General features: G+C 55.3%; 4 protein-coding genes across 6 annotated transcripts in view; all 4 read left to right on the forward strand.

Moving 5' to 3' along the window:
* Positions 1–7693: 7693 nt before the first annotated feature.
* On the forward strand, positions 7694–13485 carry LOC307176079 (cytochrome P450 11B1, mitochondrial). Its single transcript, XM_079901836.1, has 9 exons — positions 7694–8251; positions 8600–8755; positions 9704–9903; positions 10016–10219; positions 10490–10644; positions 12239–12405; positions 12842–12920; positions 13014–13211; positions 13344–13485. Exons 1-9 carry the CDS (start codon positions 8013–8015, stop codon positions 13455–13457), a joined length of 1512 nt encoding a protein of 503 aa, XP_079757962.1. The 5' UTR covers positions 7694–8012; the 3' UTR covers positions 13458–13485.
* Positions 13486–28019: 14534 nt separating this feature from the next.
* LY6K (lymphocyte antigen 6 family member K) lies at positions 28020–31570 on the forward strand. 2 transcript variants are annotated; one of them, XM_079901694.1, is made up of 4 exons: positions 28020–28123; positions 28760–28856; positions 29785–29886; positions 31100–31570. In XM_079901694.1, the coding sequence occupies exons 2-4, from the start codon at positions 28766–28768 to the stop codon at positions 31396–31398; spliced, it is 492 nt and encodes a 163-aa protein (XP_079757820.1). In that variant the 5' UTR covers positions 28020–28123; positions 28760–28765; the 3' UTR covers positions 31399–31570. The 2 variants fall into 2 exon arrangements, with proteins under 2 accessions (XP_079757820.1, XP_079757819.1); XM_079901693.1 differs by having other exon boundaries at positions 28052–28223.
* Positions 31571–60535: 28965 nt separating this feature from the next.
* On the forward strand, positions 60536–61926 carry LY6D (lymphocyte antigen 6 family member D; the record flags this gene model as incomplete). The annotated part of the gene is made up of 3 exons (XM_079902054.1): positions 60536–60587; positions 61377–61475; positions 61691–61926. 3 exons carry the CDS (start codon positions 60536–60538, stop codon positions 61924–61926), a joined length of 387 nt encoding a protein of 128 aa, XP_079758180.1.
* A 5339-nt stretch (positions 61927–67265) lies between these two features.
* LOC307176280 (ly-6/neurotoxin-like protein 1) overlaps positions 67266–68576 on the forward strand; it is a 2846-nt gene continuing 1535 nt past the window's right edge. For both annotated transcript variants that reach the window (XM_079902231.1, XM_079902230.1), the window contains exons 1-2: positions 67266–67400; positions 68446–68576. The exon at positions 68446–68576 is cut by the window's right edge and continues 71 nt beyond it. The gene's annotated coding sequence lies outside the window, so the exon portion shown is untranslated. The remainder of the gene's footprint in view (positions 67401–68445) is intronic.

Below are 68576 nucleotides of genomic sequence, written 5' to 3' on the forward strand. Positions count from 1 at the left end.
GAAGTCCTGGGCTGACCTGGTTATCGAACTCCAGCTGCTTTTGAGTGTGAGCTCAGATCACGACAGTGAGACAGGCGTTAAACGCTGGAGCAAGAACTCACGACGGAGGATATGTTTTTCCTTTTGGTTCTATTGAGGCATAATTGGACCTTCGGCACTGGGTAGGTTTAAGGTGTGCCGCATGACGATGAGACTTACACACGTCATGAAATGATGACCACAGCACATCTAGTGACATCCATCATCACACGTGGATGAAAAACAGGAATAGAAACAAAGTTTTTCCTTGTGATGAGAACTCAGGATTCACTCTCCTGACAAGTTTCATATATAACCCGCAGCAGCGTTCATTCTATTTACCATGTTGTACATTACATCCCTAGTACTTCTTTGTCTTGTGACTGGAAGTTTGTACATTTCGACCACCTCCATCCAATTCCCCCTCCCTTCACCCCGCCTCTGGTAACCAGAAACCTCTTCTCTTTTTCTATGAATTTGTATTTGAAGTATAATCGACCTATAGCACCAGGTTAGTTCCCATTATACAACGCAGTGATTTGATATTGCCTACATTTCGAAATGATCACCATAGTAAGTCCAGTTACCATCTGTCACCATTCAAAGGAATTCTATGATTACTGACTCTATTCCCCACAGTGTACATTCCGTCTCCATGACTTAGTTATTTGATGAGTGGAAGTTTGGCCCTCTTAATCTCCCTCATCTATTTCTCTCCTCCCCTCAACCTCTCCCCTCTGGCGACCACCTGTCTGTTCTCTGTATCTGTGACTCTGTTTCTGTTTAGTTATATTTGTTCATTTGTTTTGTTTTTTTAGATTCCACATACAAGTGAAATCACACAGTATTTGTCTTTGGCTTATTTCACTTAGCAAAATAGCCTCTAGGTCCATCCATTTTGTCACGAATGGCAAGATTCCATTCTTTTTTATGGCTGAGTAATACTCCATTGTGTATATACCACATCTTCTTTATCCACTCATCTATTGATGAGGGCTTAGGTTGCTTCCATAACGTGACTACTGTGATTAATGCTGCAATGAACATTGGGGATACATGTTACTTTTCTAATTACTGTTTTGCTTTTCTTTGGATAAATACCCAGGAGTGGAATCACTGGATCATGTGGTAGTTCTTTTTTTTTTTTGTCATTAAAAAAAAATTGGAGTATAATTGCTTTACAATGTTGTGTTAGTTTCTGCTGTAGAATGAAGTGAATCAGCTATATGTATACATATATCCCCTCCCTCTTGAGCCCCCCTCCCACCCCGCATCCCCCCACCCAGGTCATCACAGAGCACTGAGCTGAGCCCCCTGTGTTATACAGCAGCTTCCCACTAGCGATCTGTTTTACACATGGTAGTGTATATATGTCAGGGCTACTCTCAATTCGTCCCATCTTCCCCTTCATATGGTAGTTCTATTTTTAGTATTTTGATGAATCTTTATACTGTTTTCATAATGGCTATAATTAACATTCTCACAAATGGTGCGTGAGGGTTCCCCTTTCTCCACACCCTCACCAGCACTTGTTATTTGTTGTCTTTTTGATAATAGCCATTGTGACAGGTGTGAGGTGATATTTCATTGTGGTTTTGATTTACATTTCCCTGATGAGCGATGTTGAGTATCTTTTCATGTGCCTGTTGGCCATATGTATGTCTTGGGGAAAATATCTATTCAGGTTCTCTGCCCTTTTTTTTTTTTTTTTTTGTGGTATGCAGGCCTCTCACTACTGTGGCCTCTCCCATTGCGGAGCACAGGCTCTGGACACGCAGGCTCAGCGGCCATGGCTCACGGGCCCAGCCGCTCCGCGGCATGTGGGATCTTCCCGGACCGGGGCGCGAACCCATGTCCCCTGTATCGACAGGCGGACTCTCAACCACTGCGCCACCAGGGAAGCCCTGCTGACTACTTTTTACGTTATGTTTTTGAACTGTAAAATGAACTAGACCCTGAATCCTTCCAGTCTGTTTCCTCAAAATTTGGCTACATCTCTCCAAACTAAAATTTCCTATTTTTCTCCCACCCTTCTGATTTGCAGTCATTAAGAACTAAAACTGCCCTTTTTCTAAAGCCGTGCAAACTAAAGATGGACAACTTTACATAAACTTCCGAGAAATCACCACAACAGCTCACGTATAGACAATCTTTGTGCCTCTTGCCACGTGGGCCACTCAGAAAGATCACTCGAGCCATTCCAGCCGCAAACCAGGAAAAGCTGTCAAGTTGCCACTGCCTGCCCTTAAACCACGTGAAGAACACTTCAGATATACGAAGAGCTCTTCTAGACTTGCCGCCCTCAGAACTCAGACAGTGTTTATAATTTGCTCCCATCATTCACCGTTATTTTCCCTTAGTTTCCATGGCAGTGCCTTATTAAATGCCTGACTTCTCCTACAATGTAGGCCTAACTTAAGACCCCACCTGCTCCACCACCTCCCAAAAGGAGACACAACTACTTAAGTGATCTCTTTTCAAGACTAAGAGCTTAATTCAATGAAATAACGGGGTGACCTACCACCTCAGCTTTAATGTGTGAAAATTCCAGGCAGGGTTCAGGAGGGCACTGATAGGGCTCGATGCAGGCTGCCCCAAAATATGCCAACGCCACATACTGACTATACTACAAAGCTATAGTAATCAAGACAGTATGGTACTGGCACAAAAACAGAAATATAGATCAATGGAACAGGATAGAAAGCCCAGAGATAAACCCACGCACATATGGTCACCTTATCTTTGATAAAGGAGGCAGGAATGTACAGTGGAGAAAGGACAGCCTCTTCAATAAGTGGTGCTGGGAAAACTGGACAGGTACGTGTAAAAGTATGAGATTAGATCACTCCCTAACACCATACACAAAAATAAGCTCAAAATGGATTAAAGACCTAAATGTAAGGCCAGAAACTATCAAACTCTTAGAGGAAAACATAGGCAGAACACTCTATGACATAAATCACAGCAAGATCCTTTTTGACCCACCTCCTAGAGAAATGGAAATAAAAATAAAAAAATAGGACCTAATGAAACTTAAAAGATTTTGCAAAGCAAAGGAAACTACAAACAAGACGAAAAGACAACTCTCAAAATATTTGCAAATGAATCAACGGACAAAGGATTAATCTCCAAAATACATAAACAGCTCATGCAGCTCAATATTAAAAAAACAAACAACCCCATCCAAAAATGGGCAGAAGAACTAAATAGACATTTCTCCAAAGAAGACATACAGATGGCCAACAAATACATGAAAGAATGCTCAACATCATTAATCATTAGAGAAATGCAAATCAAAACTACAATGAGATATCATCTCACACCAGTCAGAATGGCCATCATCAAAAAATCTAGAAACAATAAATGCTGGAGAGGGTGCGGAGAAAAGGGAACACTCTTGCACTGCTGGTGGGAATGTGAATTGGTACAGCCACTATGGAGAACAGTATGGAGGTTCCTTAAAAAACTAAAAATAGAGTTACCATATGACCCAGCAATCCCACTACTGGGCATATACCCTGAGAAAACCATAATTCAAAAAGCGTCATGTACCAAAATGTTCATTGCAGCTCTATTTACAATAGCCAGGACACGGAAGCAACCTAAGTGTCCATCATCGGATGAATGGATAAGGAAGATGTGGCACATATATACAATGGAATAAAAAGAAACGAAATTGAGCTATTTGTAATGAGGTGGATGGACCTAGAGTCTGCCATACAGAGTGAAGTAAGTCAGAAAGAGAAAGACAAATACCATATGCTAACACATATATATATGGAATTTAAGAAAAAAAAATGCCATGAAGAATCTAGGGATAAGACAGGAATAAAGACACAGACCTACTAGAGAATGGACTTGAGGATGTGGGGAAAGGGAAGGGTAAGCTGTGACAAAGTGAGAGAGTGGCATGGACATATATAACTACCAAACGTAAAATAGATAGCCAGTGGGAAGCAGCCGCATAGCACAGGGAGATCAGCTCGGTGCTTTGTGACCACCTAGAGGGGTGGGATAGGGAGGGTGGGAGGGAGGGAGACGCAAGAGGGAAGAGATATGGGAACATATGTATATGTATAACTGATTCACTTTGTTATAAAGCAGAAACTAACACACCATTGTAAAGCAATTATACTCCAATAAAGATGTAAAAATAAAATAAAATAAAATAAAGAAAAATAAAGTTACTTGAGAAACACCCAGTACCAGAAGAACGCTCTGACCCTACGTTGTCCCACTGAAAGCAAGAAGCAAGAGTCCCACGGGAAGGTATCCCCGCTATGTGGGGAGGATTGGAGGGCACCCTTATCGCCAAAGATGGGGGGATTTTGAGTCTGAGAAAGGGGCATAAAAAAACTTTGTTACTTCTTCATTAATATGATACCCCAAGCAAAAATCCCTCTGTTATATCAAATCTTCTCAAATAACACATTCTTTGCCTAAACAGGTATGTAGACAGGCATCTCTGGTCACTTCTTAGGTCCTATACCTGTGGGGCCTCCGTACCTACAAAATTAAGTTGGTTTCTTTTCCTTCTGTTAATCCTTCTCACATCAACTAGATCAGACCAGCCAGAGGAGCCTAAGAGGGCAGAGGAAGTCTTTCCCTCCCCTACAACATCCACAAAGAGAATCAAAGGGACACCCTAAAACAGAAAAACAAAACACCTGAAAGTGAAAAACTCACTGGATGGGCTTAACAGCCAACCAGATGCAGGAAAAACAGAACAATAGAAAACCTGAAGACAGGTGTACAGAAAATGTCCAAACTGACACCCAGAGAAAGAAAAACAAAGCAACGCACCGACCTGGGAAGAGGGGACGCGCAGGTCAGAGTCCAATATCTGGCCTCCGTGTAACCGGAGTCCTAGAAGGAGAGGCGGAGAGATGGACAGAGCCGACCTCTGAAGAGAGAACGGCGGAGACGACAATTTTTCAGGATGAGCTTGGGCCATCGGCCCACAACCCAGAAAGTTCAGTGCAGCAGGTCCAAAGAAAAACTCACACAAGGAAGACCAGTCTCAGACGTACGACAGCTGAACCGTGGAAAGTGATTTTTAGTCAGTGAAAATCTGAACATCTGCCGGAGGAAAGCCAGGCCATACCTTTAGGCAGCCACACCCCAGCCATGTCTGCTCTTCCCACAAAACCAGGAGAAACGGAAAACCTCACGGACAATCACTTCCAAACGCTGTAGAAAGAAGACACCGGTCACCAAGACTTCTCTTCTAAGGAAGGGAAAATCCGCTCCAAACGTGAAGGTAAATGAATATGGCTCGACACAAAACAGTTCAGCTGTCGCCTTACCAGCAGATCCCACTGCAAGGCATGTTTAATGCACATTGCATTTAGAAATGAAACATTTGACAACAAGAGCCCCACGCAGAGGGGGTAACAGAAGTGAGGTGCGGAAACAGCTCCATTGGCATCAGCCAGCGTAGACGTCAAGGCAAAGAGCAGCGCGAGAGTTAAAGGCCGAGGGAGGTTTCACATCCATGAGGGATTTGGGGAACTCACTCAGTACCTTTCCTGACTACAGTGGCGTTAAGCAGAAACCAGTCGCTTCCCGCGTTTGGACATTAAGAACAATTCCAACTCGTAAAGCCTCCACACCCCATCGCTCCCAGGAGAAGACAAAAAAGATTTGGGGCAGCACAATGATTAAAATATTCCAGAACAAAACCAGACCTAAACAGCCTCAAGGCCTGGCAGGAAAGGCAGCGAGGCCAAGCACACAGCAGCAAGGCGGAGAGGCTGAAGCCCGAGGATCTTATTTTCCATCTCAAAAGCCGGGAAAGTGACAGCAAATCCAACCCAGAACACAGGGCCTGAAAAAAGACACAGCGGAAGCTGGGAGGGGGAGGGGCCGCTTCGTGGGAGGTTGGAGGTGCCTGTACCCAGGGGAGGGGCGGCTAGGGGGGTAGGCAAAGACCAGACACCCCATGGGCGGGCATGCTTTGGGGTTCGGATGGCTGACTGGCGCCCGCGGGATCCCGGAACCTTGCTCGAGGGGGTAGGGCCGAACCTCAGGACCGGCAAAAGCTGACCTGAGGCCGAGTCCGAGCCTGCTACACGGCGCCCACCGCCCGTGACCTGCCCAGCCTTCTAGAACCTTCAACGCTGCCCGTGACCTGCCCAACCTTCTAGAACCTTCAACGCTCCCCGTGTCCTGCCCGGACCCTCTGGAACCTTCCCCGCCCCTGCCATCCCCGTGTCCTGCCCAGACCTTTTGGAACCTTCCTCGGGACGCTGTGTCCTGCGAAGACCTTCTGGAAACTTCCCAGCCTGCGTTCTGCTCAGACCTTCAGACCCTCCCTGTGGCCACCTTTCCTGCCCAGACTTATGGGACATTTTCCGCCCGCCCGGCTTGCTCGGCCCCAGCACAGGAGGAAGTCTGCAGAGGGGGCTGCCAGGCTGGGCGGTCTGGGAGGCACCAGGACTTCAGCGCAACTACCGGAGCCCGCGGTGCCGGCGCCTCAGGGTGCAGCCACCTCTGCAGTTCCTCGGGGCAGGGCGTCGGCTTTGGGCTGACCTGTATGTCCAGCACCCTGCGGCAGAATGTGTAAGGACGGGGAAAGCTGGCACACGGCAGAGCCCCGACAGCCCCAAGGGCAGACCAGGAGAGGCCGGGAGGGGCCGCAGGGTGGAGGAACGGGCAGCAGGAGGCTGGCCGGCCCGGGCCGCTGCGCCAGCGCAGCAAGGGCAGGCTGCGTCTCCTCGGCCCAAGGACAGCTCTTACACCATCTGGGGCTGAGGCACGTCGTACATCTCAGCTTGACGAGGGGCCTTGGCGGTTCTGACTCATTGCCCCAGCCGAATATTCCCCGAGGAAGTGTCAGGAGCAGGGAACGGATTGAAGTAGAATGACCAGTAACATCAGGTCGTCAGCCGCCCTGCTAACCCCACACATACCCTCCGTCCTGCCCCCAGAGCCTGCGCTGCGGTGGCCTCACCGCCTCACCCCCGTGTCAGGGTCAGGGCGCTGGGGCCCCTCTGGCACACTGGGCGGGACGGGGGGGCCTTGGGAGTGACAGAAGCTCCGGGCGTCAGTAGCCTGTTGAGGAAATGGGAACGGCGACAGCGCTACCCACCTCACGAGAAGGCTGCCAGGCATGGGTGAGACGAGTCAGGGCCCCAAACCGTGGACCCCCTCTTAGGGGTGGCTCCGGCTGTGTGCTTGCTGGCCAGGGTCCCTGGGAGAGGGGGGAGTCCACAACCACACCCCCGTCATAGACTCTGCCCACGCCGGGAGCACGGGTTCCGGGGGGAAAGGAGGCTGCGGGCCCCGAGCACAGGCCCCGTGGGGGGAGGCGGGGACCTTTCACCCTCCTGCCTGAGGAGGGCCTTGCAGTCCACCCCCCCAGTGACCCCGTCTTCTAGGTGCTCTCTGCTCCTCAGTGGGACCAGCAAGCCCAGACGGACAGGGCCTCGGCCACATCAGTGCCCTGGCAGTCCCAGTGCCACCGCCAGTGGTGTCTTTGCATCCCCCTCTCTGCCCCCATGAGACTGGGAGACTCCCTTGCTGGCTCCTGCCTCCACTCCCTGGACCCAGCACAGGGCCTGGGGAAGAGTGGACGAAACACATGCGGCCTCAAGAAACTAGAGCAAAGCCCTCGGCACTGCTCCCACTCTGGTCCTTGTAGAAAAGGGATGAAAATACCCAAGGTCCCCTTTCATCCCTTGCTAAGATAAGGCACCTATCCATCTTGCTTCTTTCCCTCACTGGATGGGGAGGGAGGCCTCTTTCCCTCAGCCCCACCCCATCGGGTCCCTGCTCCAGACCCTGTCCCTGCTCTCTACAGCCACCCCCGAGCAGACCTGCGTCACTGCCGGACTCGGCGCCCGTCCGTCTCTTTCCTCCCCCGCTGGAGGCCTCCAGCCCTGACCGCTGGTCTGGCCCAGGGACACTTTCTCCTCTGACGTGATCCAGTCGGCCGGTCCAGCGAGCCCGGGGAGATAAAAGGATGGGGCTGAAGGGGGCGGGGGCGCAGCAGGATGGCGCTGTGGGCAAAGGCCAGAGTGTGGATGGCAGGGCCCTGGCTGTCCCTGCACAGGGCACGCACACTGGGCACCAGAGCCACTCCGACCCCCAAGGCGGTGCTGCCCTTCGAAGCCGTGCCCCGGTGTCCCGGCCACAAGTGGATGCGGGTGCTTCAGATCTGGAAGGAGCAGGGCTCTGAGAACATACACCTGGACATGCATCAGACCTTCCAGGAGCTGGGGCCCATTTTCAGGTAAAGCTCTCCCTGCCCACCTCGGCGAGAGCACCCTAACTTTCTGTCCCTACTGGCAGCTGAGTCCCTGCTAGGCGCAGGGGCGCCTGGGGAGTGGGGGTGAGGGGCAGGGAGGGGAATCAGCGGGGCAGGTCTGTGCCTTCGCTGCTGCAGACTGCAGCCTTCTTGAGCACGGGGCCGTGCATGGCTCGTGGCTGGGAGCACAGAACGCAGACCCCAGAGGAGGGGAGGCTTCAGTGAGGCGGCAGGAGGGACGACCCGCTCCGGGCCAGCGGCGGACTGGTTCTGCTGAGTGGGGCCCCGGGGAGGACACGGCGCCATGGCAGGGCTGGGAGCTTTGTCCCACAGGTATGACGTGGGAGGGAGACACATGGTGTTTGTGATGCTGCCCGAGGACGTGGAGCGGCTGCAGCAGGTGGAGAGCCCTCACCCCCGGCGGATGTTCCTGGAGCCCTGGCTGGCCTACCGACAGGATCGTGGCCTCACGTGCGGCGTGTTCTTGCTGTGCGGGCGAGTGGGGATGCGCACGGAGGGGGCGGGCAGCCTGGGTGCAGAGAGGAGGCCAGCCAGGGAAGACCCCGAAGCACGCCTGCCCGGGAACCATCCGGGTGGGTGGAGAGAGGGTGACCACTGGCTCCAGATGCAGATCGTGCCCATCCCCTGGGGGTCATGTGTGCCCTGGGGCGGGGGAGGGGAGCCCGGCCCCTTCCTGCAGGGTCAGAGGAAGAAGGATGATGCCTGCCGTCGACGAGCCCCGCACCTGCACAGGCCTCCGAGGCGCTTGCGTGTGGGTTGGACTTCTCCCCTCGTCCAGGTCAGGGCCCCCCTGGAGGCCCTGCAGGCAGCGGCCCGTCGGCACCGGGCTCTGCGTGGGTGTATCAGGAGAGACACGACTTGATTCCTGCCACATTGCAGCAGGAGGCTCTGCAGGGAGGGGGCGGTGGGGCTGGCACAGAGGCAGCATCGCAGGAGCCGGGAGATGAAGGTCTCCAGGGGCCTTGCCCACTCTGGGGTGTGACGAGAGCAAAGCTGGGCCAGGCCTGCCTGGGGGCTCAGCCCCCTTCCTCACAGCAAAAGCCTCAGCCCCAGAGAGGGCCCGGGGGGCAGACGGGTGTGCCAGGCGCGGGGCCTGCCAGTTTGCACGAACCCCCGCAGCAGGCTCAGGCAGAGGCCCCCGTCTCCCCTGGGCGAAGCGCACGAGGCTGCCCCGAGGAAGAGCTGCCGCCGAGGCCCAAACGCGGGCAGCCGGCCCCCTAGGAGCCAGCAGGCGGCCCCCGCCTCGCCCGCTTCCCTCTGGGGAAAGGAAGGTGGGGTACAGGGCCGCGGCCCCCTAGGAGCCAACAGGCGGCTCCCCGCCTCGCCCGCTTCCCTCTGGGGAAGGGAAGGTGGGGTACAGGGCCGCGGCCAGCTGCTGACTCTGGACGCCCTGATGCCCCGCTCCCTGCTCGACAGAAACGGACCCCAGTGGCGTTTGGACCGACTGCGGCTGAACCCAGACGTGCTGTCGCTGCAGGCTGTGCAGAAGTACACGCCCTTGGTGGATCGGGTGGCCAGGGATTTCTCCCGGGCCCTGAAGGCGAGGGTGGTGCAGAATGCCCGAGGGAGTCTGACCCTGGACATCAGGCCCAGCATCTTCCACTACGCCATCGAAGGTGTGGGCTCGCCGCCACCGGAGCGGGCTGGGGCGGGGTCAGGGAGGGCCGGGGGCAGGTGGTCGTGAGGCCCTGCGCTGCCTCGGGCTCAGGAACCCCCTCCTCCCCGCAGCCAGCCACTTAGTCCTTTACGGAGAGCAGCTGGGTCTCTTTGCCCAGCACCCGAATCCTGACAGCCTGAACTTTATCCACGCTCTGGAGGCCATGTTCAAGTCCACCGTGCAGCTCATGTTCGTGCCCAGGAGCCTGTCTCGCTGGACGAGCGCCAGCGTGTGGAACGAGCACTTTGAGGCCTGGGACTACATCTTCCAGTACGGTGAGGGCGGGGGGTCAGGCAGTGCTGCGGCCAGGGACCCCAGGGCCCCCTCCACGCACCACAGTCTGGGGAGAACGGAGGCCACAGGAGGGACCTGTGGCTTCTTCATGGTCCCCAAGAGAGCTGGCAGTGAGGCTGGACTGGGCTGTTCCGAGAATGGGGGTAGGACACGGAGACCTGGGGTTATTGAGGGCTGAAGGGTAGGAGGATGACAAAAAAAAGTGCTTCCCAGCACCAGACCCAGGGCCTCTGTCTCTGTGTGTCCCGCAGCCAACAGAGCCATCCGGAGGATATATCAGGAGTTGGCCCTCGGCCAGCCGTGGCGCTACAGCGGCATCGTGGCGGAGCTGCTGCTGCGTGCGGACATGACCCTGGACACCATCAAGGCCAACTCTATCGACCTCACTGCCGGGAGCGTGGACACGGTCAGGCCAGCGCCCAGCCCTTCCCATGGAACAGGGAGCCCTCCTGCCTCCAGGCTGCCCCCTCCCATGGCAAACGTCTCCTCCAAGCCCCTCCCCAGTCTACGGCTCCAGCTTCCCAACTGAGAAGGGGGAGCACGGGAGCCAGGCCTCAAAGGCAGGAGTCTGTGGTTACTCTCGTGGGAAGCCACGCTCCAGGCAGAGTGCAGAGTGGACGAGGCCCAGGGACATGCAGCAGCAGAGACCCCGGGGACCGTCTAGGTCCTGGGGCGGGGGGGTGGGGGGGAAGGGCCGAGGCGCGGCTGGAGGCCCACACAGGGGACCTTTCCCAGGGACAGAGTACCTTTGGCTCTCACTCAAGATCCTTTGGCAGTGACAGACTGACGGGAGGGACAGCAAGGGGCTCCAGTGTGTGGGCGGGACAGCAGGTGGCTGGCAACACGGCGCAGTGGGCAGGGTGGGCCCCGGGGTGTGAGCGCAGCCGAAGCTGCCTGTCTCTGGACCGAACCTGCATCTGCCAGCACCTCTGAGCGCCTGCTGGGCACCCAGGATCCCGAGCAGGGGCACAGGCCCCTGGGGCAGACACTCCCTGAGCAGGGGCTGTGATGCCACCACAAGGTGAGAGAGCCCAGGGCAGGGCCTGTGCCTCAGGAGGTAGCCCTGGGAAGGCTTCCTGGAGAAGGAGGCCTTTGCGCTGGGTGTGGACAGGCCAAGAAGAGGAGGCTGGGAGGGCAGCAGGCCAGGGCCTGCAAGAGCGGACAGCAAGGAAGGCTGTGAGGCTGAGCGGGGGGAACAGGGCACGTGGGCAGAGGAGGGCAGACAGGGTCAGGGCCCCTGTCAGGAGGGGCTTTGGGCACCGGGCCTGTATCCAAGGCTAGAGGGAGCCAGTGTAGGGAGTGTCTCGCTCAGACTCCTGCTCCCTCTCGGGCCACAGCGCAGAGCGTGGACTAAAGCTGACGGAGCAACAGGGAGCCGTATCTGCATATCAGGAGATGCCAGGGGCGCGCTGCCTTGGGGACGGCATTTAGGAGATATTCAGCTTCCCAGGTCTCAGGCTGGGCTGGTGGACACCTCTCCCTGCACATGGAGATGATCCAGGAGGAGGAAGCAGTTGGGGCCCGGGGTGGCTGGTTCATGTCAGGACCCCATGTTCCTGATACACCCACGCAGAGCCCGGTGCCGACGGGCCGCTGCCTGCAGGGCCTCCAGGGGGGCCCTGACCTGGACGAGGGGAGAAGTCCAACCAGGGAGGTGACCCACAGGGAGCGGATGGCCCGGGGCTCCGGAACCCTCCCCGCTGAATAGATGGCAAGAGTGGGCACCTCCTGGGCCCAGAGGAGGGTGCGAGCCAGGCTCTGAAGCGGCTGCAGGAGGCCCGGGTCTTCTCTGAGGTTGGGGACACCCTCCCCGAGGGATTCAGGGGAAGCAGACAGGTGGCGTCAGGATCTTGACGGTCAACTCTCTGGGCTTTGTCATCTCCGGGCATGCAGGTCCCCTGCCCCAGGGGACGGCGGCCATCTTTCTGGGAGGGATGCCCTGGGGGTGGAGGGGCGCAGCCTGTGCCCGGGTCTGAGCCCTGGCCCCGTGGCTCCTGCAGACGGCCTTCCCCTTGTTGATGACTCTCTTTGAACTGGCTCGGAACCCAGAAGTGCAGCAGGCCCTGCGCCAGGAGAGCCTGGTGGCCGAGGCCAGGGTCTCAGAAAATCCCCAGAGGGTGACCACGGAGCTGCCCCTGCTGCGGGCGGCCCTCAAGGAGACCTTGAGGTAGGCGCGCTAGACCTGGGCTCCCCCCCGCAGCCCTGGCCCCGCCGTCGGGACAGCCCGCTCGCCGCGGCTTGCAGGCAGATCCTGGGGCTGCTGGTCAGCAGCTTGGCCCAAGGCTACATCCCCCTGCGCCTCCTCTTCCTCTCCCTAAAGGGCTGGGGGTGCCTCTTCCTCTGGGGTCCCACCTCAGTGTCCCGGGACCGTCGTCGGTCGTGTCCTCATTGGCCCGGGGCTGCTCAGGCCGGGGCAGCTTTGGCTGACTCAGGAGAGGCAAGGAAGCAGCTCCTCGGGATTCGGGCTTCCCAGGGCCAGGAGCGAGCTGTGAGGGCGCTGGGGGAGCTGCCCTCGGGCCGTGGGCGCTGGGCTAGGGAGGCTGCAGAAGGGAAGCGAGGGCCCTGTCGCAGCTGAGGACCCTGTTGGCCGCCCCTGTGCACAGGCTGTACCCCGTGGGTGTCTTCTTGGAGCGACAGGTGAGCTCAGACTTGGTGCTGCAGAACTACCACATCCCGGCCGGGGTGAGTGAGGCCGCAGGGCTCCCCTGCCAGACACCCCGCCCTCTGGCCTTCACCCGCAGGGCATCTGACCCTGCCCCTCCCACCTGTCTGCAGACATTGGTGAAGGTGCTCCTGTACTCCCTGGGTCGAAACCCCGCCATGTTCAGCAGGCCCGAGCGCTATGAGCCCCAGCGCTGGCTGGACAGCCGAGCCTCTGGCACCAGGTTCCCACACCTGGCCTTTGGCTTTGGCGTGCGCCAGTGCCTGGGGCGGCGCCTGGCAGAGGTGGAGATGCTGCTTCTGCTGCACCACGTGAGTGGGCCTGGGCGGGGCCGGGGCGGGCAGCCTCGTGGGGAACCTCAGGCTTCTGCTCCTGGGGCACCCGCCCTCAGGGCCCTGGAAAGCAGCGAGGCCGGCCAGGCAGAACCCGCGCCTCTGTCCTAGGTGCTGAAAAACTTCCTGGTGGAGACGCTGGTGCAAGAGGACGTAAAGATGATCTACCGCTTCGTGTTGATGCCCTCTACCCTCCCCCTCCTCACCTTCCGGGCCATCAGCTAGTCACGTCGCCACTCGGTCGGGCTAGTCACACCACAAGCTCCCTCTGCCTGACCCCAGGCCACCCCTCTTTTCTCCCATGGGCCCTGCTTCCTGAGCCACACCACAGTCCAGGCAGCGCGTTGCACAAATGGAACAGCCCAGCCCTCCGAGGGTCAGGGCTTGCCAGCCTGTGCAGCAAGGCCCGAGCAGAGCTGGAGATGAAACTTGGTCGCAGGTCCTGGCCATGTGCCCGGTCCCACCAGGGCCCTGTCCTGCAAGGAGCACTGTCTGAGGGCCTTGGAGCCCCTGTTGCCCCAGCTCCAGGCTCCCTGTGTGTCCATCCAAGCAAAGGGGCGTCAGACGCCGCCCTCTGCCGCCCCGTCCAGTCTCTATGCCCTCTGCTAAACTCTGCCCCCACGCAAGAGATGACAACGTGGGCGTCCCCTGTCCTGCTCGGTACCATTTCCAATGCCGTCCCTTTTGTCTGCAGTGCTCTGGCGTGGACTTGCCCTTCAAGCTGGGCTGCTAGCTGTCCATCTACCTGCTCCACTCAGTCCGCAGGGGCTCCTCCTGGCAGTGCCAGCCCTCTGGGATTGTGGCTGAAGTGCCCAGCCGAGGGCCTGCATAGGCAGGTCAGCAGTCATGTTTACTAGAAGGGTAGCTACCAAAGAGCCAACTTGGACATCTGGGTCAATGGTATGCATCGGACAGCAGGAGGCATGTTGACCGCCTCCGGCAGGAGTTCGGGGGCCACAGAGAAGCCTCTAGAGGAGGGCGTGGGGCCATCTCGTGCTCCCTTTAGGGGAGCCGGTCTGGAGGGCCCCACTGCCCTCGTGCAGTGCCCCATGCCCCAGAGCAGAGCAGCCACCTTAACCTCATGGGTGGAAGAGGCTTTGAACAACTGAGAGCCAGCCGGGGTCCCCTAGTTGGCAGGAGCATGTCTGTCCCATGCCACCTGGGGTCAGGTGACACCCCCAGGAAGAAAGGGGGCCCAGAGGCAAGAGGGGGTGCTGGGGCCTCTCCACTCTCCCTCCCTCCCCACTCCCACCTCGTCTGGTGAGAAGCAGGTCCTCAGTCCCGGTGAGGCAGTAGGGCAGGAGGAGGAGTTGTGTTTCTGGCTGCGCCGGCCCTGCTGGCACTGAGCCACCCCGATGGCATCTGTTCGGTGCCAAGATCCCTGGAGGAGAACAAGGGCTTGCACACCCCTCGCCACTCCACTCCACCCACGGCGGAAGAGGCCTGCTGCCACCAGTGGGTCTTCGCTGTGGAGGGGGACTTGGAGAATCATGGAGAAGAGAGGACGTTCCAGACTCTGTGGTCGCACAGGCACAAGCTGGAGCCCTGGCTTTCCCACGTGGGCCCAGCCCTCAATCCCTCCGAGGCGCAAGCTTCTCCTCTGGGAATTCTGTATAATTACCATTGCAGCGGGCCTCAAGGGCCCACAGGGAGACCGGCGCTCGGAAAGTACCCGGCTTTCTGGCTCGACCGGCACTGAATAAACGCGGATTTCTCTTCCCACTGCTCAGGAGTTGTCTCCTTGTTTGTGTCCCTGCTCTGTGGTGAGTGGACGGTGTGTGACGGCAGGAATGGAATGAAAACCTCGTTACCCTGGGGTCAAGGTGTGTCATTCTGCGAAGCTTGGCACATGTGTTTGCTTGAGCTTCACGGCAGCCCTGAGAGGCACCCACTGTGCTCGTCCCCATTTTGCAGGCGAGGAAACTGAGTTCATCCACCTGCTAGAGTCTCACAGCGCATCCTTGGCAGGGGTACCACCGAAGCCAGGATGCCAGTCCCATCTCTAAGGCCCTCAGCGCAGCTCCTTCCCGTTGAAGGGCCTTGGCTTGGGAGTGATCGTGCCCATCCTGGAGACAATCTCCAATTGAAAGCATCTCTGGATGCTTTCAAGATCGTCTCTTGGTTTTCCGTGTTTCTCCAGTTTTCCCGTATCAAGCCTACGTAGGAGTCTCTTTTTCCTTATCCTGCTTGGAATTTCCCATGCCTTTCCAGTGTGTGTCCATCTGGCTCTTTCTAAAAGTCTTCCAGGTTATCTCAACAGTCTACTGTGTAATCGTCATAATTCTTATGCCTCTTCACATCTTTCAAGGTAGAAATAGTATTGCCTTTAAGAAGCCCGATGCCAAGACCTGGAACATCTTCCATGTTCCGTGTGCCGCTGGGGCCTGGTTTGAGGCTGTGTCCTCCAGGTGCCCAAGGGTTATCACTTTCCCAGGGCCACTCTTTGTATTAATTACACAGCCTGGGGTTTCCTCTGAGGCACGAGTAACATAAATCCTAACCCACCGTGGGGGCCTGTTCTCAGTTCTCAGCGGGAGCGCATATCGCCCTCCATCCCAGCCTCAGGAAGCTAGGCCTCTTCCTCGCCTCCCCACGGTGTTAGGCGGCAGGTTTCCAGGCTGCATCTTCAGCGTTGTTGTAGTGTTTTCAAATCTTGCCTTTCCGTGGGGTTCTGATTGCAATTTCTAATCTTACTCGTGTCCTAGGCCTCTCGTCCTTTCCCCCCACTAACTGGGGCCACCGGATCACTAGACTTGCTGCCTTGTGCCCAGACCTCCCCTGGTGGCTGCTGTGTACTGGCTTCTGTGCTCCCTCCTCCCTGGCCCAGGTCCCTCCTTGTTTCAGGATCCTGAAGAGGTCCTGTCCTTTCTGCCAGCCCAGAAATGCACTTTTGATATGTTTTTGATTCTGTAGAGCTACCGGAGTGGGAGGATTTTCAGAGCATCAGCTCCGTCCCTTTGCTCGAACCTGAAGACCTTCAGTGGCACATTTAAATAGCAGTCGGTGGCTGCCCCGGGGGGAGGACTGGGCATCCCCATAATTGTCAATCAAATCTCTGCAAAATGGTTTTCAGCTTTCTTGTGGAAAGAGTTGCCTGCCTTGCAGGAGAGGTCCTAGAATTACTGGTTGGTGGTTGTATGCGCTTGGTAGAATGTGGGACGATGGTAGGATTGCTCGCCGAAGTTTAAAATGGCTGCACCCGCTTTCATTCACCACCTTCTGCGTGTCAGGCGCTGTGCTGTATGGTAGCGACAAAGACAAGTCCTTGACCTCAGTGGGATTACATCCTATGAGTCTAAACTACAGAAATGGATACTTATTTCAATAATTTTCATAATGTCAAAAATGGACGCAATGTAATTTTCTTTCAGTAAAAGGATTGCTAACTTTCGGTGTGTCTGTTCATTAGCAGCCTAACCATCAGTGAAATGAAAAAGTGAGGTCCGTGTGCGAGCATTTGTATAGGATGATAGTCACCATGTGTTAACTAAAAAGGCAAGTCCCAGAGTTACACTAGGATGTGGACGGGCTCACACATTCTCACAGATACACCCACAGCCCCAGACAGACACACAACCATAGTATAAACCTGTATTCTACTGTATTTTAAGCGGCACATTAACAGTGAGGAGAAGTATCAGAAAGCCTCTGGAAATCAAAGGCAAGCGTCCAATAGATGTGTCGTGACAACACCATTAGATGTCAGAAAGCATCAGAACAATATACTCGCGGTGTGTAGGGAAATGGCCATCCACAGCGGATTTAAATCAGCTCAACGTCCATTCAAGAATACTGGTTAAATGAAACATTTTAAAGAAAAGGCGAGTGACAAAAGCAGTTCGCTAGTCACAGACCTTCACCGAAAGAGCTACCCAGAATTTGCTTCAACGGAAGGAACGTGGACCCTAGAGAGAAGATGTGGGATTTAAGGTGGGAGTGCGAGCACAGAAGCTGATACAACGCATGGCTACATTCGATTAATCACTGACTGTGGAGAGGCCCAAGGGCACAGATCCTGTGAGTGCGGGTGGAGGAGTCCCGCAGGACTCAGCACTGAGGTACTTAGAGCATTTCCGGAGACGCTTCCCTGCTGTGATGTGTGCTCTTCCTCAGCTTTCGGAACCAGCCCCTCCGAACCCCCAGCATGTGCCGAGGCCCTTTATCTCCAGCTCCGGACGCTCCCGGACAGGGCCAGGTGCCCTCAGCCTCGGGCTTCCCTGCTGGGAAGACTCAGGAGCCCCAGTCGCCTTTTTAGCGACAGTCGTGTGAGCTGGGAAAGCGGTGGGACTCCTGCTTCTGCAGGTTGCTCCCAAATCTGCAACGACACTAAAGGGATAATGACAGCACAGTCACACTAGTGCGGCTTTAACGTACCAACCACTGGCAATCTGGAGCACTTCTGCGTTACCTGATCCACATTTTGCATCCGTCCCATCCAGACGCGGCTGTGAGTGAGGGGCTGTCACCATCCTATCTTGTCCGTCAGAAAATGGGAGCCCATAGAACAAGGGTCTTTGTCCCAGGATTCAGGGCTAACACGCGGGTCGGTGGGGATTGGAACCCTCATCCCTGTGACTGCAGGGCCTGAGCTCCACCTGGGCTCGCCCAAAACGCCAGGCAGGGGAGAGGACTCCTGCCTGGGGAGGCAGGGTCAGAGGTCAGGGAGCAAGAGGAGAAACAGTCCTGGGGAAGCTGACCCCAGAGAGACAGCCTGAAGGACTCCAGGCCCCAGCTGGGACGGACTCTGCAATTCGCTGGGGAAGAGGCCGAGTGTCCAGCGTTCCGTCAGTGCCTCAGTAGCTGAAATAAGAAGCATCCAGGCCCCCCAGGTCCCCAGCAAAGGGGCTGCTGCCAACAGGACTAACACCCCTCCCCAAAGGCTGCCACCAGCTAGCACCCACCGAGCTGATTCTAAAATTCACGTGGAATGCAAGGAACCTATGTAGCCAATGTAATCTTAAAAAAGGACAAGGTAGGAGGACTCAAGCTTCCCGATTGCTAACCTTATTGCAAAGCCACAATCATCAAGACAGGGTGGTGCTGGCACAAGGGCAGACAGACCAATGGAGGAGAACTGAGTGTTCAAAAATGAAGTGGTACATCTGTGGTCACTTGATTTTTTACAAAGGTACCAAGACTCTCCGCCGGGGAGCATATATTTTCAAGGAATGATGTTGGGACAACTTTATAGCCACGTGGGAGAACATGAAATTGGACCTTTACCTCACTCAGACCTTACACAAAAACCAGCTCAAATGCACCAGAGACCTAATCATATGAGCTAACACTGTAAAAACCTTCGACGAAAATATAAAGGTAATTCTTCATGATCCTGGTTTTGGCAAAATATTCTTAAATATGACAGCAAGGGCATGAGCGCCAAAAGAAAAGCTAGACAATTTGGGCTTCATCAAAGTTAAAAATGTTTGGTCTTCAAAGGACACTTCCAAGAGAGTGAAAAGACAAGCCACAGAATGGGAGAAAGTATTTGCAAATCATATGTCTGATAAGATGCTTGTTTTCTGAAAGTATAAAGAACACTCAAAACTCTGTCATAAGAAGACAATTCACGGGACTTCCCTGGTGGTCCAGTGGTTAAGACTCTGTGCTTCCACAGCAGGGGGCGAGGGTTCGATCCCTGGTCAGGGAGCTAAGAGCCCACATGCTGCTCGGTGGGGTAAAAAAAAAAAAAAAAAAAGACAACCCAATTTAAAGTTGGGCAAGTCATTTGAATGGACATCTCTCCAAGGAAGATGCACTCACAAATGACCAACACACACATGAAAAGGTGCTCAACCTCATGAGCCGTCAGGGAAACACAAATCAAACCACAGAGGGGGGCTACTGCATACCCACTGGGATGGCTAGAATAAAGAAATCAGAAAATAACAAGTGCCGGTGAGGGTGTGGAGAAACCAGAACCCTCATGCACTGCTGGTGGGGCTGTGAAATGGTGCAGCCACTGTGGGAATAGCCTGATAATTGTTCCAATGGTTAGAGAGTGATCGTAGGACCCAACAACTCCACTACTAGGCATACACCCAAGAGAAGTAAAAACCTATGTCCACATAAAAGATGTTCACATGTATGGTAGCAGCATTACCCATAATGACCAAAGGTGGAAACAAGCCAAATGTCTTTCAGCTGCTAAATGGATAAACAAAATGAGGCATAGCCACACAGTGGAATATTATTTAGCCAGGAAGAGGAAGCACTGCAACACACCACAGCGTGGGTGAACCGTGAAAGCTCTAAGGCAAGCTGAAGAAGCCAATCACAATCGACGCCGGGTTATATGATTCCATTCACAGAAAATGTCCAGAACAGGGAAGTCTATAGGGACAGAAAGGACATTTATGGTTGCCTAGTGACGGGGGGTTGAGCCTGGGTAGTGTAAAGGGATAATCACGAGTAGGTATGGGATTTCTTTTCAAAGTGAGGTAAATATTCTAAAATGGACTATGGTCATGGTTGACATAGCTATGAATATACTAATAATTATTGAGTTCTATACATGAGTGAATGGCATGGTATGTGAATTACATCTCAGTAAAGCTATCTAAACAAACAAACAAACAAGGTAACAACACATGTTACAACAGGGATGAAGCTTCAAATATTATGCCCAGTGAACGAAGCCAGACACAAAAGGCCGCATATCGTGCGATACCTTCGTGTGAAACATCAAGAGCGACGGGTGATTTCACGCGTCAGCTTAGCTAAGCGCTGGCGTCCAGTTCACTGGCCAAACACCAAGCTCAGTGTTGCTCTGAAGATATTTTTAAATGCGATTAGCGTTTTCATCAGGAGACTTTGGGTACAGCCGATTATCCCCCATAACGCGGGTGGGCCTCACCCAATCCATGGAAGGCCTTAAGAGCAAAGACCCAGATTCCCCAAGTAGGAGAAATTCTCCTTGCGAGACTGCCTCTGTGCGTGGCTGTATGTTCCTCACTCTCATAGTTGCATGCCTGCCATTGATGAATATAAACCACAGTTTACTGTTGATGGACATTAGGGCCGTTTCTGGTTGCAACCACCCCAGGTGGTGCTGCAGTGAATATTCCAGTCCTTGTCTTGAGGTGGGGCATTGTGAGTGTTTCAGGAGCTCCGTACCCAGAAGTGGTAATGCCGGGTCTTTGACGTGCTTAAGTACAGCTTTGGCAGGGCTGTTGAAGAGATTTCCACAGAGCGTGCCTATTTATACTCCACAGGGTCCCGCACACTTCCAAATCTCGCCAACACATGGTGTGGTCGTCTTTGAACGTTTAGTCATTCCCGTTGGGGTCATCGTATTGTGTTTTCACGTCGGATTTCCACCAAGAGGAATCGTGTTCAATAACTTTTCTTATACTTATTACCCATACACATTTCCTATCTGGTAAACTGGCTTTATGCCTTTTGCTCAAATTTCTATTGGATGATCTGCTATTTTAGTTACTGATTGGTAGGAAGAAGCTCATTCTATATTCAGAATACGAGTCGTTTAGCAGATACGTGTTTGAAGTGCTTTCTCCTCATCTATGGAGCACATTTTCACTGTCTTATCAGTACCTTCTCAGGGGCAGACGTTGTGAATTTTTACATAATGCCAGTTATCATTTTTTTCTTATGTGACCAGCAGAATTTTGTTCAGTTTTGAAAATCCTTAATTTTCCAAAGGACATAAAGATAGCCATCTACATTTTCCGCTGTAAAAACTTCATTTTTGAGTATTTATGGAGATCCACAAATGTCCTGAACCTGCTTCTTTTGCGTGGTGTGAATACTGTGTACGTTATCTTGTGTATCCACCACTCGTCAAGGCAATCAAGATTCTATCCCCACTCCAGGGCAGGGTCAGCTTCGTCAGAAAGCCCGTAACTGGATATATGTGCTTTCTGACTTTGCTTTTCTCCTCTGTTGGTCTATTTTTCAATCCTGAGCCCAATCCCACACTGTCTTCATAAATGAGACGATATAAATGCCCTTGGTAGTTGACAGTGCAAGTCCTCCAGCGTTTTTCTTCTCCCACTAGCTTGCCTTGGCTATTCCTAGCCCTTTCCATTTCCATAAACACTTGAACATTTGGAATCAACTTCACGCGCACACACACACACACACCACCTGCTGAGACTCTGACTGCAATTTCATTGAATTTGTAGATTAATCTTTACTCTATTGGGACTCACCATCAATAAGCTTGGTGTATCCTTCTATTGCTTTAAGACTTTAACTTCAATAGAATCTCTGGTTCATAGGGTTTTTGAAAAATATTAAGGACATTTCGGCCTCCCTCTCTCATTGTGTTATGGTTAACAGTGTTTTCCAAGTTTTTGTCGTCATCAGAAATCTCACATTTATCACAGGGAGCCTACTCATAACAGCCCCTTATTTTCTTTATAAGGTCTATGAGGGCTGATTGATGCCTCCCTTTCGATTTCTGATATTGGCAATGAGAATTTTATTTTTCTTCTTTGTGATCTCCTTCTGTGTTACCAATGCCCTGAATCCTTCCAAAATACCAGCCTTGGTTTTGTGGATTTACCTCGTGTTCATTCTGCTCTCCTCTTTATACTTCCTTCCTCATTTCTCTGAGTGGATCATCTCTTCTTTTTCTAACATCTTGAATGGAAGCTGAGGAAACTTTCACCCTGTTCTCTCTTCTGCTAGATGCCTGTGATGTGATATATTTTGCACTAAGCACTTTTTCAGCTGCTTTCCCCGCACTCTCAACTTGTCATAACTTCATAATCGTTTAGACCTTACTATTTCCCAATTTCTGTTGGGGCTTGTCTTCTGTGTAATTGGTTTAGAAGTGCCCTGAATAATTAGTAAGCAGTTGGGGGTTTCCTGGCTCTCTTTTGACTAATCATTTCTAGCCTAATTTCACTGAAGTACAGAAGGAACTCTAAGTAACGTCAATCATTTGAGATTTGTTGATGCTGGGTTACGTCATGGCATGAACTCAAGCTTGTAGAGTCACATGCGACCCTGCAAAAAGCTGTATGTGGTCATCTCTGGGTCTGTTGTTATGTATACTGATTTTTCCTAGTTTGTTAATGAGGCTGCTCAGAACTTCTATAGCACAGGTTGGCAAACAGGAGTGTGTGGGACAAACCCTGTTCACCAACCGTGTCTGTAATTAAAGCTTGGTTGGAACACAGGGATGATCATATGTTTACTTAGCCTGTATGGCTGCTTCCACCCGCACAAAGACAATGTTTTGTAGTAGTGACAGAGGCTAGAAGGTCTACAAAGCTGAAAACATTTGCTGTCTGCTCCTTTCAGGAAAAGATTATTGATCCAGGTCTATCGCTGTGATGTTTTTTTCTCCTTTCTCCAGCATCTAGAAGCTATGGAGAGGGACGTGTTGATGATAACTAAATATAGGATAATGGAGTTGTCTACAGTACCTAAATTCCACCAAGGTATCTTCTGTACGTATTTTGAGCCCGTGTTAGGGGTGCGTATGGATTTTGATTGTAATGTCTTTCTGCTATTTTGTCCCTTCGCCTCTACACAACGTGGCTCTTCACATAAGTAACGCTCTTGTCTTAATATTTACTCAGCCCGTGTGTGTGTATAAGAGGGTCCTTTGGGGGGCAATCAAATTGTATACCATTTTCTATATTTCATTTTCAATCTTTTCATGTCCTTGTTTTAAAGCATGTCTCTAATAAAGAGCATTTTTTTGTTTACCCCAAAAGCCTTGAGTTCCTAATTGTAGCCATTTAAATAATAATGTAATTAATGATATGTTTGTTTAAACATTTCATTTCCATTGAACGTTTACTTTGAGATAATTGTGTATTCAAATGCACTTGCAGGAAATACAGAAAGATCCTGCGAGTGCTTTACTCAGTTACTTGTTAATATCTCGCAAAATATAGTACAGTATTACGACTAATAGGGTAGTTCCATTCACAATAGTGAGGAAGAAGATTGGTTTCATCACTGCAATTTCCCTTATATGGACTCACGAACCTCTTTTCCACCCATATCTGGAGACAGTGGCCCCTGCAATACTAATTTCATGTCCATTTATAAAAGTTTGTCACCTGTATAACGGCATATAAAAGAAACTGTGTATGTAACCTTGGGAGATTGTCTTTTTTCACTGAGCATAAGTCCCTGAATATTCATTTAAGTCAGCGCATGTGTCACATTTTTCTCTCTTTCCTGCGGAGTATCTCCCAGGTGAGAAAGTTACATGTCTTGTTTGCCCACTGCAGGACATCTGGGGTGTTTCTTGTCGTGGGATATTACAAATAAAGCTGTCATATACAGCCATGCATGTTTTCTATGGACACGTTTCAGTTTGTCTGGGGAAAACAGAGAAGTAACTTTGGGGATCTTCTGGTAGTTGCTTGTTTAGCGTTTAAAGCAACTACCACCCTGTCCTGCTCGTTGGCTGCACCATTCTTCTGGGTCACCAGCAATGTGTGAACGATCTGGTTTCTTTGCATCCTGCCCAGCATTTGGTGTGGTCCCTCTGGAGACCTCCACGCCACACCCGTCCTGCCCAGAACTTCTGGAACCATCTCCCCCGTCCGTGTCCTCCGAGACCTTCGGGCACCAGCCCGCCGCCAGGCGCTCTGAGGGAACCGCCTCTGGGGACGCGCTTCCGCCCCGAGGCCAGGCCAAACCTTCTAGAGGCCGCGCAAAGCCTGACGGGAGACGCCTTTCAGTACTTCCGGGGTGAGGTCTGCGCTCTGAGCCTGACCAGCCTCTCCTCACTCACCTGCGGCGGCTGCGCTCTCTACGGCCTGTGGGAGCCCGTCTTGAGGTCGTGTCCCTGAAGGTTCCATAAGGTCTGGGCAGGACGCAGGGATGTGGGGGAAGGTTTCAGAAGGTCCGGTCAGGACACGGGCCGGGAGCTGGGAGGGGAAGGTTCCAGAAGGTCCGGGCGGAACGCGGGCTGGGAGCGGGGAGGGGAAGGTTCCAGAAGGTCCGGTCAGGACACGGGCCGGGAGCTGGGAGGGGAAGGTTCCAGAAGGTCCGGGCGGAACGCGGGCTGGGAGTGGGGAGGGGAAGGTTTCAGAAAGTCTGGGGAGAATGTGGACTGGGGGGGGGGAGGGGAAGTTTCCAGAAGGTCCGGGCAGGACACAGGGATGGGGCAGATTCCAGAAGATCTGGGTAGGAGATGGGGGGGGAGGGGGATGGATGGGGGGGAGGGGGATGGATGGGGGGGCAGGGGGGATGACGGATGGGGGGGCGGGAAGGTGCCAAAAGGTCTGGGCAGGACGCAGGGTGGTGGGGGCAGTGCTGCAGGCTTGGACTGGGTCTTAGGTCAGTGTCTGAAGATCCTAGGGTTTGGCCCTGCCCTCCTGGAGCAGGGGTCGCAGATCCACTACCACCACCCATCCGTTCTGACCACACGGCATCCCTCGCCTGGGGTCCCATGGCCTCTCCTACCCACCTAGCAGCCCTTCCTGTGGGTGTTCCTTTCACCACCCCCTGTGCCATATAATATATGATGATATATGGCATATATTATCACCTTTCTGGGTACGGATGGCCCACTGAACCCACACAGCATCTTCACCACTGAAATCCCTGTCCCACCCGGACCCCACCTAGCATCCCCTCCCCTGAGTCCCAAGGCTCCCGGACTCATATACCCGTGCCTTGTAGATTCCAGGTTTATTTAAAGTAAGCCCCTAGGAGGATCAGGTATTTCCTGCTAAAAGCAATTCACAGATGTGACACCCTGTTATCTTTCTGTTGGCCGACACCCTCAGTGGAGGACCAGCACAGAGGTTTGACCAGGTCATCATTTTCCTTCCCAAACTAGTGGCCCCAACAGAGAGGAAAAATGAGTTTACAGGCTGCTGCTGAACTTTGCCTTCTACAACTTTTTGTAACCTCTGGAGCTAAAATTGTGGGTGGGGGGTGCTCAAAATAATCCAGGGTCCAGAGTAATCCCCAGGATCTTTCTTCCAGAGATCTCTCCAGGTGATTTCTTTCCAGGTGGCAGTGAATAAGGTTACTTATCACACATTTCCTTGAGGGAAGTCATGCACGTGGTATTATCAGTGTCGCTACTTGCTGATTCTCAGACTGAAACCCACCACACTGGATTTTCACATATGCTGGCAAATTCAAACTCCTCTGTGGCAAAACCATAAATGTATGATGAGTTTCATTTCCAAAGAATACACCTTTTGCCTGAATTGGGAGAAGAGGGCCTTAGCTAAGTTGTCCTCGATACATCCGTTCTCCCATCGGCCGTTTTTCTTCTCGCACAGTCTTTGCCGTATCAGGGACAACGGGAGTGGTGCGAAAGGCCACCTATTTTAATTCTCATTCATTTAATGATATTCTTATTCCTTTTTCTATCCCCATAGCTTGTAAGACTGTGATTAGCAATCCTAAAACATTCTAAATACCACCCCCAGCCCATTTAACTCTGCAAAGCCTTAGATTCCTACACTCAGGGTTATGCAGCCAAATTCTGGACCTTCAGTCTTTAGCTGAGGAGGCGAATTCAGCCTCTTGTTGAAATATTTTCTGCTCTGTGTCATGATTCTCATAATGGATTGAATCTGGGCTAAATCACGTACAGCCCATTTTTTTTTAATTAAAAATAATTTTTTTTGCCCACGCCACTCATCTCACGAGATCTTAGTTCCCCGACCAGGGGTCGAACCGGGCCTGTGGCTGTGAATGCATGGAGTCCTAACCGCTGGACCGCCGAGGAATTTTCTGTAGAGCACATTTTTAATCCCTGGCACTTCATATGAATTATTTGAAACAGTAAAGTTGAAAGAATTTACAGCAAATACAAGGATACCCACCACCTAAAGTCCACCCTTAACATTTGACTAGTTTTTCCACATATCCATCCATCTCTCCGACCATGCTTTAGTTCATCTTATCTTTTGATTCATTTCCAGAGGAGCTACAGGCATCAGCGTTCTTTCCCTACAAACTGTAGCAGTTTTGCCCTGCATGATTCATGCTTTATGTGTCTTATCTAAAAATTCTTTGACTAACCCAAGATTGAAAAAATTGTTCCTGTTTCCTTCTAGAAGTCTTCTAGCTTTGTATTTAGATAAGTTTTATAGCTTATAGTTATACCTGTGATCCATTTCCAATGGATTTTTGTATATGATGTGAGGTAAGGGGAAAGTCACGTTTATGTTTTTGCTTTTCTTTTTTACAAGTTCTTTTCATTTGGGGGCATATCTTTTGCATTTGGTTGCTCAAAGGTCCCAGCACCATTTGTCACAGAGGTGGCCCTTTCTTCATTGCATTATCTTGCTTGGCACTTTTGTCTAAAATCGATCAATCACACATGGGTAGGTCTGTTTCTTGACTCTTTAGTCCGTTCTGTTGATCGTATGTCTAAGCTTTCTGCAGCTGCAGCCTCACACTGTCTTGGTTACTGTAGCTTTTTTCTAACTACCATTCAAAATCCAGAACCATAAAAGAAAAGATGGTGATAAAGCTCCTCTCCTGACCAAACTCCAGCCAGGCTCCTCTGGGCCTTTTATCAACTAAGCCTCAAGCTTGGCCTGTAAGGACTAGAGCAAACACTAAGGTCGCTTCTAACAGCTGAAGGCCGCATCCCTAGGGTGACTCAAACCCCCCCACCCCTGCCTTAAAGTACCCGCCTGAAGAACTGTGTTCCGGCGGCCACCTGAAGATGGGCCCCTTCTCCCAGCCTCCGTGGGAGGGCGGGAGCTTAACTTAGATAAGTGCCAGTTAGCAAACCCAAGTGGGTTTCACAGGGACCAACCGTGCCTTCCTGCTTCTGTAATTTTCACCTCCCTGACTCCACTGAGCCCCTCTCGCCACCTCCGTACTCCCTCACTCTCCCTTTGAGATGCCCAGTCACCCCTGTGCAAATCCAAGTGGAGTTCCCTTCACACAGACTCTTTTCCCCACTGAGATAGAATGTTCCTGATCAAAATCCATCCTTACCACTTTAACTAGTGTCTGACTTTGTTTATCTTTGACCATGAAAAGCAAGCACTTCTGCTTGGCAAAAATACCAAGACCTGTATCAGATAGGAAAAAAGTTTTTTTGACTTTTTATGGCAGACAGTGGACTACTGTCACAGTGCATTTAGACAACAGACTTGAATAGAGAGCACAGAAAAAGGAATACACATATCTACCTGAATGCAAAAACGTGCTCAACGTCACTCATAATTAAAGAAATGCAAATTCATGCTACGGGATACTATTTTTATCTACTGGATTGGTGAAAACCCAAAGGGTGGATAAGAATGCATTCTTTTTTACGATACTGTGGGAACGGGCACTCACACTTCTCAGAGATGGGAGGAGAAAACTGATGTAGCTGCTGGGCAAGTGCATCTAGATTGCAAATACATTGAACCTGAGACTGTCAGTCGAATTTCTGGGAAACCGTCCTTCCGGTGTACCTGCACTCGTAAGAAATAACATTACGGACAACTGCAGCTCTATTTCTAGTACGACACGCTGTAAGCAACACAAAGGCTCAGCGAAGGAGGCCCTGTAAATACACTCTCTTACATCCAGGCCGTGGATGCTCCGCCACTGTAAAAAAACAGAATTCCTGCGAAGGTGCTGCCAGTGCTAACAAAGGCACGTGTGCAGGAGAGGGCTGCGGGAAGAACGCAGGCGGGGAGCGGCCACGCGCCACGCCGCTCCGGGGCCACGACGTGGGAGAAACCACAACGCGATCCCGTGCGGCCCGGGAAGCGACAGGGTGCGAGCACCAGGGCCACCTGGAGCAGCCTCTCCCCTAGCGCCAGGCGCCGGGTGCGCGTGCGCGGCCCGCCCTCAGGGGGCAGGGTCTTGCGGAGTGGGAGGGGCGGGGGGTGTCCGCTCCCTCCGCGGGAGGGCCCTGCCGCCCGCAGACGCATGGCCGATGTCTCGCCTCCTTGACCCGCCACCCGCCAGATAGCAGGGCGAATGTGGGTGTGGAACTTGGGGAACATTCCAGAAGGAGCAGGAGAGGGGAGCCCGGAAGGGAGCGGGCAGGAGTGCACGGGGCGCGTGAGGCCTGCAGGCTTGGTGAGAGGAGAGCCGGCCTCGGCATCCGGGGTGGCAAGGCCAGCCTGGGATGGGCTGGGTGCTGCAGGGGTACCCGCGCCTTCCTGTGCCCTGGGGTCAGGATGCATGGTGATGCCCTGGCCACAGATGGAGAGGGAGATGAAGATGGAGGAGGAAGGCCTGTGGTGCTGGGTGGGAGGGTGCCCCATGAGGGCTCCTGAGAGCAGGAGTTCAGATCCGCGGTGGGGGAAACCTGGTGCAGCCTTCAGGGAGCAGCAGCGGGCACACCTGCCGAGCAGGTTTGCTGGGGCGTGGGCGAATGAATGCAGAGTTCCAGGGAGTGCTGACGTCCCTGGGGATAGAGGGGACTTAGTGGCGGTGACAGGCCACCGAGCACCGAGAGGCCACACCTGGCCCCAGGCCCATGGGCGAGGAGGAGAGGGTCTGCCCCGGTGTCCAGCGGGGAAGGGCTCCAAATGCTGGTGGACACACAGGGGCCAGATCTAAGCGCGGAGCCACAGGGCTGAGCACGTGGCCTGCTCGCTTCTCACGTTCAGGGCCGGATGTCCTCGGAGATGACCGTCCTCCTTGTCTGGCTGTTGCTCGTGAGCCTGCCACGGGTGGAGACCAACGTCACCGTGTCTGTAAGGCAAAGTAAGTTCCAGGCCCTCGGACTCCTGGGCTGGGAGGAGGCGGTGGGCCGGAACGCCTGTGCGGACTCGGGGGTGGCCATCCCCGTTTGGGTGCCGCCCTGGCCCCAGGTGGGTTTGGACAGTTGCAGCACAGAGGACTCAGTGGGCAAAAGACCGTGAAGAGGGTGGTCAGCTCCTGGATGCCTAGTGGGGGACCCTCTTGATGTGGAGCCCCCCGAGAGCAGGTCCGGAAGGCTGGCTTTATTCCCCAGCACCCAGCTCTCCCTGCCACAGCCCTGCCTTCCTGGGGGAGGTCAGGCTGGAGGCCAAGCCTGGCGCAGCCATCGCTGGGCCTTCTGGGGCTGCCTTTGAGAACAGAGAGCTGCAGGAGCGTGACCAGCTTCTCCCCCAGCAGCAAGTCCCGCCGTGACGCAGAGCTGACAGTGGGCCGCCGCTCCGGGGTCTCGGGAGGGGAAGGTGGGGCCGGGTGCTGAAGGAGGTGGGGCGGGCCAGGAAGCGGGATGGAAAGGGTGTGTGAGAGCAGACTCCAAAGCTGTGGCGTTTCTTTTTCTAGAGAAGTCAGAGGTGAGACGACAGTGTTGTGTGTGGATGGGGCACATCCCTGAGGCTGGGCGGGGTGGGGGGAGGTGAGCCTTGGGTGTTGCCGTATGACGGTGAGAGCTTGCGTGTCTCTGGGACGAGTGTCTGTGCGTGTCGGGTTCGTGTGGTGGGTCTTGGTGTGGAGGTGTGAGAGAGACACACCCTGTGTGTGGATGAGGGAAGCCCAGAGAGCAGAGAAGGAGCTCCGGGCATGGGGCGAGCTGTGGGGAGCTGGGAAGACAGCGGGACCCCAGGCTGTTCTCATTTGGAGGAAGGAGAGGATGGGGGGTGTTGGTCTGACAGGACCTGAGAGCTGCCACATTCCATTTTCTTTTTATTCCTCATTTCAGACGTACTGAGATGTCACGTTTGCGAGAAGGAGAACGCTTTCAATTGTGCGAGACCAACAAACTGTAGCCAGGGCGTCTCGTATTGTAGTACTGTGGCCGTGAGTGAGTATCTCCGTTAGTGCTGGGCTTCCGCGGGCAGGCCAGTGGGGTACCTTCAGGATTCAGGGTCTGTCTAGTTTTCCTCAGTAGAGAATAACTAATATGAAAGCTACCCTTTTTTTAAATTTGAAGAGCAAAGTCCTGTGAAGCCAGGAGGGCAGGTGGACCATGGAGGAGACCCAGCTAAGTCACAGCAGGGCCGACGTAGGGCAACACGCATTGCCCGCTGGTCAGGGTGAAGTACTGAAGTGCAGGAAGAAAGTAACGGAGACTTCTTTTCATTCACTTCTAAGTGAAAAATTAAGCTTTAAGGACTTCAGATGTCCCACCAAGAGTAGCTTTTACCAGAGATGTACATAATTAGGGGCATGGGCTTAAAATATGTTCTGAAAGGAGTGTGCAGGCTTTGAAACGACTGGACACCACTGCTGGGTCATCTGTGACTCGCCCGAGGCCTTCTGGCCGCGTGAGGCGCTCTCTCCCGAGGGCGAGTCTGAGGGCCCCGGCGTGACCCAGCAGTGGCTTCGTCAGGGCTGGAGAATTCACTTTCCGTTCGTCAGTCGCTTCTGGAGGCTTCCATGTTCCAGGAAGTGTGCGGGGTGCTGAGTGGGTCGAGGTGTAAGCCCCACTGAGGCCTCACGTGGACCTGATAACTTAGTGTGGAAAGATGACTGCACGGTGAAATATGAGATGAGGTGAAGTCGGAAGACGGGCCCCATCACCCAGCGCTGAGCTGTGCCCTTGCGGCAGGCTCACTGGCACAGCACTCACACCCAGGCCCTGGGCAGCGGCCCCTCAGGGGGCAGCTCCGAGCTCCGGGCACTGGCTGGGATGGCCGGGAGCCCCTTGCTCTCGTGTGTCTGTCCGTGGTCACAAAGGCCTGAGCGGCCCTGTGTTTGAGAAGTTGAGGCCTAAGGAGCCTGTACGTTTCCAAACGGAGACTGCCAGGCCCAGGTTCCCGGTGCGCGCGGACAGGCCAAGGCTGGGGGCATCCGATGCCACACCCCACTCCCAGGAGCAAATCTGAACACAAAGACCTGATCCTCTTCCTCTGTGGTGATGGCTCCCGACTCCCCATCAGGTGCCCTCTCTGAGCGGGGCTTCTGAGAGGCGCCACCGGAAGGGTCAGGGTCGGGCAGATTTCAGACAGAAATGGTGTTGGTGTCGTTTTCAATTCACGTGACTCCTTTCTGTCTCTGTCCTTATTTCCCATTAGGAATATTTCCACGGTTCTTCTATGTTTCCAAGCAGTGCGTAAAGTATTGTGGGACAATCAGTCCACCTCCACAGATGCCCAAGTCGTTCGTGCTCATAAAGCCCACGCCCTTCCTGTTCGTGGCGTGCTGTCAGCAGGACCTGTGCAACAACCATAGACCAGTCATCAAAGAAAACATAGAAGATAGATACAAAGAGGAGGGCGCCGGCAGCAGGCAGGGCCGCAGGGGCAGCAGTGCGGGGCTGGTGACTTTCCTGACACTGGCCTCTGGGCTCCTGGGCCTCAGGCTGCCATGCTGAAGCCGACTGGCTGCAGACGGTTGGAACCTGTTGCATTAAACTTGTTTTCCGTTGATTAGCTCACTGGTGGTCTGACTTTCCAGGGACCTCGAAATGGGGAAGGAGTGGGGAGATCGAATCTGTCTGGCTCTAGCCGGCAGGTCGGCAGGTCAAATTAGAGCAAGGCCAAACCTTCCCCACAGCGATTTCGTCTACAAGTTGTTTCTCTCTGAAATCAAGACTTGTAAGTCTGTTTATTGCTGACAACCACTCTTGACTCCCCTTCACCTTGGAGGGCCTCAGTATTGTTGGAAGCGAGGGCCTGAGGCCCACCCATGAAGAGTAGTGCTCAGATGCTTCTGACCTTTGGGGGGCCCAGGGTCAGTGGGGGAGACACAACGATTTGGGCGTAAGACATCCCTGAAGCGAAAGAAATACTGCTCAGCGTGGGGAGTGGGACATCGTCCTGGGGACAGCCCTCTTCTGACGGGGGAGGCCCCATGGCTGCTCTCCGTCAGCTCTTGCTACCAGCTTCCAGGAGACAGAAGACAAGGAATTCTGCTGAATAAGCATGCACTTCACCCACCAACTGGCACAGGTGGGTGGACTCACAAATTCTTTCACATGCATTTGTCCAGCATCTGAAACTTGAGCAGGTAGACAGCAGCAGGGTCAGCCTTTTCTCGGTTTTCAGTTGAGATGCAGCTGTCCAAAGACAGCTGAAAAGTCAGAGTCACAGTTGCGCACAGAACGAAGGCTTTCTCCCCCGTGGCGTTGACTCGGTGTTAGGATGGGGGCAGCGCCATCTGCAGCTCACCTTCCTACGCCGTCTGCCCACACTCCAGCCCGCCCCGACCTGGTCTGACTCAGGGAGACTGCTGGTGGGGGCAGCCTGGGAACCTTCCAAAGAGTCTCGGTGGCCGCAGAAGGAGGCACTGTGGGGCAGGCAGGGAGGAGGGCCCTCTCTGTCACAACTGGACCCTCTAAACCAGAGGTCTGGGTGGGCCAGAAGCTCCCTGAGGCTTGGCCAGCAACTCCAGGACTGAAGATTTCCAGCCTCTGTTAGGCTCCTACTGCGCGCATGTCCCTTTTCCAAGCACAGGCTTTGCGCTCACACCCTGCTACTCATGCCGGGGTCCAGGAATGGCATCCCCCAGCTACTCCCGACTCAAATCCTAGGATAGGAGCTTGTGGAGCATCCCTTTTGTTAGGGCAGGCAAGAGAGGTAAGAGGTCAACTACGTGAGAGTCACCATGGCACCTGAAACTGGAGTCTCTTCACCAGGAGGACGGTTAGGTGCCGTGTAAGATAACCGGGAAGTCAAGACGTGTGAATATGGAGAATCCCTAAATTTGGACCTGGTGGGTCTTTGGTGATTTGATGAGGATCGCTTTCAATGGCAGATGATGGGAGATACCAGCGTATTGCAGGATGAGGAGTTCAGGTGAACTGGGAAACGTGTTGTCACCAGTGTGATAGATACTCTTTCCAGAAGTCACTGTGGAAGGAAGGAGCTGTAAGAGGCTAGAGTTTAGAAAAAACAGATCAAGGGTCAACATCGGTGCCACATTAAGAGTGTAAAGACTTGGGAGCCTTTATCTGCGAAGAGTGGGGAGCCAGTCGGCGGAGGACAGAAGCAGGAGGCAGGGGCCCAGCTGGTGCAGGCAGAACGGAACGGGATCCAGAGCAGAGGCCGCAGTCTCGGCAGGGAGAGCGGACGCTTCTCCCGTGAGCCAGCAGAGCGACGGGCAGGAGTGCACAGAGAGCGCGCATGTGGGAAGGGGCCGGGAAGTTGAAAGGATGCACTCCCCACAGTCACGCTTGCTCCGTGAGCAGCAGACGGGGTATCTGCTGAAGAGAGTGAGCAAACAGATGGGGTGGGCATGATGGCAGCTTGGGACCGTCCCTGCAGGCTGCAGAGACAGGAGGTCGTGGCTGAGACCGTGCAGAGGCCCAGAGGAGCTTGCTGGCAAGAGGACGCAGGAGCGGTCGAGGCACAGGAGCCAGCCGACATGGTGGAGGCTCTCTGAAGCCTGCTGTGAGCTAATCCCCTGAGTCACCAGGGCAAGAGGGAACTGCACATGGTTTCAGGAGAGCAACTGAGTGACGACCTGTCGAAACTTGGCCGGATAGAGAAGGAGGTCCAGCCAAGGTGAGTAGGCCCAGGCCAGGCCTGCGAGGCCATGTGGAGGCAGAGGGCAGAGTGTTGGCTAGAACTGAGGGAAGAGCGTGACGGGAAGCGCCTACAGTCACCCGGACCCCTCAGAACTCCATGCAGAGTACGAGAAAGCTCACGTGCTGGGGAAGGACGCGTGATTCCGCAAGTGGCGTTGCTAAGGTGGGCCACCGTGTTCCTTAAGAGCCGGTGTGGGGCTTCCCTGGTGGTGCAGTGGTTGGGGGTCTGCCTGCCGATTCGGGGGACGTGGGTTCGTGCCCCGGTCCGGGAAGATCCCACATGCCGCGGAGCGGCTGGGCCCGTGAGCCATGGCCGCTGAGCCTGCGCGTCCAGAGCCTGTGCTTCGCAGCGGGAGAGGCCACAGCAGTGAGAGGCCCGCGTACCGCAAAAAAAAAAAAAAAAGAAAAAAAAAAAAGCCGGTGTGGTGCAAGTGACAGAAAACCCCAAACCATGGTGACCTCAGCAAGGGCAGGAAGTATTTCCTTCTGGCTCACGTACACGAAGCGCAGCGCTCAGCAGCCCAGAGCGGCGCGGCGTGGCGGGGAAGCACGCTCCGCCTTGCCGAGCGCTGCTGCAGCTCGGGGCACACGCTTCGGGGAGGGGAGTGTGTGGGCCGCAAAAGCAGCATCTCTTTCAAAGTGACAAGTTCTCCAAAATATATATGCATGCCCAAGTTGTCACCTGTACGTAGGCTTTAAAAACCAAGAAAACTGAGAATTTGAGGGTCCACTTTGAGTATAGGAAGCAGTCTTCTAGGGAGAACAGGTATCTCAGGTGCTCTGAGCTGTCGGTCCCTTGGACGGTTGGACTCAACGGGCCATGTGAAGACACACAGAGGAGCTAGGGACTGTAGCCTTCAAACATTGCCCCTCAACCACAGCAAAGGCCCCCCCCCCCGTCCTGATACATATGCAGCAAATCACAAGGTGCTGGACACAGAGTCGCCAAAGCCTGTGTGCACCTCTGAACAAGCATGTCCACCTTCTGAAACGTCATCCTCTGTCTCAAGCACTTGGAACGCTCCTACCAACTCACTCCCTTCATAGGCCAAGCGCAGAACCGATACTACCACAAAACAAAAACAGTACAAGAAAGGAACACTAGAGGTCCAGGTAACTGTGAACTAAAAACAAAAACTGGCTAATCGGCTGTATTAAAATAATAACAGGTTATGACCAAGTACAATTTGCTCCAGAAACGTTAAGAATGAGTCAGCCTTAGAAAAAGATGTCAACCAAGGCGATAAAGGATAATAACCAGAGGATCATCAACGTTCACTTATATGATTTTTTAAAAATCCTGGATCACTAGGAACTGGAAAAAATGTCAGTAACTTACTAAAAGTCACCCACCAGAAACCTAAAACAAACACCATACTTAGTGGTGAAGTATTCCAAATGCTCCCACGTAACCCAAGAACGTAACGTGCACACACACTGTCCTGGCTACAGTCAGATGCTCAAGGGGAGGCTTAGACATGTCACAAAGGAAGGAGAATAAAGGAAGGGCTATAGAAATGCTTTCCCCCAGCAACAGGTCTAACCGGGCAGCTAAAAACCCTCCTATTACAAAACACTTAAAAATGTTGCATGAAAAAACATTCTAAATACTTTTCAACTGTATGCCAAGCTAATGTGAACACTTCAGAAGAGGAAGAAAGGAAAGAAGAGAGGGAGGGAGGGCGAAAGGGAGGCAGGGAGAAAGGAAGGAAGGGGAAAAAAAGAAAAAAAGAAAAGAAAAGGAAACAATCTTGACAATATATGGACAGCAAGTAGTGAAGCTGGCAGCTGCCTTCAGGATACTTGCTTCTTTCCAGTCACCTAGAGCCACAGGTTGGGTGGCAGACAAGGCACTGGTCTCCATAAGAGAGGAAGTGAAGGTAAAAAAACATAAATGAGGAGCTTCAGAAGGGATATGCCCTAAATTAAATACTAAACTAGAAAAAAAGATACTCTCTGCACAAGGAAGCTTGTCTGTGTCAGTATTGGCTCTACGTGGAGAAAAACATATGAAGAGAAGTTATTCCTGAGAATTAGAAACTCTCATATGACCTTGTGGCTTGTATTTCCACTACTGGTTTATTCCAATCAACCTCAAGCCACAAAATAAATGTTAAGTGGCAATGATGGGTTTCACCCTGTAGATACCTAGAAGAACAAAGGAAAATCCTCTCTGAAGGAATATCTGCTCAACTCAGAAGTCAGAGTCCCAAAGGTATTATCTCAATAAATATCTGCTAAAAAATAAAAAATCACAAAAGACACAAGAAAACAAGAAACAATGAGTAAGCAGAAGTAGACCACCAAAGGTTTCAAACATTGGAAATCATAGATATATAATAAAAAATAAATTTGCTTTAAGAAATAAAAGAGCATAGAAAACATGAGGAAAGAACGAGATACCATCAAAAAATATTAGGCAAAAAAATAAAGGAAACTGCTGGAAGCGAATGATGTAATCTTTGAATATAAAAACTTAAGGGAGATGGTGGTGGGATGAATTGGGAGATTGACATGTATACACTAATATGTATCAAATAGATAACTAATAAGAACGTGCTGCATAAAAAAAATAAAATTCAAAAATAAAGACTTAAGGGAGAAATTAAATAACAGATTACACATAGATGAAGAGAGAACAATAAACTGGAATTTGAGCTGAACAAATTATTCCACTGCAACCTAGAGATTAAAAGAAATGGAAAACACAGAGAAGAAACTAGAAGACATGAAGAACAGAAGGAGAGAGGCTAATACAGAAATAAGCAGAATCCCAGAAGAAGAGAACACAGAAAATGGAGTACAGACAGTGTTCAAAGAAAAGAGCAATGGATGATTTTCCAAAAGTGATGAAAGACATGAATACTCAGGTCAAGCAATCACAACAGACCTGTACTGAGACACACTCCGAGTAAAATGTCCAGATTTCAAACCAAGAGAAAATCCTAAAAGCTGCCAGAGAGAAAAGACACGTCTCGGAGGCAACAGCAGTTACACCCTATGCAGACCTCAGCTCAACATGGGAGACAGAGGACAAGGCAGTGATCTTGGACTCACAGCCTACACAACTGTGAGAAATAAGTGTCTGCTGTTTAAGCCCCCCAGTCTACGATGTTTTGTTGTAGCAGCCCGAGCAGACTAAGACATGTGGATAAAGCAAAACAAACACTGACTAGAGAGCACAAAAATAATAATTTCTTATTTGGGAGGTTAAAGAAAATAAGACAACGTGGGATACAAACAGCATGAAAAGACAGGAGGAACGTGCTTAACGATGAAGTGTTCTCTGGTTTCTACGTGGTTCACAGAGAGGTTAGAGATGCCATAGGCATAAAGGGTCAATGCCAAAGGGTCATAGAAATAGCGTTTGTTACCTTCTGCATAGGTACAGAAAAAAGAAGTCATAATTGAGAAAAAACGGATAGAAAAAATTAAAAGTACTACATAACTGATGGTAGAAATACATCTGCCTGCCTTAGCAACCACAATAAATAAAATTACCAGCTCAGAGACAGATTATTAGATTGAAGTTTTTGTTTTCATCCAGAAAAACACTCAAAACAAAAGACCACAGAAAAATTCATCATAAAAGACGGAAGAGGGCTTCCCTGGTGGCGCAGTGGTTGAGAGTCCACCTGCCAGTGCAGGGAACACGGGTTCGTGCCCTGGTCCGGGAGGATCCCACATGCCGCGGAGCGGCTGGGCCCGTGAGCCATGGCCGCTGAGCCTGCATGTCCGGAGCCTGTGCTCCACAACGGGAGAGGCCACAACAGTGAGAGGCCCGCGTACTGTAAGAAAAAAAAAAAAAAAAGATGGAAGAAGATATCATGGACTTATACTATTAATGTTAGACAAATAGACTTTAAGGCAAAAATCACTAAGAGACGTAAATGACAAAATATTCAACTCACCGGAAAAAAAATTTTTTTAACAACTTAAAACTTATGTGTATCTATCTAACAGAAGTGCTCCAAAATACGTAAAAAGTGCTCGAACAACAAGGAGAAATGGACTAAACCAGCAACACTGCGGAATGTTTAAACACACCTCTCCCAACAACTGACAGACCTGAGGGCAGAAGCTTAGTAAAAACACTGAACAACACAGCTAACATATCTTGTACCCTGCACCCAACAATTACAACATAGGCACTCTGCTCAAAAACAAGACACCATGACGAAAATCTTCAAGTACTTTAAATTGGACAGTTAACAAAGTCTACAGAAAACAAAACAATACGCAACAAAACACTGGGATAAAGCTAGAGCAGCTTCCAGGGGAAAACTGATAAGCATTTTAAAACTCAAACGCTTATAACAGAAAAGAAGAACATCGGAAAATTAAGGAATTAGACATTCCATTTCAAAAGTTAGAAATCTGTAATGAGAAATAATGAAGTGGCAGAAATTAATGAAATAAAACTCTAGGGTATAATAGAAAGGACCAAGAGTTGGGTTAGCAGCATTTGAGACAAAACCAAAGAGAGAGATTTTAGTAATCGAGAAGAGTAGTAGGTAGAAAACATCAGACTAAACACAGTACCACTTTTAAAGGACTAGAAAACAGCAAAGAGATTGCTATCTGGGACATGGTGAAGGGTCTAACATACTTGAATGCAGATGTAAATATGGACCTCATTTCTTAACCAACCCTTTGCCATATAACTCTGCAGTCCCTTCAACCAAAGGCTGGATTTATTTCCTTGACCTTGACTTGGGGCTCAATCTTGTAACTTGCCAGGGGCTGCTTTCTTATGCCGCTATCACCATCATGAGAGAAAATGCTCATTAGTGCCCTTGTAGCAGGAGGATGAGAAACACATGTGGCTGAACATCTCAGCTGACCCCAGATCTGCAGTGAGAAGCACTGAACCCAGCCTACGCTCAGATGCATGGATGATAATATCAATGCTTTAACTCTGAGAGCTGCGTAGCCACTTGATATGCAGCAGCAGCAGCAGCTGACTGAGACAATGTGGATCCACTAAGAGGAAAAGAAAGAGAATGGGTCAGACACAACATTTCATCAAGATACAGGAGCTAATACGATTCCAAAACTGATTAAAGATATCATCCCACAGGTTTAAGAAATCCTTAAGGAACTGAAGCAGGATCAAGAAAAATCATACCCACGCACATCACAGTACAACTGCTGAACACCAAGGATAAAGAGAAAATCTTAAGAGCAGCCAGAGAAAATAGCCACCACACTTAAAGGGGCAACATCAAGACTAACAACTGAGTTCCAAAAGAGAAAATAATCAGTGAAAGACAGGAGACAATGGAATGACATCGTCAAACCACTGGCAGAAAATAACTAACAATCTAGAAGTTAATACAAAGCACAAATATCCTTCAAAATTCAAAGGTAACAGGGACTTCCCTGGTGGTCCAGTGGCTACGACTGCGCTTCCAATGCAGGGGGTGCAGGTTCAATCCCTGGTGGTGTAACTAAGATGCCACACGCCTCGCAGCACAGCCAGAAAAAAAAAAAAAAAAAAAAACAAACCCTAAATAAATAAATAAAAAGAAAGATCAAAGGTAACAAATTCAGAAAAAAAAAATCTCAGAGAACTTACCCCCAGCGAACCACACTCAAAAAAATTATAAGAGGTAGAAGAAAAATGATCTCAAACATAAGCACAGAAGTGCACAGAAAGAAGGGAAGAAAAGGGTGAATGTGAGACAATGTAAATGAATATCATTATCTGAAGCAATAACAACGAGGTCTTGGGGTTTCACTACATAGGGTTAAAGAATTACATAGCATATTTAACCCAACGATATCTATAGTGTAAAGAGTTGCCTGCGACAGGAGTGGCACAGGTGGCAGCGAGATACACGGAGCCAGAGGCGGTAAACATGGAAATGGACAACCGTGGCTACGTTCCAAAAAAACTTTACTTATGACAGGCGAAACCTGAATTTCATATATTTCACAAAAGTTGCTTCCCCCCGCTCCCCCCACCCCCACCGTGTAAGCGCACAAAAGATGTTCTCGGCTCCCAGGCGCAACTAAAAACAAGCAGCCGGACTGCTCTCGGGCTGCAGTCGGCCAACCACTGCATCAGGGAACCACTAACACCTAGAATCGCCGTCGAGCGGAGCCCACGGAGCGGCCACAGAGACCCCCGCCAAGAGATCTCTTTTTCTTTGAAAAAATAGTAAAACTGATAAATCCCTAGAAAGAATGATTATGACTAAGAGAAGACACAAATTATCAATATCAGGAATGAAAAGGATGACATATCTACAGGTCCTATAACCATTAAAAAGATATGGAAAGAGATACCATCTAGGGCCAAGCAAAGAGTTCTTAGAGTTGGTACCAAAAGCACAATCCATGAAAGGAAAAGTTGATACAGTGGCTCCATCAAAATTAAAACCTGATGCCCTGCTGAAGACCGACAAGAAGACGAAAAGACAGACTACAGACTGGGGGAAACGTCTGCAAGGCACGCATCCAGCAAAGTGTCGTCTAAAATTCTAAGGAACTCTCAAAACTCAACAATTAAAAAGAAGAAAATCCGATTAGAAAACGGGCCAGGGGACTTCCCTGGTGGTCCAGTGGTAAGGAATCCGCCTTCCAATGCAGGGGATGCGGGTTCGATCCCTAGTCAGGGAATTAAGATCCCACATGCCTCGGAGCAACTAAGCCTGCAGGCCGCAGCTACTGAGCTCGCGTGCCTCAACTAGAGAGAAGTCTGTGCACCGCAATGAAAGATCCTGCATGCCTCTACGAAGATCCCGTGTGCCACCACTAAGACCTGATGCAGCCAAAAACATAAAATAAATAAATAAATAAAATATTAAAAAAAGAAAGAAAATGGGTCAGAACGTACGAACAGACATTTCACCAATAAGCAGAGGCAGGTGGCAAATACGCACATGAAAAGATTTTCACCAGCATTAGCCTTTATGAAAATGCAAATTAAAGTCACAATGAGATATCACTATACACCTATCAAAGTGCTAAAGTAAAGATAGTGACCTCACCATATGCTGATGAGGAGGCATAGAAACAGGGCCATCCACACATTGCTGGTGAGAATGTGAAGTTATATCACCACAGGGGCAAACAGCGCGACAGCTTTTCATAAAACTCAGCATGCAACTACCATATGACCTAGCGATTGCCCTCTTGAGTGTGTATTCCAGAGAAATGAAGATGTATGTTCACAAGAAAACCCCGTGGATAAACGTGTATAGCAGCTTCATTTAAAAGTGCCAAAAACTGGAAACAACCGAGATGTCCTTCAATGGGCAAGTGGTTAAACCAGCTGTGGTCCATCCATGTCATGGAATATTTCTCAGCAATAAAAAGCAACAAAGTATTGAAACAGGCAACAACCTGGATGAATCTGAAGGGAATTGTGCTGAGTGAGAAAAGCAACCAGTCTCCCCCTACGTACTACGGGGATCCATCCGCATAATGACGCAGGCTTTCTCAAACCATCCAGAAGCCCAGGACCTCTTATGGGGAAGCCTCTTGGTAGAATCCCCTGAGGGTGAGAAGGCAGCCGAGTCTATGCAGCCGGTGATCAATAAATGAATGAACAGTATGTGGCGAGCTGTTGTCCTAAGCTCGGTCTGCACAGATCCACCCAGTGAGAAGGGCACTCACACCTTCTCCATCCTACAGGTGACAAAATGAAGGCTCAGTTGAACACGTTTCAAGCTTGCCACGGGGTAAAGCCCCAAGGCAAGCCAAGTGAGAGACCTTCCTCCTCTTTGGGACACTTTATGGAAGGAAATTGGTTAGATCAGCCCTGATCCATGGGCTCTGATGGCTCCCCACTGGGACGTTTCTTATCTTGTTAGGTCTTTGGGAAGCATATGCAGGGCTTCGGAAGCAGCGGCAGAACGCACAAGGGCTGGGATGCAAAGCTCTGTGGCAAGGCTGCCTCCCCACAAACTGTCAGCGCCTCTGGCCGGCAAATAGTGAAAGACGGGGCTGTGCTCGCCCCGCAGGGTCACCGGGACGAGTGGAACTAGAGAGACATGTTTGATTTGCCAGCGAAAGAGCCGCTGATGCAGCGGTAGCGTTGGCTTGTGTGGAGCTGGGGATGTGGGAAGCGGGAGGAAGGTTCTGTGACCACGGCGGCAGGTTCCCCACCTGCCAGCACTGCCCTTCCCCCGGGGCTGCTTCCACGCCCGTAGCCGCCCGCCCGCAGCTGCCTAGTGCGTGAAGCGTTGCCCCGTGTGATAGAGGAACCGATTTTACGTTGTTTAATTTGAATTTAGATAGTCATACTCGGCTCCAGGTGATGTCAGAACACGATCCGTCGTAATAGATCTTGAATGTCTATGTCTTGCTGTTCCTTGTATTTTTAAAACTGAATCAAGAAAATACATTCCTCACGTCCTAACAGTTGCAACAGCGAGTTAAGTGCACAGCTCTTCCTGCTCTATGTGATCTCAGCAGCCTCAGTGTGGTCTGGGGGGCGCACCTGGCTCAGCTTCCACTTGGGAAGGTTTCTGCGGACTCAGCAGCCCAGGGAGATCCAGCCGCAGTTTCCAGGACCCTCGGCCGTGGGCAGGTCTACTGTCCAGGTGTTTGCAGCCTCCCTGGGAGCCCCACAACCCCTGAGATAATCGTTAGCATCATGGCCGTAGCTGCTGGCGGTTGATCAGCTGTGTGCCAGGTGCCGAAGGCACTAAGTTCCAGGCCTCCCAGGAGCAGCCCTGAGACAAGGGCTGGAGAGCAGGTGGCTTATTCCGGAGGTGAAGGCTCATCTCCAGGGGAGACGGGGAAGGGAGGCCACCAACCAGCTGCCACTGCAGATGGCCCCCTGGGGCTCTCTGACGCCCATGTAGAACCCTCACCTCAGAATCGTCCCACCTGGGCGAGGAAGTGCGGGTACCGTCTCCCAGTTGTCAGTGCTGGGGCCTCAGGGACTGAGGGGGGTATCGATTCCCTACCTTGCTGGGGGGAAATGGGATCCAGGCCAGGAAGTGCAGCGCCGGTGCTGGGAACGGGGCACAGGCGCGGCCAGGCCTACGGCGGTCTCTGGTAGGTGCCTTCCAGGGTTGGCCATGCGGGGGCTCATGGTAAAGCCGAGAGTGAAGCAGGCGGCTTGCCTAAGCTCTCGCTGCTGGAGGCCAGAGGCTACAGTCAGGTGTCTGAACTACCGGCCCGCCGCCCCCGCCTGAGGACCTCCCAGAAAGGTCTTCTCCGCTCCCTGGGACTGTGGCAAGCGTGTGCAGAGACCATTCCCTTCACTCTTCTCACGCCCAGGGCCCCCTTCCAATCCAGCCAAGGCCAGCGTGAGCCAGTGCTGGACACAGCGCCCAGCACGAGGAGGTACATAAGTGTCTGTGGATGAGTGAATAAATGAAAAGATCAGCGCGTAGGGGCCTCACTGTCTCCAGCTCGCCCAGTCCTCCCCTACCTGTCTCCCGTTTGCAGACTGAGGACATCTGCCAGGGTCCTGGGGGCCAAGATGCCAAGGCCCAGCCTGCCCACTGGCCAGGTCTCTGCAGCAGAACCAGCAAGGTGGTGCTGCCCTCGGGGCGTTCCAGCCTCCAGGAGGCCAGCTGACTTCCCCAGGCCCCGCATGGTCCTGCAGGAGCCGCCTGCCCTACAGCGACACAGGTCCTCCAGGTGGCAGGCTCCAAGCTGGGCACTGCAGGCACGGGAAGGCAGAGGGGACCCAGTGGTGGTATAAACAGCGTGGCCTGGGTCCCTGCCCGCGGACCAGCAACCCGGCTTTTACCTCACCAGCCAAGAGGGCACCTGAACTTTGGGGATGGAGAACCTCAGGGCAGCATTGGGGACACAAGGTTCTCCTTCAAAACCATCCCTGCTGGCATCCTCCAAGCTGGGGAAAGATGGGCGGCAATCCTGTGCCCACTCAGCCACTTCAGTGTCTGTTCAAGACCCTTCCCCACCTGGCAAGGGGCACGAACTCGAGGTCTGAACCTGGCAGAGAAAGCTCCACTGCCCCGAGCAAGCGTGGCCTCCACTGTCCCCTGCTTCCTCGTCCGGGTGGGAAGTGTGGCCCTGGAGCCACCCTGCTCCAGCCCCTACCGGTGGCCTCACTCTCTGGAGCCCTAGGAGGGTAACAGGAGCAGACAGAGCTCTCCACAGCGCAGGGAGGGGGAGGGAGTGTGCTCTGGGCCAGGCCCAAGTTGCCCATTCGAGGCATCTTCCAGTCCTGGGCTGGAGCGAGGTTTGAAAGAGCCCTGAGGGGCGCGTGGTCTCGGCTATGGGAGGGGGTTGCTAACCTAAAACAGTATAACAGTCAGTTATTTTACCAGCAAAATGTGTTTGTTCTGGAATAGCAAAGGATTGCAATTTGGGATTTGCAAAGAATGCAACTGTGGTGAACTATATGCACGTCTGGTAAAGCAAAGAAGAGGAGACTCTTTTGCAGAGGAGAAGGGGAGTTGGGAGGGGCTGTTATAAACAGAGTCCATTGGAGGAAACTGGGAGTTGACGGAGTGGTAGCTTTTCATTGGCTGGGCTGTTGTCGGGCGGGGAGAAAAATCTTCCTTCCTCCTGCTGGTCTTGGTGTCACTTCTTGCCAGAGATGCAAGGTAGGTCTCTTCCTGTTGGGATCTGTATTGACCTTGAGGGGTAGGTGCATGAGATCGCCCTCTTCTGGCATCCCAACTCCATTTTAGTGACTTTCCCTTTATTAATATTCACAGGGTGCTGGTGGTGAAATGGGCTCAGGTCCACACCTACCCTCTGTGCCCAGCTTCTGGCAGCAAGGCTGCCCGCCACACTCCCACTTTGCCAGCAGAGGGTGCTAGAGGGAGATGGACACTGGAGGGCAGGAGCTGTGCCTGTGACACGGCTGTCCCTTGGCAGGCACCGCATTAAACAGGATAATGGCTCTGCCCAGGGTGTGCCGAAGTTTCCATGACGTTTTGCTGGAACAGAACCCAAGGGCACCATCTCAGAGAGGGAGCCTCTCCCATGCAGACATCCCCTGAGATGGTGTACCTGTTCACCTTGGCCCCTGCTCTGGCTGGTGAGCTCCTATTCACCCTTCCTGGCCCATCTCTAGTGCCCCTCACTGGAGGGCTGGCAGTGCCCCTCCCACTCCGTGGCTCAGCCCCAACCTGCAAGGAGGGCGTGCCGGGCTGTCCCAGGTGAGCCCTGCTGGCCGCTGGCTGCGGGGACTCCCTTGTTTATCCAGTTTCCCACCTTCTCGCTCCTGGAGAACACCAGCTGCCCATGATCAGGAGCACGGGCGTCCCTGCATCCTGGCTCCTTGCTGCCCAGACCAGCCCAAAGAGGAGCAGCCCTCGCACCTGGGGACCCAGAGTGAATTATCCCCATCCTCCACGTCTCTCTCTGTCCCTCCCCTGAAGGAGCCAGGGAGGCTCAAGGAGGGGCTAGCTGGGACACTCCCGGGCCAGGTGGACACTCAGAGACCCCCACCCCGAGACTGGGGCCCTTCAGGATGGGTAGGGAGGTGCTGGTGTTCTCCCTGCTGCAGGGAAACAGAAGGCTGCAGTGCGGGGGTGGGGGCCAGGCTCTGCGTGAGCGGGAAGGGAAGGAAGAGGGGAGACTGGCCGAGGGCAGGTGCCAGAGCAACTCAGGACACCGAGCTTTCTACTCAGGACACTCAGAGTCCCACCAGCCTGAGCTCTCTGGTGGCCGCTTAAGCCCTTTCTGAGGCGCCCTGTGCCCGTGAGCACAGCAGCCTTTCTGTCCTTCCCCAACACTCTGGGCTTGGGTCCTAAGACTAGAACAGCATCCATTCCTTATGGCCAGGAGTAAGGCTCAGCATGTGACCAAAGCCCAGGCTCAGAGTGTGACCAGGGCCAGGGCTCAGAGTGGGACCAGGTCCAGGGCTCAGAGTGTGACCAGGGTCAGGGCTCAGAGTGTGACCAGGGCCAGGGCTCAGAGTATGACGAGGGTCAGGGCTCAGAGTGGGACCAGGGTCAGGGTTCAGAGTGTGACCAGGGCCAGGGCTCAGAGTGTGACCAGGGTCAGGGCTCAGAGTGTGACCAGGGTCAGGGCTCAGTGTGTGACCAGGGGTCAGGGCTCAGAGTGTGACCAGGGGTCAGGGCTCAGAGTGTGACCAGGGTCAGGGCTCAGTGTGTGACCAAGGGTCAGGGCTCAGAATGTGACCAGGGTCAGGGCTCAGAGTATGACCAGGGTCAGGGCTCAGAGTGTGACCAGGGTCAGGGCTCAGAGTGTGACCAGGGCCAGGGCTCAGAGTGTGACCAGGGCCAGGGCTCAGAGTGGGACCAGGGCCAGGGCTCAGAGTATGACGAGGGTCAGGGCTCAGAGTGGGACCAGGGTCAGGGCTCAGAGTGGGACCAGGGTCAGGGCTCAGAGTGGGACCAGGGTCAGGGCTCAGTGTGTGACCAGGGGTCAGGGCTCAGAGTGTGACCAGGGGTCAGGGCTCAGAGTGTGACCAGGGTCAGGGCTCAGAGTGGGACCAGGGCCAGGGCTCAGAGTGTGACCAGGGCCAGGGCTCAGAGTATGACGAGGGTCAGGGCTCAGAGTGGGACCAGGGCCAGGGCTCAGAGTGTGACCAGGGTCAGGGCTCAGAGTGTGACCAGGGTCAGGGCTCAGTGTGTGACCAGGGGTCAGGGCTCAGAGTGTGACCAGGGGTCAGGGCTCAGTGTGTGACCAAGGGTCAGGGCTCAGAATGTGACCAGGGTCAGGGCTCAGAGTATGACTAGGGTCAGGGCTCAGAGTGTGACCAGGGTCAGGACTCAGAGTATGACCAGGGCCAGGGCTCAGAGTGGGACCAGGGTCAGGGCTCAGAGTATGACCAGGGCCAGGGCTCAGAGTGGGACCAGGGCCAGGGCTCAGTGTGTGACCAGGCTCAGGGCTCAGAGTGGGACCAGGCTCAGGGCTCTGGAGCCCCCTTGGTGAAATAGGCATAGGAACACCCCTTTTCCAGACCTGCCTGACAGCGTGGGGCCTGAGTTCACATCCTGGGTCCCCGCCACTCTGTCCCCAGCACAGGGCGGGAGGAAGGGTCAGACGCAGGGAGGGGAGGGAGGAAGGGGGAGGCAGGAACAGGACTCAGCCTCTTGTTCACGTGGCGGTCCTGGGTTCATAACTGGGGTCAAGGACTTTTCCCAGAGGGGGGGATGGAGGTCCTCTGGGCAGGTGTCCAGTCCAGGGCCTCACTGGGATCTTAGTTTCCTCGCCTGCCCTGCACACCTGTGGGGCAGGGAGCTCCATGTCTCCTCTCAGCCGCTCTGGGGAGTGGAGGCCAATGCCAGGCTGAGGAGGCCATGTGCTAACTGTGACCTGGGCTGGGAGCCTGGGCCTTAATTGGAGAATGTCCAGCTTGTAAAAGAGTGAGTTTCAAATGCCTGGTTAGTTTAATGAGGGGCGGCTCCCCCCCTGCCCCCAACCCCTGGGCAGGCTGGTACTTGGGACGCATTTCTCTGCCCATCCCCAGGCCAGGGCAGCCTCTGCCCTCCTGCCCTCCTCGTGCGGAGGATCCCCCCCTTCCCTGAGAGCATCTCTGCAGATAGCTGGGCCCTCTCAGGCCCCTGCCCCACAGGACTGCAGAATCTTTGTTGCAAACGGCCCTTTGAGAGTCCTTATGTTCAGTATTTCCCACATTGCCCTATTAGGGGAAGAAAATCTCTTACAGATCCCCAGGGATATAGACCTCAGTCTGAGAAACGCGGTGCCCCCTGGGAGAAATCCAGCGGACTTTGCTTGTGGGAGGGTTTTGGGAACCCACCCCCTTGCCTATCGCTCTGCACTGGCTCCTCCTCTTCTTTCAAGCCCCGCCCCTCGTCGCCCCTACTTCAAATGCAGCCCACCTTCTCCAGGCTGCGCACAGGGCTCCGGTGTGTTACCCGACAGATCACTGAATGTGGGTCCCCCAACCCCTCACATTCAGCCCCTCGTCCCTGCACCCCAGGACCAAGGGGTTACGGAGTAGAAATCAGCAACGCCCGGGGCAGGGGGAGCCCAGAGCCCCAGGAGCTCTCTCCCTCCCCCAGACTGTCTGCTGCACCCACAGACCCAAGGCCTGGCTTCCGCCTGCTGGCCTCTGAGCTGGGTCTAGGGCCGGCCCACTGCCTGGTGCTGCAGACAAAAGGCTCATGGCCCCAGTCTGGGCTCCATCGTGCCCTTCCCAGCCACACGCCCCTCGAAGCAAGATCAAAGAACTTCCTCAGGCCTGGGCTGAGGGCTGAGGTGGAGTCTGGAAAGTCACCCAGGCTTCACAGTCCAGTCCGTATCTCAGGACAGCTCCAGGCAAGGCTGGGCTTCAGGCCAGGGAAGCCAGGGGCTGCTGGGCAAGGCCTGGCTGCTGCCATGGCCCGTGGCCGCAGGAGGTCACCAAGCTCGGAGGGATGAAGGAGTGGACGGAGTCGAATGGAGTGAATGGTGTGGACGGTGTGGACGGAGTGGGTGGTGTGGATGGATGAATGGTGTGGACAGAGTGGGCAGTGTGGATGGAGGGGGTGGTGTGGACACCAGGATTGCTTGTTCAGTGTCCGTCCCATCTCGGTATACAGATGTGCACAGTTTTAGGGGAAGTGATCAGAACTTTGTTTCCTTACCCACCCTTACCTTTTGGGGCCTGGGGTAAGTGGAGAGCCAGAAGTATGACAGCTCTAAAAGAGGCTTTAAAAAGCTAAAATAAAATACCATCGAAACAAACTGGACGGGACTTTCCTGGCGGTCCAGTGCTTAAGACTCTGTGCTTCCAATGCAGGGGGAGCAGTTTCAATCCCTGGTCGGGGAACTAAGATCCCACGTGCCACATGGCGCGGAAAAAACAAAAACCCAAACAAACAAACAAAATCTGGACCGTCTAGCGCGAGTCTAGGTTCCCGGCTCCGAGACCTGAGCTGCCCTGCACTGCAAGGCTGGCCCTGCGTGCGTGTGGCCCCAGCCTGTGCGCCAGCTCCACCTCCCACCCCCACCAACAGCTGCCCTGTGCCACACCTGGGCCTGAGGATGAGCACCCAGAAGCTCAGCCCGTCCTCTGCGGGTGGGTGAAGCAGCGGTCCCCCCACAGGGGTCCTGGGAAAGGGTGCAGGCTCCAGGCGGGCGCCTCTAGGACACAGGCCAGGGCGGGGGTCTGACGGTGTTCTAGACAGAGGTGATTCTGCCGGGGAGGGGAAGGTGGCGAGAGGGCCGTGGGCACAGGCCAGGCTTGGGCGAGGGGGGCCTGGAGGTATGAGTGGGTCCACCCTGGAGGCGGCTGTGAGGGCAGAGCTACTCAGAGAGCCCTGCGGCCCAGTCAGAGTTGCATCCGGAAGGGTGGCTATAGTTACTGGGGAGGGGCCGGTAGCCGCCAGGAGAGAGGCTGCGCCCTGGGAGGGGATGGAGTAGAGACACCAGGAGATGTGAGCTCCCACCCCAAGACACTAAGTGGGGGCAGCCCCGTGCGAGTAGGCCATTTGCTGCATCCCCCAGGGCACCCTTGTCACCCACAGTCCCTCAAGCCTGGCCTGGAGGCCTGATGGGCAGCAGAGCAGCTCCCAGTGGGACGCCACTGGCTCCGCTTGTCCCTGGTCAGTTGGGCGCACACACCAGCACCCTAGGAGCTCACTGGAAATGCAGGCTCCGGTCCCACCCGGGGCTCCAGGTCAGAAGCCGCGTTTCGCCAGAGCCCAGGTGATCCGTGTGCATCTGTGCGACGGATTGACAGGCCCGTCCAGAGCCAGCTTTCAGCCTGTGGCCCCTCGGTTTCCCCATTAAAATGCCTCCCTGCCGGCCCTGGCCCAAGAGAGAGGCCCAGAGGAGGTGGCTATGCCTACTCAGAAGAGCTCTGGGGGAGCCGTGTCCCCCCAGACCCCAGGGCAGAGCTGTGACCCCCAGACCAGACCTCAGGGCAGGGCCCTGTCCTTAAGACTCCCAGAGCGGGTCCCCATGCCCGTGCTGCCTGCCTTCTTCCCAGCCCAACCTGGGGCCTCACGATCACTGCAGAGACAGGGAGGCCGAAGGCTCAGCACAGAGGGACAGGCAGAGAGAGGATTAGCAGAGCTTCTGAGAGCCCCTGGGGCCCCTGGGGGGCAGGGCAAGGGGAGGCCCGGGAGGCATGAGTCAGGCTGGCCTGGCTGGCCCAAGCTCACCTCTAGCTAAATTCCTAGGTCTGCCTGACCAGGAAGCCGGCCGTATAAAGGCCCCCGGTGTCGGCTGTGGGGGACACAGGCGGTGTCCTGTGTTCGCAGTCCTAGCTGGCAGATGCCCCACGATGAGGCCACTCCTGGTGTTTCTGCTTCCGGCTGTGCTGTGCACTGACCTGGGTAAGGGACACTGACCTGGGTGGGAGGTGCCGGGTAGGGCTGGCTGCGGTCTGAGGGTCTGCGGCATCAGCCTGATGGGGGGCTGCAGGGATTGGGGGGAGAGGCCCTCGTGGCTGCTCCCTGACCAGCCAGACACGGAGACCTTGGTGTCCCTTTGGGCACAGTTTCTGGCATATCTGCCTCCTGTGGGGCGAAGGACCCTGGCGAGCGGTCCAAGGCGGCAGAGCTCTGGGCCAGGCAGGGGGACCTTGGTTCCAGTGAGGGTAACCAATTGTCCTGCTTTCCTGGGATTTCTGGGAGGTGGGACTGGTGCTAAAACCAGGGAAAGGAACCGGTCACCCCCCTTCAGTCCCAGTTCTGCCCCTACCTGATGACCTGGTTTTATGACCTTGAACACCAGCGCCTGATGCTTTTAAGGCCACCGGAAACGGGGCCTGAGGAGTGGGTGGTACAGCCCGTGATTATCAGCTGAATAATTATCATCCGGGGATAATTAGCCCCATCTGTGGCTTGCCTTGAGGGTGGCTGGGGGATGAGGGCTGAGGTGGAGCCGCCAGCTGTCGGGGAAGGCCCGGGGGGGGGGGGGGGGGGGGTGGGGGCGCGGGGTAGAGGGCAGAGGGGAAGGAGCCACCTTGGGGATCAGTCCCAGATTGGGGGGGCTGGAAAGATAGGTGGAGGGGACTTTCGGGCAAGGGTGTGAGGCTGGTTCCGTGGACCGGGCAGTGGGCAGGGTCGCTTCTCAAAAGAGAGCCTGGTGCAGAGGTGAGTAGTGGGAAGAGAGAGCCGGTGCTGGGGAGGCGCCCCACCGCCTGTGCCCCGGGTCCAGCTGTGGGAGCAGGGCAGGGGGCAGGCGGGCTTGGGACGCCTCTGTCCTCCAGGGCTCAGCGCTCCTGGGAGGCTGACACCGGGATAGCACAGGGACCTAAGGAGCATTAACCCATTCATGCTCAGCACGGCCCAAGGACGTAGGGACTATCTGGACCCCTGTGGGGGAAACTGAGGCACGATAAGGTTCTTGGTCAAGGGAAGCTAGGAGTCTCTCCCCACCCCACCAGCGCCCAGGACTTAGTTGCACACAGAGGATTAGGAGCGGCCGGGGGTCACCCTGAGACACAGAGGCCTATTCTTCTTGGGGAGTTCCAGAAGCCTGACCTGGGAGGTACGGCCTCCGAGCCCGGGGCGGGGGCTCTGGAGGTCTGAGCTTGACCTCCTGCTTGCCTGTGGTCCAGCCACAAGCGCCCCAACCCTCCCCATAGGCGGAAATAGATTTGACATCAGTTGACCCATGTGGGCAAGGACACCCCACGGGGCACCCCGCCCGGGTCCCCCACAGCCCCCTACCCCGAGCCCTGGCAGAGAGGCGCCCTTTCCTACAGCGCAGCCCACGTAAGGGGCTCCTCGCTTTCCCACCTGCCCACTCGCCCTGTCACAGCTCCTGGGTCCTCGCAGCCTGGTCCCCGCCGGCCTGGCCTCCGCCAGGCTGCACCTTCTGCCCGAGGGTTCTTTCCCCAGATGACAAGTAAAAATCTGTTCATCTGTCCAGGCCCAGCTCCAGGGCCACCCACTCCAGGGAGCCTTCCCAGACGGCCCCCACCCTCTGTTAAGACCGTGGTCCCTCTCGGCCAAGTGCCCACAGAGTGTCTGTTGCACACTCCGCGCCAGCACACTCGGGGTTACGCGCTGCACCTCGGGCGGCCACCCTTGGACGGCCTTTGGGGCCTCCAGGACAGGAGCCTTGTCCCGGTCTCCCTGTCGGTGGGACCTAGGGCCGGCTGCTCAGCATTCAGGGGTGAGCCAGGACCGGCCCTTTTGCTGCAGACGCCCCATCGATCGGCCTGGGGTGGGGTGCACCAGCAGGCCCCAGGCATTGAGGGGCAAGGCCTTTCCTTCCTGTTAGTAAACAACACTTAACACCTACTGTGTGCAGGCAGCAGTCCTGAGCCTGGAGCCCCATCCTGTAGGTAAGGACACTGCGGCCCAGAGAGGGACGGGGCAGTGAGGAAGAGGACCCAGGTCGTCTCTGTCCCGGGGGAGCCTGCAGACCTCCACCCACCGCCTCTGCCCGCACTCCTGCTGCCAGACTGGCGCTCACACACACAGGGCCAGTGGAGCACAGCAGTCCCTGCCCCTCGGCCTGTCCCAGGGGACCAGGAAGAGGGGGCGCTCGGTCTAGCCCCAGGCCCGGGCCCCCAGGCTGCCCACCCCAGTGGCCGCCCGAGCCCCCAGCCCAGACTGACCACGGGTCTGCTTCTTTTCCTCCCAGCCCAGGCCCTGCAGTGCTGCGGCCTCGAGCCCTGCGAGCCTCTGGTGGAGTGCCCCGCCCAACAAGTACTGTGTGATTATGCGCCCTGGTAAGTACCCACGCCCCGCCCTGACGCCCTGCACGCCCTGCATGCCTGCACACCCCGCTGGCCTCTCCTCGGCCCACCCAGACCCTCGGGGGACACCACGCCCTCCAGCAGGAATCCCCGCAGTGGGGCCCACCCCAGGGCTGTAGGGGGCAGGGACTACCCATCCTTGTTTGTAATACTCACGTGTCCATGCAAGGGTCGGTTAAGAGAAACTCCTTCAGCAGCCCAACAACACCGTCACAGCAAGGCCCCAGCATGGGCTTCCCTGTTTGAGTGAGTCCATGTAAAATACTTGGGAGGGAGGGAGCAGGCGGTCCATGGATTCTGCAAGATGTGGGCACGCAAGGAGGGTGATGGCTGGGACGCCTGGCCTCGGTCGGCAGCCCGGTGGGGGTGCCTCTCCCGGGCTCCCCACCTCACATCATGGGTGGCAGGACCCCTGACCTGGGCACCTCGCACTGTGCTGGGACCCCGGCCTGCCCTGCCCAACCACACCCAGACCCTGCCTTCTCCAGGCTCCCCTCACACCCCCAGGGCAGGCCCCTCCTTCCTCCAATCTTCAGGTCTGAGCAGCCGCGAGCTGAACCGGGGCCCAAGCTCTCGAGTAGGGCCTGCTGGTGACAGTGACAGGCAGGGTCAGGGTCCCTCCAGCCGCCTCGCTCTCCCACCTTCCTGTCCACTGGTCAGCCAGAGCATTTATGCATCACAGACCCACGGGGTCTCCTTCCTTCCTGCCTCCGGGGCTCAGGGTGCTGAAATCGGAGAGGGACGGAGCCTCTGGAAGGCCACTGGTGCCCCTGCCAGCCCCTGCCAGGCGAAGTCAGACCTTTCCCATGGTACCCTGGTTGCCCACGGGTGGGGGGGGCATCGGTACTGGGAGGTGGCCCTACCTCCCCCAGAGGCGACCCCGCAGGGTGCTGAGAGAGAAGGAATAGAGCTGCAGGGCTGCTCTGAGCTGTCTGAGGCGTGGGGTCTGGTGAGTTTGCTCGTCCTCGGTCTTGGGGGCCCCGCTGTGCCTTGGAGGGGCAGGCGGCGCTTTATGGGACGGTCCTCAGCAAGGCACATGCTCAGGTGGGGACGCAGCACTTCCCTCTTCTCTAGGAAGCCAACTTCTGTCCCGAACCCCCTGGGCCAGAGAGGCAGAAACATGCTTTCAGCAAATCCCGCGCTGGGGGCTGACACGGCACCCCCCGGGTAGCCCCTCGGGGCTTCAGTGTACCTCGGCAGGGGTGCTCAGCTCTGTGCCCACCCCTGCCCATCCTACATCCCCGATCAGGGCACGCCAGGCGCCCGGAGCTCTGAGTCTCCGCCCAGGGCCCAAGGCCCCCGGCTCTCCAGAGGTTTTGCTCCTCCACACGTCTGCCCAGGGCCCTTCCTCAGGAGCCCGTCTACCTGCCCCAGAGGGAGGAAGGCCCTTCCTGTTCCCGGCAGCCACCTCTCTGGCCCCAGAGCCTGTGTGCCCAGCCACTGTTGGTCCCTGCTCCTGTGACAGGGCAGTGGTGGCCGTTCCGTCGGGGAGCACAGCAGTCCCGAGAAGTGCAGGGCAGCAGAGGTTTCAAGCCAGTGGGAGGGGGCCTGCCCTCCTGTGGGACTCCTGCCCGCTGTCTGCACCTTGGGCTATGTCTGGGGGACAAGATAGGCTGAGGGTGCCCTGCCTTGCAATAAGGGTGTCAGGATTCCCTTGGGGGCCCTCCCAGCCCCCAGCACAGCCAGGCCCAGAGGCCCAGGAAGAGGTGTTTATGGGGCACGTATGGGGCAGCCATCCCAGTAGCAAAGGTGGAGCTCAGGGTTGGACCCCTCCACCCAGCCTTAGAAGCTTGGGGCTTCTTCTCTTAAGGAAAGTGGAAATTTCCTTTCTTGCCTCTCTTCTCTGACCAACCTTCCCTCTGGGGCAGGCCCCACCCCTACAAGTCCCAACGGAGAGCCACGTTGGACGCCACATGACGACTCATGGCCACCTCCTCCAAGAGCTTCTGTGTTCAGAAGTAGGGGTGGGGCAAGGGGGCTGTTTCCAGATGAAGGCACTCACTCTCCCTCACTACAGATGAGCAAACTGAGGCACGAAGAGCCTTCCGGACCCTTTCCCGGCCCCCCAGCTCCTGGTGGGGGAGTGGTGGTCTGCACCCAAGCCTGAGTTCTCTCTATGCCCACCTACAGGTGCCCCCCAGTCATTAAATCAACAGACACTCAGAGGTCACGTGGACACAGACACCACGGTGACACAGCAGACCTGGGGGCCGTAGCCCGCAAACCGACAAGCAAAGGTGGGCCCGCAAGTTCTGACGGGGACTCGGGAGGAGGTCGGGTGCTGCAGGGCTCACTGGCCTCTCAGAGGGCGAGGTTGTGGCTGTGATCCTGACCACAGGCGGGCAGCCGGACGGCAGGTGCAAAGGCCCGGAGGTAGGGAAGGGCTGGAGGGACTTCAAGAGGACCCCCGGCGGGAAGACTGAGGGTGGGCACCTGACGTGCCAGCAGAGCAGGGCTCTCGGGCAGCGGGGCAGGGAGGCTGGCTCCGACCCTGGAGCCCCCGCTTCTGCTGCTGGTTTAGGGAGGAGCATTTAGGGGGCGCGGGGGTGGGGCCGTCTGTGGAAGGCTCAGGCTTCGACCTGTTATTTCTGAAATCCCTGAGGGAGGGTGGGGTGGGAGGGCAGGGAGGCAGCTGGAGCTCAGAGGGCTTGGGAGCAGGGGTGACTCTGCAGTCTTCTGGGCTAGAAGCCCAGACCGCCAGCCAGCAGGGGTCCTGGAGCACCAGGCCCTCCGTGTGCCCTGGGCTTCGCAGTCAGAGCTGCTTCCTCTGTTCTGGGCACATCCCTGGGGGCTCCTGGGCCTCTGTGAGTCACCTTTCCTCCAGCCAGGGAGGCTGCCCCTGCTCCCTTCTTACATAACATCCAAAGTTATGACGGCACAAATCCTCTGATCCCCTGAGCCCCTGGGATTGTAGTCATGAGCTCCTGGCAGGCCCAGACTGGGACCCACCTCCCTGCCCCAGAGCTGTACCCACACCCAGAGAGGGCTGCAACAATATGCAAACTCCTGGACCAGGACTGGTGCCAGAGCCGGGTCCCTGAGGCCACCAAGCTGAGCAGAAAGCGTTGGAGCTGGGCTGTTCCAGACCCCAAGCTCAACAGCCGCCTGAAGCCTGGAGGAGCAGACGCCCGGGGCCCCGTGAGGACAGAGTGCCACTAGCTCCCAGGCCACGTGGCTGCTGCAGACGCCGCCCTGCTGGCTCCCATCGCCCTGTGCCTGGGAACCGTGTCTGCAAAATGCAGGGTCTGCAGAGAGGCTGTCCACGTCTGAAATCGGGGTCTCACTGCAGACTGAAGACTTCCCCGACACATAGTCCCAATTCCAGAGTTTCATCAGCTGTTTCCAAAAAACCTTTTTGTTAAATTCTAGGTTGTCCTGGCCATATTTTAGTGGGGCTTAAAGAGTGGCAGCACCCAAAAAGGGGTCATTTCCTGTTCCCAAGGGGCAGGGGACAAAGTGACAGGGGTGGAGGGTTGCCAAGGAAAGGAATTTCCACTGCCCTGTGTAAGAGGTACTAGTGCCAAAGACGGACAGATACGGAGCGCATGATTTATATTAGATATTTATTCCCCTCTTAAGGGCTAGGATCAGTGACGTCCTCCCAAAGCCCTTCTCCTCCCCAGTTAACATAATCTTAAATGAAAAGGGAGTGTCTGCATGTCAGGTGTTGCAAGTTCCAGAGCTGCCTGCCAACCGCCTGCAGACCTAAGGCTCTCAGAGTCCCACCAGCTTTCACTCCGTGGTCTTTGAGAATTACTGTTTTCTCTTGTCAGGGGTAGGTGTGTGTATAAATGAGGAAGGGAAGAGGAGAGAGGAGAGAGGAGATAGAGAAACATCACTGTAATTATTTCCTAGAGGACATGTAAGTGGAATGAGTAGATGGGTAGATGGTGGATGGTTGAATGGATGGATGGACAGATGGATAGATTGATAGACGGATGGAAGATGGATGAATGCGTGGATAAAAGGAAGGGTGGATACATGGATGGATAGGTAGATGAGTGGATATACGGATGGGGAGGGTGGATGGATGGATAATGGATGGGTGGATGGACACATGGATAGATGGATGGATGGCTGCATGCGTGCATGATGGATAGATGAGTGGATGGGTGGGTAGGTGTTGGGAGCAAGTGAGGACAGAGAAGTGAGGGTGGAAAGTGAGAAGGGCCCTGTGGTCACTACCCCAGAACCTATACCCATGCCTTCACGGAAGGACGCAGCTCACACCTGAGGGCTTTGCCCTCATCACCCAGATCCCCAAGTCCCAGTGTCCTCTCAGGGACACAGCCAGAGAAGCTGGTGGCCAGGGCCCGTGTGGGGCTCCGTGGAGAGGTGTCCAGTGCTGGCCCTAGGAGCTGCTGTGAGCAGGGCTCCCGTGAGGCCTCTCTCAGGGGGATTGGTCTCCCTTGGCCCTAGGGCTCCTGCCCAGCCACTCCTGGCAGCAGGCTGTGCTTCCAGGCAGGGAAGGGCTGCCCATGGGCAGCAGGCCGTGCTTCCAGGCAGGGAAACGCTGCCCATGTCGCTACTCCCTGGATTTTCCGTCTGGCCGAGCAGGAAAGAGGGGCCCCGCATGTGTGAGAGGCCAGTGCAGAGGGGCAGAGCCGGCCTTGGACCCCAGCCCCCGGCCCAGCCCAAGGATATTAACTGCACCCAGAAGCCTCGCCCAGCGATGGGGAGAAGGTGTCTCTGGAGCAGGGCAGCTGGTGGCCAGGGCCCCAGGGGATGATCTAGGATGGATGGGGCCACGCCAGGCCCTGGGCAGTTGGTGAGAGAGACCTACATCTAGGCCCGCGGCCCTGGGTGTAAGGGCAACTCTCCTGCACCAGGAAGGATGAGTGGAGAGGCCAGGGTGAGGGTCAGAGCCCCATGCTGGGGGGCCAGGCCCAGCTCTGGCTCCCACTCACTGACTGGGTGACCCTGGGCAAGGCCCTGCCCTCTGTATGTCAGCTGAGGGAGGCCCCGTATGCTGCAGGTGTGTGACTTACAGGAACAGAGCAAGCCCAAGGGAAACCCTGCATCACTCCGCTGCCTGACTCAGGGGAAGTCACCTCACTCCAGCTGGGGAAGGAGAGAGAGACAGAAAGGGAGCATGACCCCCAAGGCCATGCACGGCCCCTGAGCCAGACCCTGGCTGCCTTGCCGGGATGCCCTTCCCCACTCCACCCCGGGGAGAGCCCCCCTGGGTCCCTCGGCCTCCCTGATAATCATGCTCACGTGGGGTACACACAGAGCATCACGTGTCCACCCCCTCGACGTCTCCCCAGCTAGTCAGGGGGCCCTGAAGCCTGGACCTGTCTCTCCTCGTTCAGTCTCCATTGCACCCTCTGTGCCTGGTACGTGCTGAGTCCTTCTAAAACTCTGTTGAAGGAATGAAGGAGGGGGTGAATGGGGTGCCTCGAGGTGGAGGGAGGTTTGGGGGTATGGCCGGGGCCGGGGCTGCCCTTATGGTGGCCTGAGCTGAAGAAGCCTGTCCCGGCCTGAGGTTTGGAGGGCAGGCCTGGGGGCCTTTTGGAAGGCCTGGGGTGCCTGCTGGGCCACGCTGGGCCAGGCGCTTCCCTCTCTGGGCCACACGCCTGCTCTGTGTAACCCCAGTGGCCCTGCCCCTCTCCCATGCCCCACACTCCTGCTCTGTGTAACCCCAGTGGCCCTGCCCCTCTCCCATGCCCAGGCTGAGACGAGGGGGAGCGGGCAGGAAGGCAAGGTGCAGGGAGAGGGCCCGGGCAGGAGAACCTCAGCTGCAGGCAGAGGTCTGGGCTTGTCCTGGCGTCTGGCTTCCTGGCCAGCTGAGTTCAGGGAGCAGGCAGGGCTGGGGGTGGGTGTAGGGGGTAGTATTCCCTCCAAGGCCTCTCCTGGGCGTCACGCCTGCTGGTACAGTCAGGTCTAGGGACCCAGGCTGATAGGAGGGCTCGGGTTCTGGAAAGCAGCTGCTCTCTCCAGCATGTGAGGGCGGAGGGAAGGAGGGGTCAGTGGTGACAGAAACAAGCCAGTCTCTGCCCCACTCCCGGATGACCTGGCGCCAGCCCGGCCCTCTCTGGCCCTTATTTCCTCACCGGTGAAAGGGGTTGGTAGGGGACGAGCTTCAGGGCTCCTCTCTCCCCTGAACCCGGCCTCTAAGACCGTGGTGGCCAGAGCACTGCCTGCAGGAAGCCCTCCCCGACTGCACCGTCCTGGTAACTCCCAGTTCTCTGAGAGCCCCAGTCATGGAATCACCCACTTTCTCCCACAAGTAAAGTGTATCTGGGGTTGATGTTTCTGCTAGGAAGCCCCAGGAGAGGCAGCTCGCGTCCTCGTGGGCAGCCCTGCTGGGGCAAAGGCCTCCTTCCCACAGAACAGGACCAGCTGCCGCCTCTGCTCCAGTGTCTAGCCCTGCCACCAGGGCACACAGCCACGTAAAAGCCTGAGGTGCCTCACGGAGGTGGATAGGGGGTACAGGGCCCCCTCCAGCCCCACATGCAGGGACCCCACTGCCCAGCTCCCTCACGCCCAGACCTCCACTCCCAGCCGGCCCGACATCCCTGGATCCTGCAGCACCACCGGGCCCGACAGGAAATCCAATCCCCCAGACCTATTTTTCCAGCAGCTTCCATGACCCTTGGCCAAGTAGTCACCACTCCCCACCTGCCACCTGCCACCCCTCGCTCGTTGCCACCCTGTCACTGAGCCCTGTGCCCTGCTTCCCAGGGCATCCTGGGCACCCTCCTTCCACTCCAAGGGAGGCCTCAGAGCTCAGCGTGACTTTCCCTCTCTGGATCAGGGCCCAGGGACCCCCACGTCACCTGTCTTGTCAATCCAGACCCCAGCTGCCTTAAACAAGCCCCAGGGACCAGCCAGTAGGCCAGGCAGCCTTTGCGGGCTCAGGTGGCTGATGCGGGGCTGCCTCGGGGGCTCCTGCCTGCCCCCCCCGTGCCCCCCAGGATCCTGGAAGGCACCGCAGCACCACCCCTCCACCATCGTGCAGGTCTTGCAGGTCCAGTGACTGCTTCAGGCTGGGCACACCTCTTTGGACCCCCAGCATCACGATATGCACCCCTGACTCGGCAGGGAGGAGGTGAGGCCCAGCTCAGAAGCCAGCTTGCCCGGGGGCCTGCCAGGAGGAAAGGCCAGGGGTCTGTAGCCCAGACGTGACCGTCCTGAGCCTCTGCTCCAAAGAGCCTTAGGCTGGCCCAGATCCCCACAGCAGGCGCTGCCCCACCAGACCCTCAGGGGGATGTCCACCGGCAGGTTCGGCTGCTGGCAGCGGCCCAGGGCCGACCTCCATCGGTGCCCCGGCCCCACTCAGCGTCATCACAGCCTGCCTCTGCGGGTCCCACCCGCACCTCCTAGCAGGGTCTGCCGGGCACATTGGAGAAGTAGTGGGGTCCCAGGGCCAGCAAGCAGACAGGGAAACCTGTGGGGAGAGGGACAAGGGAAGGGGGAGCCTACGCGCAGAGGCCCGAGTCCTTCCTGTGAGCAGTGCTGGAGGGGGAAGGTGCGGCGGGATCTGCCCGGCAGCCCCCAGCCGAACCCTGCACCGGGAGGGGCCCTAGGCCTGGCCTGGAAGAGCACACTGCCTTTCAGGACCAAAGCAGACATGGAGAGCAATTGTCACAAGGCAGGACACAGGCAGCTGCTGGAGGAGGGCCGGGCTGGAACATGGCGGAGGGAGCGCTTGGCGAGGAGGGGGCCTGGGCCTGGAAAGACGGGAGGCAGGGGCGGTGGAGGCGACGGGGGGTTGAGTCTTTGCCTCCACACCACCCCCTCCCCAGCATCCAGCCCCTGACCCTCCTCCGAAGCCCCAGGCCCCGCTGGACTTCACATCCCTCACCCAGTTGGTGCTCACCTCTCCGCAGGCACATCTGGCATCCACGTCCCTGCCCCGAGAGCTTCTCTTTCCCCTTCTCCTGAGGTCCAGGCATCTTAGTGAACACTTCACTTCCCTAGGGTCTTTTCCCCAGGACCCCTGGGGGTCAACCTAGCAACCCAGAGCCCCCGGGAGCCCAAGAAGGCAGGGCCTGAACCTCCTCCTGCACCACGCCCCTCGGCCCCGAGCACAGCACTGGGCACCCCCAGGGCAACCACACAGGCTTGGGACTCTGTGACCTTATCTGAGGGTGGAAGTCAGAGACAAAGCGGAAGGTCAAAGACAAAGTAACCAGAGCTGGGCAGAGGACAGAGAAGAGGCAGGCTGCAGAGCCAGCTGAGGCCTCTGTCCACAGCCCAGAAAAGGGCAGGCGGTGGGGGGTGGTGGGGGGTGGTGGTGGAGCGCGGGCAGAGATCCCTCCAGCTGGCAGGGCAGGGGTGCGCCTCGCTGGAGGGCGTGGGACAGGCCGGAAGGGGCAGGTCCCCGCCCCTCCCTCCCACCAGCACCGGTCCCAGCTATAAGGCCTCCGGAGAGGAGGGGCTCCCACTGCCCCGGGAACACCCGAGATGAAGACAGCCCTGCTGTTCCTTGTTGCCCTGGCTGTGGCTTCTGGGCCAGGTGAGGGGCTGGCTGGGGGCTGGGGGCAGTGGGGAGCCGGACCCTGGAAGCCTGGAGTTGCTCACCTCTAGGCACGGAGAACCTTGGCGTTGTGAACCCTAGAACAAAGTGAACCCCGCATCTTAATTTTGTGGGATCACAGACTTAACAATATTTCAGAATCAGAAAATCAACCCCAAGAATCAGACGTTCTGAGAGGGAGCGATGCTGGGAGTTGTCTTCAGATGCCTCTCCTGGGGAAAGACAGATACTCAGGGTTCAGCCCCTGATCCCCCTCTCCAGGGCCCAGGGCCCTCCTGGGTCACCCTTCCCCCTCCCCCCCGCAGGCTCAGCATGGCCAACCTGACAGCCTCCGGGACCCCAACGCAGCCTCAGGTCCTCACCGTGGGCTCCCCACCAGGAGACAGCCCCCAGGGTGGGGACTGCAGCCAGGTCCTGTGAGCCACTATCAGCAAATCCCAGAGCCTCTGATGCCCCTGGGGAAGGGTCTTCAGTGCACCCCATACTGGCCACCTCCTCACTGGTCCTCTAGGGATGCCCGGCACCGGACAGCTCCTCCGGGTGGGCTGCCAGGGCCCCAGCAGACAGGGACTGTCACCTCCTGCCTCCTGAGGCTGTGTGCAAGACCTGAACCCTGGCGGGGCCCAGGGGCCTCAGAGGCGACTGGCCTAGGGCAGGGGTGACAGAGGGCTCTGTCCAGGAGTCTTTTCTGGCAGTAAACCCAGGCATCCCTGTCTCCCTGGGAGGTCTCCCCGGGGCCTGCTGAAACCCCTACACCCTCGCCCCCAGCCCAGGCTCTCCAGTGTCACGTATGCACAAGCTCCACCAACTGTGAGAAACCTCAGAGCTGCTCAGTCAAGTCCAACTTCTGCAAGACGGTGACCAAGGGTGAGCGATCTGGGGGAGAGGAAAGGGGCCCCTGCAGGACACTCCAGGGCTCTGTCCCGGTGCCCCAGGGCTTGGAGGATCATCCCTGGGGAGGATGGTGGGAGTGATCTCGGTGACTGACCGGTCACGGTGGCGATGGAAGCTGGGAACTGGTACTTGGGAGGCCCTGGGGGTCGGAGGCGGTGCCTGGCCTGACCTCGCCCGCCCGTCCCCAGTGGAGCCCCTATCTGGGAACCTGGTGGAGAAGGACTGCGCGGAGTCGTGCACGCCCACGCACAACCTGCAGGGCCAAGTCAGCAGAGGGGCCTCGGCCACCCTGTGCTGCACGGGCGACCTGTGCAACGAGAGTCTGCAGAGCGCTGCGCCCGCCCGCGCCCTGCTCACCAGCGCCCCCCTCGGCCTGGCGCTGGCCCTGGGCCTCCACGCCCTCACCTGGGCCGCCAGCCTGTGACCCTCGGGACCGGGGCCCCACCCCCTCCTCTCCCTGGCCAGGATGGGGGCTCAGACACCCTGGCTGGGGGCTCCCCTGGAAGGTCTAGGGCAGGGCGGTGGTGCGGCACGAAGAGCTGCTGGCTTGGAGCCGCCCCTCCCCCAGCACAAGAGGACGCCCCTCCCTGAGCAGCGAGGGGAGGAGGGGGGACAGGAGGCATTCGGCTCCCTTCAGGCTTCATATTCGTTCTGTTTGGTTTCCGTTTATTTTTCTACCCAAAGCCCTGCACCGGAATAAATGGTTGCAAACCAGCGTGGTCATGTCTGTGCTAGTTCCGGGAGTAGAGGAGGTGGGGAGGAGCCATCCACACACACCGGCCCCCAAGTCCCAGGGTTTGTCACCCAGGGCCAGTCTCGGCAGCGTGCATGACGCCTGGAGGGGCAACATCACCCTTCACCCCCGGAGGGGACACGACCCTCCCCAGACACCTCCTCTGCAGCCCCAGACAAGGAGGGCCCTCCTGGGGGAGGCCTGAGTAGGCGCGCTGGCAGAAGTTTGTCAGTGGAGCAGTGATGCGAGGCCGTAGCTCTTCACCAGGCAGCCACCAGCCTGCCTGAGACCACGCGGTGGAACCCCTCCCTGCAGGGCCGCCCCGCCCACCCTGCCAGCCCTTCCCCCACCTCTCACGGCCAAGCCCCGCCTGCCCAGGCTCGCCCGGGTCCCACCTTGTCCTACCAGGTGACCTTGAGCAACACCCTCTGCCCGCGGCAGGTCTCTCCCGCTCCGCGCTCCCGTGGGCTGAGATCCGACCGTAGCTCCTGCTGCGACGGGAATATTCCGAGGACCAGCGCGCCCCCCCCGGTGGCCACCGGGGAGCCGGGCCTTGGGAGGAGTTGCCAAGGGGGCATACCTCTCCCCTCCCTCAGAGCTCACTGGGTGCCCTCGGCACCCGGCACCCGGGGCAGGGAGTGGAAAGGCCGGATCAGACACACGGGCCACTGCGGTCGGACAGACGGGCGGGGACGCACAGGGCGCGGACCATCCCGAGTCCTCGGGATATCCCACAGCAGGCCGGCCGTGTGGCTGGGATTTGAATCAAGAGGTGGGGGGTCAGGGACATCCGCCTCCGGAGAGGGGAGGGTGCTCTGAGCTGGGCCTCCTGGTGCCAAACTCCGGAGAAGACCCTTCACCCCCCACCTGGAAGCCAGGGGTGCGGTCAGCAAACTTGCGGGGGCAGAAGGAGGAGGAGGCTGCCACACGGGGTCAGGGAAGGCTCCGCAGAGCAGCCATCCCTGAAGGGACACCGAGGCCACCTGGGGCCCAGGTTAGAAATCCCCGCCAGGTGGAAGAAGTTAACTACATGATGACCAGGCTGTAGCCATGACATAAGCTGCCACAATTCTGAGAACTGGCCTCAAAGAAATGGGAACAAACCAACCCTGGAAACGAAGATTAACTGTACTTAAAACAATCAAGATGACGCTGATCAGACCACTGATAGCCAATTTCAAGATGACTGTCAGTTGATTGATTTTCTCTATTGATTTTCTTCTTCTATTTCCTTGGTTTTTTGGCTCTTATTTTTATCATTTCCTTTATTTTGCTTACGTGCGGTTTGATTTACTCTTGTTCTAGTTTCTGAAGGTGGGATCATAGGCCATTATGTCGAGAACTTTATTTTTTCTCATACGAGTGTTAGTGCCAAAATTTTCCTTCTAAACATTGCTTTAGCTGCATCCACTAACTTTGATATATTGTGTTTTCATTTTCATTCAGTTAGAAATACTTTCTAATTTCCTTTAAAATTTTTCCTTTAGCGCACCGGTTATTTAGAAATGTGTTGCCCAGTTTCTAAATATTTGGTGATCTTATTTTTCTGTTCTTGATTTAATTCCATTGTAGCCCAAGAAAATAATTTGTAGGATTTCAATCCCTGTAAATTTGTTGAGATTTATTTTACGGCCCACAATAGGTCTATCTTGATTAATATTCTGTGTGTCCTTGAAAAGAACGGGCTCTCCTTCTGTACTTATCAAGCAGGTCACATGGGCTGGTAGTGTTGTTCAAGTCTCCTTTATCGTTATTCATTTTCCGTTGACTTCTATGAGCTCTTAAGAAAGGAGTGTTGGGCTTCCCTGGTGGCGCAGTGGTTAAAAATCCACCTGCCAATGCAGGGGACACGGGTTCGAGCCCTGGTCCGGGAAGATCCCACATGCTGCGGAGCAACTAAGCCCATGCGCCGCAACTACTGAGCCTGCGTGCCTAGAGCCCATGCTCCGCAACAAGAGAAGCCACTGCAACGAGAAGCCCGCGCATTGCAACGAAGAGTAGCCCCCCACTCACCATAACTAGAGAAAGCCCGCGTGCAGCAACGAAGACCCAATGCAGCCAAAAAAAAAAAAATTCTCTAAGAAAGGAGTGTTGAAATCTCTGGCTGGAGTCATGAATTTTCTTTTTCTCCTTTTTGTTCTCTCAGGTTTTTTGGCTTTGTGTGTTTTGAAACTCAGTTGTTAGGTGCATAAACATTTAGGATTGCTATGTCCCCTTAATGAACCGATCCTTTTATCATTATGTAACGTCCTTCTTTATTCCTGGCTATATCTTTTGCTCTAAAATCCACTTTGTCTGACGTGAGTGTGGTCACTCCTGCTTTCTTTTAATTACTGTGAGCCTGGTGTCTCTTCCTCCGTGCTTTGCCTTTTAACCTACATGTGATCTTACATGTACAGTGGACTTCTTGAGCGCAGCAGAGACATGGCTCTTTCTCGTTTTATTTAATCTGACCACCGCTGCTTCCTAGTTGGGGTGTTTGGACCTTTCAGTGTGATTAGAGGCGTCATGGGTTTAACTCTCTCACCCCGCCTTCTGTCTTCTCTCTGTCCCACTTGTTCTTTTTCCTTTCCCCTCTTTTTCTGCATTCTTGTCAATGACCAGATTACTCTCTGTGATTCCATTTTATCTCCTTTGTTACTTTATTCAGTAGAGCTCTTTGATTTTTCTTTTCTTGCTCTTTCTTTACTTTTTTTTTTTTAATTCTAGAAAAGAATTCTTTTTGCCTCTGCATGTCTGAAAATATCTTTATTTCCCCTTCACTTTTCAGAGATGTTTTGGGGGGGCATATAATTCCAAGTCGTTTGTTTTGTTTTTGTGTTTTGGTATTTCAAATATTGCTTCACTGTTGGCTTGTACTGTTTCTGACAAGGAATCTGCTGGCGTCCTTCTTTTCTTGTGCATCACGCAATGTCTGCTTTTAGTGGTTTCTCTTTATCACTGTTTTTTTAAAAAATTTTATTTATTTTATTTATTTTTGGCTGCGTTGGGTCTTTGTCGCTGTGTGCAGGCTTTCTCTGGTTACAGCGAGCAGGGGCTACTCTTCGTTGCGGTGCCTGGGCTTCTCATTGCAGTAGCTTCTCTAATTGTGGAGCACAAGCTCTAGGAGCATGGGCTCAGTAGTTGTGGCTTGCGGGCTCTAGAGCGCAGGCTTAGCGGCTGTGGAGCACAGGCCCAGTTGCTCCACGGCATGTGGAATCTTCCCGGACCAGGGCTCGAACCTGTGTCCCCTGCACTGGCAGGCAGATTCTTAACCACTGCGCCACCAAGGAAGCCCCTATCACTGGTTTTAAGCAATTGATCACGATGTGTTTTGGTATAGTTTTCTTCAATTTCTTGTGCTTGAGGTTCATTGAATTTCTGGGTTCCATGAGTTTATAGTTTCCCTGAGGGGAATTCAGGATAGAGGAAAACTGGATACTTGCCCTAAATAGCTAAGATGCACATCAAAGGAATAATTTCAATGAGCCCAGACTCTTGCATCTTCCTGAACAGAGAAAAGCACTAAAATCATTAACTTGCGATGTCTACTTTTTGTGACTAGCAGTGATCTTTTGATGTTCGAGTACATTTGTTTGTTTGTTTGTTTTTTCCCAGCAAGAACTCCTATATGTCCCAGCTCCTCCCTTACCTCTTTGGACCAGTTCCTCAGAGCTGAGAGGCTGTCTCCTGGGCTATAGTCCTCAGTAGGGTCCCCAAATAAAATATTAACTCAAGACTTTTAGGTTGTGAGGGTTTGTATTTTTTTCGGTTGACACAAGGTTTCTCCTCCAGCCCTGTGTGAGCTCTGGGAACCCTTGTGCCTGCTCCTTCCACATCTTGGGGTTGGTTCCTCAAATGTGTGCACTGATGGGCCCTCAGCTGAAGACACACGCACCCTCTGCTGACCTCCCCAGCCCTGTGGGTTGGAGAGGGGACAGTTCTCTCCTCTCTGCCCTGTGAGATCCAGCTGCTTTGGCTTCCCTGAACTCTCCTCTCCTCAGTCAGAGAGTCCCGGGCTCTGTCTGGGTTTCCCCTCCCTGCTCTGTGGCCTGCAGCTCCTTTGTCTCCCCCACCTCCAGGGTCACGGCCCCTGCTGCCTGCTGTGCGACCTCGGAGAACCGTGGCTTCATTTATTTTGCCCCATTTTTCAGTTGTTTAAAGGCAGGAGGAAAATCCAGTTGCTGTTAATTCATCATGATCTGATGCTGGAGCCCACAGCATATGCCCCATTGGAGTGTGAGCTTCATGACCGGGAGAATATTGGGGAATGTTTGCCCGTTTTATCTCCAACTCCTGGCACCCTGAGGCATCTCAGGGACTTTTTGGCAAATAGGGTGACCAACCATCCCAGTCTGTCCAGGGAGAGTGCCCACTTCGCTCTGGAGGCTCAGGGCCTAGGGTCCCCAAAGTGGTTCAACTCTTTTAAAGAAAAATAAAATTGAGGGTCAAAGAAAATGTTGCATTTTTTTTCCTCACATTAGAAAAAAAAAAAAAAATTTAGGGCCCATGAAAATCTTAAATTTTGCCTTAAACATTATTATTACCGTGGAAGGGGGTCCATGAAACAATGGGCTTCTTTCAAGGCTTGCTTTTACGCTTTGTTAGGAGGGACCTGGTGTGGGGACCGAGGCCCAGAGATGCTAGGTAACTTGCCGAGGTCACACAGCAGGTAAAGCGGGTCCACGTGGGGACCCAGAAGCCGGATCCAGAAATCAGCGCCTCCCCACCCCCCCACCCCCCACCCCTGGCACTCGCTGCAGCTCCGCTAACATCCCTGTACAACTGGGCTAAAGGAAGAAGGGGCACGGGCTGCTGCTGGGGTGCGGGGCTGACTAGCAGCACGGGGGGTGAGTGGGCGAAGTGCGGCGGGCGGAAGCAGGGAGAGGGAGGGAGGGGCAGAAGATTCCGTCCCCGTGCCCCATCGCGAGGTGCACGTGCGTCTGAGGGTAGCGCGGGTGTCACTGCGGGGGCCTAGGTCTGGGCGCGGTTGGCCCTCCGCGGGGGGCGGGGGGTCCCGGTCCCCGCGGGAAGGACGAACTCGCGGGCGGGGCGGGGCGGGGCGGGGCCTGCGGTGAGGTCACGCGCGATGGGCGGTTCTGCCGCGGGGCGGCGGCGCGGCGTGGGCACTGCTGGGCTCAAGGACTGACGCACTGTCAGACCCGGGCTCGCAGGGCCGGCGAGGGGTGAGTCCTAGGCGCAACGGGGGCTCATGGTGGTGAAGGTCATGGTTGAGGTCCCCCCGACAGCCGCCCGAACTTGGGACCGCAGTCTTGGGGGCGGGGCTCTCCGGGAGGGGGCGGGAGGAGCTGGAGCCGCAGGCCCGGCCTTGCTCAGACCTTCGACATCCCGAGGTGCACGCCCGCCCGGAAAATGGGTCATGGAAGATGGATTTGTTGTTCTCGGGAACGGGAGGGTCTAATTTAGTTCCCCGAGGCGGGGACCCGGGGCTGGACTGTCCGCGCGGGGAGGGGAGTCGTGCTCCAGACACCCCCCAGACCCTTTCCGAGAGAGTGGGCATCTCCGCTCCGAACAGCAGATCCAGACTGGGAAGTTCTTGTCTTGCCCAAGTGCCCTCCTGGAGTGCATTCAAAGCACATTCCCCCACAGGCTGGACAGAGTCCGCTGCCGATCGGGGAAGCCCTGTGCCTACCCCCACCCCACCCCCTACCCCCCCGTCGGCCGTCCCCTCGTGTCTAGACAGCCCTTGGCAGGGGAGGAAGTGGCTCTGCCTAAAGAGGCCCCTGAGGCCCCTCCAGACCCGGCGCTGGGCCCCTGTGCAAGGCCTGAGCTCTGCAGTACTGACTCAAAACCCCAGGCAGGGCTCTGGAGGTCTGCCGGGAGAGGGGCCCCTAGCTGGGCCCTGAAAGTGTCAGGAAGTGGGGGGGCCCACGCGGGGACACGCCAGGGGCAAAGGGTAGGGGTAGCAGTGAGGATAGACCCACCCCTGGGGCCCCAGGGCCCTGGGTGGGAGAGGGCTGGGTACCAAGCTCCTGGGCCCCTGCATCAACCATCCCCGGTAGACTGTGGGTTTGGCCTGGCGTTCAAGGCCCCTCCAGACTTCTGGCCTCCCCTTGGCCCCCCACCCCTGCTTCCTTCTCATCTCATTCGTGTCTCCTCCTCCAGGAAGTCTTCCCTGACTCCCAGGCTGAGTTGGGGGACTCCTCTGCACAAACCTGTGGGTCCCTCAGGCCCTGCTGTGACCACCTGTCCTCATCCCCCTCTGTGCAGGGCTATAGCGTCTCCAGTCGACCAGGAGCTCCCAGAGGGCAGGGGGTTGTCCCACCCTCTCTGTGCCCTGCCCCAGCCCTGGCCTGAGTTGAATCGAAGACCAGCTGCTCTCCACTTCCCTGCTCCCACTC

This window comes from Stenella coeruleoalba (genome assembly GCF_951394435.1).
Source record: "Stenella coeruleoalba genome assembly, chromosome: 17".
Taxonomy (NCBI): Eukaryota; Metazoa; Chordata; class Mammalia; order Artiodactyla; family Delphinidae; genus Stenella; species Stenella coeruleoalba.

Bases quoted from the DNA above. Each gene is read 5' to 3' on its own strand.
- LOC307176079 (XM_079901836.1), top strand. From the start codon at position 8,013: ATGGCGCTGTGGGCAAAGGCCAGAGTGTGGATGGCAGGGCCCTGGCTG. The intron at 8,252-8,599 runs GTAAAGCTCTCC...TTTGTCCCACAG, and splicing joins GAGCTGGGGCCCATTTTCAG to GTATGACGTGGGAGGGAGAC. The intron at 8,756-9,703 runs GTGCGGGCGAGT...CCTGCTCGACAG, and splicing joins ACGTGCGGCGTGTTCTTGCT to AAACGGACCCCAGTGGCGTT.
- LY6K (XM_079901693.1), top strand. From the start codon at position 28,122: ATGTGGGTGTGGAACTTGGGGAACATTCCAGAAGGAGCAGGAGAGGGG. The intron at 28,857-29,784 runs GTAAGTTCCAGG...TCCTCATTTCAG, and splicing joins CACCGTGTCTGTAAGGCAAA to ACGTACTGAGATGTCACGTT. The intron at 29,887-31,099 runs GTGAGTATCTCC...ATTTCCCATTAG, and splicing joins TTGTAGTACTGTGGCCGTGA to GAATATTTCCACGGTTCTTC.